Here is a 72,089-nt window from a genome sequence, read left to right as displayed (position 1 = left end):
GTAAGAAGATGAGATCCCTCATAAAATCCTCCAAAGCTGGTTACGAAAACAAAATTGCCACTGACTCTAAAGACAACCACAAAGCATTCTATCTGTCAAGAATCTAAATGGGAACACTCAGATCTGCTCTGAGTTACAGAACAATGGCACTAAATATACAGAACCAACTGATATTGCCAACATCCTAGCAGACAGGTTCAGCGCTAACTTTACCCCCCTCTCACCCCCTAGAGGGCCCATCTCTATACCGGAAGAATGCAAAGTTCCTATAATCATGGCTGCACAGGTAAAAAACACACTCTCCAAAGCCAAGAACACAGCATCCATGGGACCTGACAATATCACAGGCTGCGTTCTACATGAACTACAGTATGAAGTGGCACCCTACCTAAGTACCATGTTCAATCATAGCCTCACCTCAGGCTTTTGTACCCACTAAATGGTGCACCGTGATGATTATCCCACTCCACAAAGGGGGAGCCATGACGGACCCTGGGAACTACTGCCCCATTAGCCTGACGAGCCTGGTCTGCAAGGCCATGGAACATATCATCGTGGAACTCATAAACAAAGACATTGGTAATCTCCAAACTCTGGACCCTACCCAGTTTGGATTTGTAAAAGGCAGATCATGTCTCCTAAACCTGATTGACTTCTTTGATGCAGTCACCAAAGCCATAGATGAGGGTAAAATGGTTCACACAGCTTATCTAGATCTCGCCAAGGCTTTTGACACCATCCCCCACTCTGGAATTATAGATAAGCTCACTAAACTAGGTATAAATCCCTATGTCACAAGATGGGTTGCCAACTGGCTCATGGACAGATCCCACACTGTGAAAGTAGCAGATTCCAAATCCCACATCAGACCAGTGACAAGTGGAGTACCACAGGGTTCAGTCCTGGGTCCTCTCCTGTTTGGTATCTACTTCTCTGCAGTGCAGGCCAACACAGAAGGTCTTTGGCTAACAAAGTTTGCAGATGACTGCAAACTAGGAGCCATAATCGAAACTTCTAACGATGTGGACAAACTACAAAAGGACCTCACTGAGACAGATACCTGGTGTCAAAGCCATGGCCTGAAGCTCAATGCCAAAAAGTGTATCGTCATCCCCTTTGGTAAAAACTCTGTACCCATGAACTACCACATAGCTGGTAGTCTACTTAATGCTGAAAATGTGATAAGAGACCTTGGGACACAGGTGGACAGTAGTCTCTCCTTTGATAATCACATCGCCACAGTGGCCAGGAAATCCTTCTACGTGGCTACTCATCACTCATTAGACCCATTATAGAGTACAATGCCCCTTTTGATATGTACCTCACAAGACATCTACAACAACTGGAAAGACCACAGAAACACCTCACAAAGAGGATTACTGGCCTCAAACAGATGCCCTATGTAGACCGTCTCAAAAAACTACAGCTTTACTCCATTGCATATCGCCTATTCAGGGGCGATCTCTGCCTAACATACAAAGCTATGTCAAACCCAGAGCTGTTGGACATGCTCCACTTAAAGAAATCCCAATCCCTCCGAGCTACACGCTCTAGGGACCTAAACCTTGTCACCACAATAAACAGAACATGCTGGAAGGACAGATTCCTGTCCCAGAGACTTCCCATACTCTGGAACAGACTACCTATCTATGTCAAACAGAGCTCCTCATTAGCACTCTTCAAGAAAAATCTTGATGATTGGATGGGAAATGGGAAATTCACCCCGGGGATCACTTATATGGCTCTGCTCGACAGGGGCACAGGAAAATAAATTTCTTGGGTGGCGAAAGCCAATGTATATTTTTTGGCTAGGCTTGTATGGGCCCTAGGGCCGATAGTCTAGTACCTACCTATGAACCTATGAACCTATATGTCTTTCTTCAGGTATCCAGACTGGCTTAAAGCACTTTGTCTCTTTTCTGTTTTCCTGTACACTGTGAAGAGGTAATCTCTGTCTAACCTACATAGCCTCAACGGAACTGGCCCTGTCACCTGCTGCACATCCGCAGAAGTGGTAACATCCTAAACACCTGTTCAAGAGAACTTATTTTCTACCAAAATGTAAACAGGACCTGCTGGCAAAATAGCTATATATCTCAGAGAATCAGAATAGACTTCCTTTAGATATAAAGCAAAGTAGCTCCCTGACCCTCTTTAAGCATAACCTAGATGCATGGATGGGCAATTTTAAATGCAGCCTAGGTCTGGCCCCTGAAGCAGTCATTGAAAGGGGTCTAAAACTAGGTATAAATTAGTCATGCCAATGCGTACTTTACAATACAGGATATTGTAGCTAGGCTACTAATGTTCCTCTAGATCAATAGCCTGCTGTTAACCCATGACCCTATGAACTTAAATGTGCACACTTCTTTCATTTTGGCATCACCAAATGCTACCAAACCAGTATCCTTGAGCAGATCCATGAATGGTATTCAGCAACCCTTTAACCACTTCTGTATATCTGCTACATGATAACATCACATACCACAGTGGTGTGTAGTTCACAGAAGTGACAAAACCTAAAAACATATACAGATGCAGTGCTGTCATCCTGGAAGTCTTAGCATCACATGAATGAGCAACAAAACTTACATAAGGCTTGCCAGTACACATCTGGATGACTCAAACTATACAAGCACACTCCAACCCCATGAATGAGAAATAGTCTACTCACACAAAATGCTTTGTCTAAACAACTAGACTGCAGATCTCATGCCAGTGACACTGTTCCCACTAAATATACCACCCTCTGGAGATTTCTCTCATTGCTATGCACTGATGATAACTCCTACAGTGCTACACCCCATACCTGAATGCATGAAATGAAAACAAGGATGTGTTATCTCAGTCCAAGTATAGGACTGCCATCACCTTGTCAAATGTCCACAACAGTACACACAAGGTATGACCAATGTGATGATGTCACATTTACGTCTGTGTAAATGTCTGACATAATGCTGTGGAGCAGTTAAAAATTAAAGGGTAACATAGCCATAATGACTTATTATGGAATACAATAATATTATGCCAGGTAGTACAACATTCATACATTGTATACAAAGGTTTTTGTTAATTCACTTTCCCAACTACACAAATAGTTCTGCTGTTATCCTGCAATGCGGAATTATGCTTTAACTATATCTAGGTGCTAACTAGCGCAACATGGAATTATGCTTTAAGTATATCTAGGTACTGACTAGCCTGCATCACCTTCCTATACTGTCCCTATCTTCCACTGTTATTTACTCCCACATTTGTGTAACTACCTCTAAATTCATGTCCTGAGCATGCATGCATATATGTGTGTGTGTGTGTGTGTGTGTGTGTGTGTGTGTGTGTGTGTGTGTGTCTACTTCAGTAGACCGACCGCTCACTTACCCAACACCCAGTTGCCTGAGATGACAAGACCGACACCTTCAGAAGACCGACATCTGGAAGACCGATGTTTCACGCGAGGTAAGTAACCGCTTGGCCATCTCGATTAAATTAACTAAAGTAAGCAAAACTAAACTCACTGATGTGGGGGACTTTGCCCCCCATACCCTCCCTAACTAAATATACCAACTCTTGAGAATGCACTACCGCGGGGGTAAGGGGAAAAGTTCAACAGGATGGCCAAGCGGTTACTTACCTTGTGTGAAATGTCGGTCTTCCGGATGTCAGTCTTCTGAAGGTGTTGATCTTGTCGTCTGGGGCAACTGGGTGTCGGGTAAGTGAGTGGTCAGTCTACTGAAGTAGACCTATATATATATATATATATATATATATATATATATATATATATATATATATATACACACACACACACACATACACATACGTATACACACACACACACACACACACACACATTTACACCATATATATATATATATATATATATATATATATATATATATATATATATATATATATATATATATATATATATATCACACACACACACACACACACACATATGTATAAAGGACACACAATTTTATATATGTGTGTGTGTATGTCTGCTTTGTCTCTAACTTTATAGATATGGGTGCAAGTATACACACACACACACATATATATATATATATATATATATATATATATATATATATATATATATACACACATACACACACACACACACACACACAAAATGAATTTGGTTGAAAAACAAAACATTGAACATAACTGTGAATGACTTTGTGCCCACACTGGGTATCAGTGGACATATGAGAATAACAGCTAATAAACACCCTCAGTACAGGTAATTTGAGTACTACAGCTGTGGCTCATTGCAGTAAAACAATGGAGGCCACAAATCCTGTTACTGTTAAAGGCTTATTCAAACAAGTTGAAGGTAACATTACACCTGGCAAGCTATCAGCTGGCTGCACAAAGCCATGGGGTGGCATCGTAAGCCTTATGGGACAAACTTCAAATGATATGTCATCAGTAATACGAGAGATTATTTTTCATAGCCTGTTGTTTATCACCCCTATGTGGAATATTTAGCTGGTCAGAATAAGAATATTCTAATGATAAATAGTAGCAAACTATGACTGATCAAGAGGTGAAGAACCACTGGCTGGCTCCATCCTCAGGGGCCACAGAATGGAATGTAGTACAATGCCTACAACATTACCAAACAGTGTGCCTACAACACAGAAGTCCACAAACACAGTTTCATTATACACTGGTACTTAAGAAGGAGCAGTTTTCTGCCATAAGAAGAGTTCCTTGCGTACCCAGCTTCAGGTGAGGGCTATACTGAAGAAAGCAGTGAGCTGCTTCACTCTAAAACTATTACATTATATCATAAATAGCTATCTATGCCTAGATATATCATTAGTCATGAAACAGTCACATAAATAAAACTATGACTTCACATGGAACCTGTGTGTCTGCTTGCTTGTTTATTTATTTTGTAAAATAAATGAAACTACAATTTCACATGTAATATATGTGTGTCTGTTTACTTATTTATGTATGCATGTATAAAGTTGCACTGGCTAGTTCTAATTAGGAAAAAAATGAATGCTTAATGTATATGAATATATATGCAATAAAAGCCATTAATTTCTTGTGATTTCATGAAATTTCAGTTATAATTGAAGGCATACCTCTCAACTTTGTAGTATAGAGAGAAAATCCTTGACAGAAAAATTTTTTGGCTAATGTAGTTACCAAAGTTGAAGATAAAATAGTAGAGGACAGTAACTTTACTCAAAAGTGTTACACAATAGCAATAAGGTACAAGCAGAAGACACAGTCCATATGATTCAAAACTGCGGTGGTGGTGCTGCGGTAACGTTGTTGCCTCACAGTAAGACGTTGTCCTGTTCAATTCTCAGCTAGAGCGTCTTCTGTGAGGAGACATGCGTGAATGGGCATACCTTCCTTGAAGGTTGTGTGTCAGGGCCGGCAACTCGGCAGGTAAAAATCTACTGCCAATCATTAGCGGACCGGAGTTCCGCTGTGGTGACCCCTAACCGGGAAAAGCCGAAAGACACAACAACAACAACAACTCCCAAGGAAATACCCTCAATTACTTATCCCCCCCCCCACTGTTACTAAAGAACCAGTCTTCACTGCACTCTCCAGAGTTAAACACACTGCAGCAATGAGCCCTGATAACATCCAGGGATGCCTCCTAAATAGTTTGAAACATGACCTGTCAGGCCCACTAGAATCTCTATTCAGCCACAGCCTCCAGACAGGCTTCGTTCCTAGGGAATGAAGGACTGCAACAGTCATCCCGCTACATAAACATAGACCATCAACACAGCCAGGGTACTACAGACCCATAAGTTGGACTAGTCTTATATGCAAGGCCATGGAAAAAGTTATCATGGATCTAATAAATAAAGACATAGGAAATCTTCAGACACTGGATCTCTCCAAGATCGGTTTCATCAAGCGTAGGTCACACCTACTAAAACAGTGGACTACTTTGAGAAGGCCACTTGAGTCATGGATGTTTGGCAAAATACAACATACTGCCTACCTCAACCTGACAAAGGCATTTGACACAATATCTCATCTGGGTTTTATAGACAAACTCACAAATTTAGACATAAATCTGTATGGATAGTCAAATGGCTCATGAATAGGATACATGAAGTTAGGGTAGGAGAATCCACCTCCACTAATAGGCATGTTACTAGTGGTATTCCACAGGGCTCAGCATGTGGACCTCTCCTGGTTGGAATATACTTCTCTGAAGTCATAGCAAATATAGAGGGTCTTTGGATGACTAAATTTGCTGATGATTGCAAGCTGGGTCCAATGATTGATTCCTCCCATACCTCTCAACTATCCAGATTTTTGCCTCATATTTTTGGTCTGTTCCTCATAAAATTTGGTATTTTCTGGATTTTTGTGGCAAATCATTGAGGACGGAATTCACTATATAATGACAGGCATTTGAGTTTCAGACTTCATATTCTTCAGAAAATGCTTGGTAACACAAAACCTTTTATTCTATCAACTTTCTAAGTTTAAAAGAGCAATATTTAAAATATGTCCCTATTTTGGGGCTTTGTTCCCCCATTATTTTTGGCTTTGTCCAGATTTTTTGTGCCAAGAGTATGAGAAGTATGATTCCTCCAGTGATGTATAATATCCTTGACAAGGGTCTGAGAGCCAAGTAACTGGTGCCAGAACCATAGCCTAAAACTCTGTGCAAAATAAAATGCATATTTATACCCTTTGAGAAGATGACCACCCCTGTAAATTACAGTACTGATAACACTCTCCTAAGAGCAGACCCAGTAGTAAGGGACCTGAGAACTCAGGTTGACAGTTACCTGAACTTTGATCACCATGTGTCCATGGTGGTGAAAAAATCCTTCTATGTGGTGCAAGTTTAAGTTATGGCATGACATCCAGAACTGAGGAGATTATAGTCCCACTGTGCTCATCCCGCATTAGACCAATAATCCAGCACAAATGAACTTTTCAACATGTACCTTGAACAGGCATTTGCAATAACTATAGCAGCCACAGAGAGTCGGCATTAAAAGAATACAGTATGTAAATAACATCTCTTATGTGGACCACCTCAAAGCCTTGTCCCTGTACTCAGTCTCCTACAGACTACTGAGGGGTGATCTACTCCTAACCTACAAGGCATCCTCTGATCTAGCCTTGATGGATCTGCTACACATACAAGTCACCCCTGCTTGTCACTTGTGGCCTTTATGGACAACAGTAGCTTGCAGATGCTGTAAGGTATAGGCATACATTAAAGTCTTTCTAGTCCTTGGATGTTGATAATTATGAAAATTGGGGCATGAATGGCTAGGCTTAAAAACGCTCTAGGGCCGTTAGCCTGGTACCCTCCTATAAGGATTTCTTTTACTGAGTTGCAAATGCATGAAATTGCTTTCCTTAGAAATTTGAGAAACAAGAACATGTTGGAATCCAGAAATACATATAATAACCAAAATCAGCTATAGTAGAATGTAAGAAAAGGTAGAATAATGATTAGCAATGAGCTTCTCTTAAACTAAGCTATACTTTACTGGGTGTGACACTGACATGTATACAGTGTATTTTATATAGCATATATCATGGACAGAAATAAGTTAAAATATAAAAAAAGACAACTGGGTACACAAGTCCTAGGACAAAAAAAGTGGCATATCCTCATATGTGCATCGGTTTCAGGTCTGGGAAAAATGACAGTGTAGAATCTTCAAGGCACAGAAACATTCCAGCAATTAGGTTAGGCCAGGCTCAGGTGGAGGATGCCCCCCATCTGTAGAAGGAAGTAGTAGTCTGCAATAACTGATAGGCCAGAAAAGAGCCATAAAGATGACAGAGTGGACTACTGAGGATAATAAAGAAATGATGCATTGTTACTATTTTGCAAGAAGCCCAGAATTTCCAGATAGAAAACATTCAAAAAGATTAAGAGAGAAATTAGAGGAAAGAAAAGCACCACCAGACCACTAAGATCCAGCAACAAAAATCACTTGCAGATCACTAAAGCCAATAACTCTGCTGGTGAAGCACTATTCTCTTGCACCATAGCCAAATTATGGAACTCACTCCCACCCACAATTACCTCGTACCATCATGCACCAACTTCAAAACTTTATTAAAAGCACACCTAAAAACATGCTGGCTATGCCCTTGCAACTCCCACTCTAATATCATCCACCCCATCCAACTACTACCTTTCTTTCACCTCCACTAACTACCTTGATGATAGCAAGCTCAGATGCTCATAAGCCTAGTACTTATTATACAGCAGGAACTTCTCATTGTTACATTTGTTAATGCCTGTTATGTACTTCACAGATAAAGATTCTAGTTGTCTACTGATGTACTATGTTCTTCATCTGTAAATATGTTGTAAAGTAATTTCTATGTTAAATTGTTAATCACTATGTAATCCAATGTAACTACTGTCTGTTTATTTTACTGTGGAGCTTTTCTCCCCGGGCCTCCGCTGAAAATGGACCCACGTCCAGTCGGACACTCCCGGTCAACAAATTTAAATAAATAAATAAATAAATAAGAAAAATACTTGCACAAGAAAAACTGTCAAAGCCTTCAAATGCATTTTTGTGTTCATTAATACAACAGATCCTTGAAAAACATTATATAGACAAAGAAACTTTGGACCGCTTGAAAAAGAAGCAACCGTGAAAGTACAAAAATATAAAGAACAAAACACGGAGATTTTTGAAAGGAATAAAAAAAACATGGACATGGGAAAGAAAGAGAGATCTTATATGTTGCAATATTTATGCAAAGGAGAAAGGAGAAAGACAAAAGTAATCAGTACAAAAAAGCAACTCCAAAGATATTTGAAGACAAACACAAGCAAAGGCATCCAGATATGGAAATTTTCACAATACCAAAAATACGATCACAAAGGGAGAATGTAGAAAAGAGGATAAGCAAGTTAAAGAAACAGAAACTGAAGTTATGGATTACCCACGAAGTAAAGGATTTAGTGTGGAAAATCCTACAGTGGTGACATCACAGCACAATGAAACAATGAGTCTAACAAACTAAGGAGAAACAAGTGGAAAGGGAAGCATCTGATCACTTGCCACATGAAAATTCTCTGGAGACTTCAGTAGGAAATGAGTACGTCATGCAGTTGCACAGCAAGGGAATGAGCAAGAAACATCGGCAACTATGAAGCAGTCAATGTTGTGTAGTGATACACAAGCGAATTCCAATATAAAAAAGCAACAGATGATGCTGGATGCAGCTGAAGAGAATATGTCAATACTTAAACTGAGAGAATGTGTTAATACTTAAATTATCTTACCTGCTTCTCCTCTCTCAGCTCCAAATAATACACTCCATACTATACCAACCAGCATTCAGTCCTGCACTATGCTCCCTTATCTCCCACTAGTCCCTTACTAGACATCTCCGGAGCTCGACCCAAGATCTATTATGTATCTATAAACCCAAGTCAAACTCTGGTTGCAACATGCATAGCTACTGCATCTCCATAGCATGGAACAAACTCCCTATTGCAATCAGAGCTCTTACACATCCTAAACAATTTAAATCGGCCTCAAAAGAGTACTTTAAATTGCAATGGACCTGCCACTGTTCTCACCCCCCTGAATATATCCATCTAATATACCTTCTTTCTCCTCTCTGATTACTGTTTCGCTCTTAGAATCATCTTCTATCCTTTACAACCCACTCCACCCTTTTTCTGAATTCACCTCTACACTTTCCTTTCCGTTCCTTCTCTGTATTCACCTTTCAAGACACTGTACAGTTCATATGTTCACAAAACATCAAGCCAAATAACCAGCTACCTATACTTTTCATGTAACTTCCTATGCATTTATAACGTAATTTGTAATACAGTATTGATGTCATTTCTTTTGACTTTAAACATTATTATATTATTGCACATTTTCTTAAATTTCTTGGAATTTCAAGATTGTTTGTAAAATTTGGTGCTTTTCTCCCCAGGCCTCTGCCTGCTGAAAAGGGCTTCTACCCAGTCAGACACTCCCGGTCAACAAATGTAAAATAAATAAATAATAAATAAGATGTTCAGGAACTTTCTGTAGAATGCCTTCAGCAAACGGAGAACAAAGAATGCTGGATAATTAATTTATGATGTAATTTATTTTTGAGTATTTAACATGATGAGGTATGCTTCAGCCCACATCTGACAAAGTTGTTGAAACGAAAACGGATTTTTAACTACGTTAATGGTGTTTTTTATACTTCAATAAAAGTGTTTTGCTGCATTAATTCCCTCCAAGGCTTTATTGTTTCACGTTACGAGGTAGTTCTCTGCTTCGTTGTTGTACTGTACTGGCTCACCAGCAGTTTCTCTCAGGAGTGGGCATGGTCAGGGGTGATTAACAATCTTAATGTCTGTGAAGTGGAATGGAAATGAGGCATAATTGGCATGCCATGCGTATTACCCCGTGACATCATGCATATAATGAATGTAGATGAGCAGCTCTGAGTACTGTACATTCCTGTGACAACAGCTGACTGCTTCTAAAAAACAGGTTACAGCATACTACTGTCTCTATAGTGTAATTACTCATACAGTTAGTTGACAAAAGGGAGGCTTTCTCTTTTTTTTCGTTTTTTTATTTTTTTTTTTTTGCTCTTTTTGAATTTGCATGACTGATTTTCTATCATGCAGAATTATGAGATGAACTCCAGACAAAGGCATAAGCTCCGGCACACCAGCAGGAATTGTTTTCTTAATGCTGAAAAGGAGATGCACAGGCTTCCAGCTCTTTAGGAAATAAATGCATTCAGTTTTTCTGAAGAAAATTTCCAGTTTTAGAAGGGACACAACAACATTTTGAGTCTAAATTGGACCTGTCTTCTAAAATTAGGGTCAGTTCAAATGTGTGATCTTGTGACAAATGACAATAACATAAACACACTGTGTAAGCAAGCATGCTAACTGCATTCTAGGTAAAGTCAGTAATTGAAGCAGTAACCAGCTACTTGTAAGAAAAGTCTGAACTGATCTTCAGCTAGAAACAGAGAGGGGGGGGACTGTTAAAAGAAAATCCGTGTTTAGTATTTGCTTAAGCAGCACTATGCAAAGCATGACATTGTAACTGAATATCAGGGGTAGAAAACAGTAAACCTCATATGCAAGTTTTATACTTTCATCACATCCTCAAAGTCTGCAGAACTCTTAGAACGTGACTTGGATCGCAGCATGTTATGCGCATTATTGCACCGCAAAAGATAAGGCTGACTACAGATGGAAATACTGAAAAATGAAGGAACACATGCAGATACAGTACCCAATTCTGCATGCATGATGGTGGATGAAGAGTGAATATTCATGCTGCAGATGAGAATCACATCATAATGAGTATTTATTAGTACAGACGGACATCAATGGTTGGGTGGGGTTTGGGCAGCGTTTGCTACTGCGTATCTGGTGAGCCAGAAGCCCATTTTCGGTGGAGACCCGAGGAGAAAAGCTCCAGAGTATGTAACATAAATAAATTCACAGTAAAGTAGAATAATACATTCTAAGTTATACATAGTAGTTTAAGTGAAATATTACAACAAGGAAATATTCAAAAACAAAAAAGCGTCCTACAGGATGCTGAGGGGTGATCTATGCCTGCCTTACAAGTCATCTGCAAACCTCACATTTATGAATGTGCTACAAATTCATTAAGTCAAAGAGTACCAGAAATATAAGATATAGGGACCTGAATTTTGTTTGTGACATAAGCACAACATACCGGAGAGACAGATATGTGTCCCAGAGACTGCCCTTCCTATGGAACAGACTTCCCATCCATGTGAAACTGAGTTTGTCTATTACTCAGTTTGAGCATAACCTAGACAAGTGGATGGCAATGGAAATTTACACTGGGCCTGACACTCATGTCCCTTATGAACAGAGATATCTTATAAATGCTTGGCCCTGAATTTCCTATTTGGTTGCAGGACATCATTATTATTTTGGGAAAAAATTGGTAAGGCTTACAACAGACCACTGGGTCATTAGCATAGTAACAGTCTATGAATCTATAAGAAAAGCTCCTAACTGGAAAACCTCAGGCCCAGATGCAGTACCTAGCTTCTAGATAAAAATATTAACATCTTTAAACAAAGATTTAGCCCTGAGTAAGAACTATTTATATGTGTATCCTGAACAGACACCAACCTGGTTAACAAGAGAACCTTCAAAGTGAACCTGCAAGTTATCCTACAAAATACAGACCAATAACTTGTCTTCTGACGATGTATAAATTATTTGTTAGAACTGATGCCAAAAGAGTCATATAGAAGAAAACTCGATCATGGCAATAGTACAGAAGGGTAATACAAAAAAGTCATAAGGAACAAAAGGTCATTTGTTTTTCAATAAAGTCCTAGTGAAGAATTGAAAAATGGGGAAGAATCTAAGTATGGCATGGAAGGATTACAAAAATGCATTTGACAGCATCCCACATTCATGGATAAAGGAGTGCTTACAGATGTATAAGATACACCCTACATTGATCAGTTACATTGCAGTGACTATGAAACAGTGGCAAACCACTTTGCAGCTAAGTCATGACAAAGGACAAATTATTATCCCAGTGATAAAAATTCAAAGGGGGATATTCCAAGGTGACTCTGTCACTGATGCTGTTTTGTCTTGCCCTTAACCCATTAAATCTACTTAACAGATTGGGTCATGGTTACAATTTTCTCCCAGAAACAACAGTGTAGAGACATCTCATCTTCATTTTGTGGATGAACTCCTACTAAGCTGCTTCATCAGTAACCCTCTGAGGACAGCTTGCATGGAAGCATGCACATGTACCAGACGGAAGGACATTGTAGGGCCCTCACACGTGAGCATGCATGTTAGCTGTCAAGGGAAGGATTGTTAGGATTTACAATAAAAGTCTCTAATGGCTATGTAAATGACAGTCCTTCTTTGCTGGCTGTCACCCTGGGGAAAGAGAATGAGTGTGGGGAGGGATCATGGTTGGCAGCAGCAGGAGAGAAACAAGCAGTAAAAAAGAGAAACAAAAATTAAAGTTGAAAGTATCCCTGGATTTTTTTTTTTTTTTTTTAAATGCAACATAATGTTATCAGCAGAGTACAATTCTGGGAAATTCCTACAAAACTATAGGTTGATACACAATAACAAATAAAACTGACTTGAGGTAATACTTGTCTGATGCCATACAGACAATGAAGTAAGAACTGTGACAAAGAGACATGGAACGTGAGCAGAATAATGGAATATCTGGGGAAAAAATTTGCCAGGAGAAAATATATTTTTATCCATGTGTACAGAAGGTTTGCTATTACCATCTTAGTCCTATACTGCTAATAAGTGCACTTCTGGAGAATTCATTTTAATATCAGGAACAAGTAATGGATAACTCTGAATAAGGAAGAACTATGGTACACAAGTCTACATCACAAATCACAATTAAGGCATAATAAATGCAGTTTATATATATATATATATATATATATATATATATATATATATATATATACACACAAAATGTTGGGGAAAGAGAAGCGCAAGGACATTTATTCTAATACTCAAGAAAATCAAAATAGTAAAAATGATACCACTGAATCAAGTAAAAATGAGCTAATCAAAGTTCTTACACCCATGACAAATTGTGATACTCATGTCAAAATAATTCATAGTAGTTGTTAGACAAAACATGAGCAAAATCATCTCATACCACATCCTACCAAGGTTTCACAAGCTCATACTTATCTGCCCTTGTCCAATTACCAGCATACATATCTGTTACCTACAACTCTTCACTAATACATACACACATCAACTGGTGAGGTCATAGAACAAAATACTGCTACTTGGAAATAAGCAAATAGTTTATCTTTTAAACATTGTGTGCTCATGATAATATTGATTAGCAATGGTGTTGTCTTACAGGAGTAGACAACATATTTGCCAGAAGATATATAAACATATATGGCAGATGATGCTGGCATTTCACACACATTACTTACATTTCCAAAGATGGGTCCCAGCACTTCAAAATGCATACATTTTACAAACAGTGTTACAGTAAAGAATAAAAGGAAGTCATCAACACTGGGGAAATGGCTGTGAGATGGCATGATAAAGAATGAGGTAACAAAATTATAATTGTTTGCATCTTTGAAATATGTACGAATAATGGCATTCATTTGAAGCATTATAAACAGACTGTAGAAACATATAAGGAAATTGCTACATCTCACTGTTCTGCTGATTGTCTCAACTCCAGCTTATCTTTCATCACGCAAAGTGTTTGAGAAATCTAAGTGTTCTCATCATGGATCACTATGCTACATCTACCTAACTACGTTAATACGGACATATGATACAGTACTGATTTTATATTTTGCTAGCAGCTCTTTTAAGTGTCTCACTGTGTAGTTTATATGCTATTAATCATCTAAGGAAGATGCAGCTAGTAGCACATCTGTTCCTGTCCACTACCTACGAACAAAGACGGGCCACACACATACACAGGCACACTTACTCAAACAAGCAAATACTCAACGAATCTGTACAAATAGGACAAAAGTTAGAAAATCCTACCCACACATGGAAATAACTTCCCCTCCCATACCACAGTTAGGGTAGGAAGCTTAGTATACAAATAAACTCCAGTACTGCGCAACATTACACGACTTAAGAAAAGATGCAACAAAACTGCAATAAACATGCATCGTACTTCTTCCTCAATGTGCATGCAAAATACAACACCTGAAAAGGAGTAATTCATCACAGTTCAAAAAAAATCTCTCAAAAGTAATAAAAGTTGTACATACCTGCAATATTCAGCAGCTGCCTAGTGCAATTATATTACACTGAGATGCTGCAGCAGTCTTCTACCATGATAATTATCTATTTTTCAAACAATCCTTCAAAGACCTACCAAGTACCCATGCAAAAAAACAGTCATTATCTCCAACACATTCCTCAAAAGGGTCTAAATTCATGATTCTTCCTTGCATAAAATTCAACCAGTTTTGTTCTAATTATTGGACAAAAAGAATTAAGCAATATAATAAGATCGCACTAAATTCTCCTCCAACTTTTCCCTCTGACTGTACGTTCTCCAATGAGTTGGAACCAGGCCCCACCAATAAAGCCTTTTGTACAAATCCACTTGTACACTGAAACTGCAATCCTTTCAGGGAAAAGCACTTGATAGTAAGGAAATCTCTCAGTCATACATAGAGAACCCTGTCTCCGCTGCCTCATTAAAATGAATAGACACATTTTCACTTTATTTCATAACTTTTGTGGAATTCTTTTTGTTGCGGAAGTGTTTTCAACTAACTATTGAACTCCAAAATAAAAAAAGGTGAATACTCCATGACAATTGAAGTAAGCCAGAAAGATTGTCAACTCATATGACTATAAATCCACAAATGTATATGAAAGAACAACTTCTTTATTGAAAAAAGTAAGCGCTTTCACGTCTCTCTGGCCACTTCATCAGACTTAAAATAAAAACCAACATTTAAAATCACTTAAATACCACACTACTTACATAGTAAGCCAATGAAACATCTCATATCAGACACCTGATAAAATAAGGCTATATCCTTAAAGGTATATAGCTTGTATGCAGTTGGAAACACAGTCGTAGAGACCTTCAGATATGTCACTCTTGAATGAATAACAATTATTATAAAAAATGGAAATAAAAATAATACATCTAAAACTAAAAAGTGCATATGAATATATATAAAACATACATATAAATAAAAACATATGCATTCAAAAGTGTGTACATTAAAACTCCATGATACCTATACCATCAAGATATCATAAGTAATTTAATTTCTCAGAGGTTTATCTAAAAGAAATGGCTTCAGTGTAAACCTATCATTCAAGCCATGCCCTTTATCTGCAGATAGCCTAATCATCCATCTAGCTTCCTCCTTTTCAGTATAGTTACTAATGTTCCCTAATCTCTCCATGTATTTATGTGTGTTTTTTGCCGGTGCTGGTTTAATGGGTCTATGTAAGACTGGTGGTGTGATGCAAGTATTTCACTTCTCCTCTTGACTGTCTGATCCAGTCTTGGGTTGAGAGAGCTTAGCCTCTAGTTTGGCTGTATAACTGCATCTCTCTCATGTATTAGTGTTTGGTGGTAGGAGGAGGGTGTTGTCTGTGTACATGAGGCAGCTGTAACATTGCCTCAAGATGCCCAGATTCACCAGTTGGACTGGAGAGTACACCTGAAACTGCCCTTTGGACATGCCTGGATAGGTACAGTGAACTGTTTTACTGGATGGCTGGTAAGGTCGAATAGGGAGCCTTGTCCTTCTGTACAGTGCAGGAGTGTCTAGTGCTAAGGTTTATAAGTGCTTGCTATAAGTTTTGAGCAAGTGCCAGGCTGAGAAATAAATGGCTTGAGTGCTTAAGTTGAAAGTTTGTCTAGTTCCAAGGGAAAAATTGAAGAGAAGACTTTGTGGAGCCAGGAATAGTTTTACACCAGCTAACTGGTACTGCCCGGTGCACAAAACTGGGCAAATATGGTATTTATAGCAGGGAAATGAAAGAGATAGAAATTAGCCCAAAATGGCCAATAAACTACTAATTTCTGGGATGAAACCACTCCTCCAGGGAGAGAGAGGCTGCTCAAAGCTCCCTTTTCTCACAGGTGAACAGAGAAACTTCCTTCTATCCAAGAAAGGTATGGGCAGACACAGAGATTTGTAACACAGCCCTGAATTCAGCACTAACCTGAAAACTGGACTATACTAGCTTAGAAAGGCGAGAAACAAGTATATATATATATATATATATATATATATATATATATATATATATATATATATATGTATTTTGAGAAAATAAAGCAGATACACTCAAAAAAACAGTTTAAAAGCACAGAAAAAGGATAATTATTGTTATATATCACAGAGCAGAGTTGTAGTCAATGCCCCCAGTAATAAAGTAGGAAGAAACACAAATACAGTAAAAGCAGATGAATAAAGTGCAATATATATATATATATATATATATATATATATATATATAAAACAAACTGATTTAAATAAGTTACCCAGTTAACCAGGAAAAAGCTCAAAACTGAGCCCTGTTCCAGCAGTCTTCAATCAGACAAGTTCTAACTGCACACCCCTGCTTACTAGGGTGCAGGGGAACCTTCTCCCAAAAAAGATGGCCTGGATCAGTGCCTCAAGTTATACAAACAAAGCTAGATTCAGCAGGCCTGAATCTGGTCTATGCTACAGCAACAAGGCACACCAGTTTCAGAAAAAAACAGTTCAAATAAGCAGTCACAATAAGCCTGTGACCAGAAATTCCCAGCTCAGAAGGGCAGAATCCAGCCTCTCCTCCCACAAGAGTGTAGACCACAAACTTTCTTAATGTAAAATAACTGGCCTGAAGCCCAAGTGCTTAAGCCAGAACTAATACACTTTTAGAATAGTAGACCCTGGGCCTTCAATCAGCAATTCCCAGCTTTGAAGGATGTAAGCTACCTGTCCTGCCACAACACTGCAGACCACAAACCTTCTTAATGTAAAACACCCTGTATGAAGCCCAAGAGCTTAAACCAAAAGACTGAGAATAACAGTTACAATTTAATCAGGCTACAGCCAAGCAGTAATAAATGCAGCAGAATAAATAAAATTGTTTACTTTTAAGAAAAGCAAAATAAAGTAGGAGGAAACACAAATACAGTAAAAGCAAATGAATAAAGTGCAAAAACAAATTAAGTGCAACAAGAGAGGAAGGAAGAACCTAAGTGGGCTGGCCTTCTCAAAACTTCTCTCTGTATTAAGTAGAGTGAACACTAGACTCAGAATATGATCTCACTGTACTCAGTTAAGTGAGCAAATGAGATGGACCCAGGAGGAGTGCTCCAATGCAGACTTACAGGAGGGGTGGGCAATTCCAGAGCCACCTGCACTAATACCAACACAAGAACAGGGAGGGTGGGTGAGGAACTAACTGCAGAGAGACACACAGCATACTGTTCAAAAACACACAATTAGGAAACAGAAAAAAATGAAAATACAGTACTTTTAAAACTGCAAGTTTGTACTTAACAAAAGACTAAAATTCACTACTGCAAGTTTCAGTTGGCCGCTTCTAATGCAGATGTTTGTAGCCAAGCAAGTCTCTCAGGAGTTGAGCATAAAATTTAATTGGTCCAAAATTCCGAGCTAAAAGGTGAAAGACATGACACATACATAAACACGCAGATTGTGCTAACAAATATGCAGCTATTTACCACATTACAGGAGTTCATAGGTTCATAGGTTCATAGGTTCATACTAGGCTATCTGCCCAAGGGCATTTATAAGCCTAGCCCATAGTTATGTGGCTTTCGCCACCCCTTTAGTTTGAATAAAAACTATGCCTATCATTTTTCTGTGCCTCTGTCAAGCAGTGACACTGAAGTAATCCCTGGGGTATATCTGCGATCTCCCATCCATTGGTCAAGATTCCTCTTGAACAAGGCCAGCGAGGTGCTCTGCCTCACATGTACCGGGATTTTGTTCCACAGCATAGGGAGTCTCTGGGTGATGAATCTGTCCCTCCAGCACGTTCTATTTATAACCGTGTCAAGGTTTAAGTCTCCCGCCCTTGTGGTTCTGAGGGATCTAGATTTTTGAGGTGAAGCATATTCATCAAATCTGGGTTTGACATGGCCTTATATGTCAGGCACAGGTCACCTCTGAGCAAGCGGTATGAGACTGAATAAAGCTGGAGTTCTTTCAGTCGGGCAGCATAAGACATATTTTTGAGACCCTTTATCCTTTTGGTGAGGAACTTTTGGGGCCTTTCAAGCTGCATCAGGTGTCTGGTCAGATACATTCCGAACGGGGCATTGTACTCAATCATAGGTCTAATGAGTGATGAGTACAGGAGGACGATGACCTCCCTTGATCTAGATGTGAATCCCTTCATGATCAGGTGGGCGATATAGAAGGTCTTCCTAACTACTTTAGCAACAAGAGTCTCAAGCGAAAGACTACTGTCAACTTGGGTCCCCAGATCCCTGATGACTTTTCTGTGCTCAGTGGATTGTCACCTATATGGTAGCTAGGGGTAACCTTGTTTTTCCCGAAGGGTATGACTATGCATTTTGGCGTTTAACTTCAGGCCATGGCTCTGGCACCAGTTATCTGTTTCTGTGAGGCCCTTCTGGAGGATATCTGTGTCAGATGTGTTTTCGACTATGGCCCAGTTTGCAGTCATCTGCAAACTTTGTCAGCCATAACCCTCCTGTGTTTGCTTGTACTTCAGAAAAGTAGATGCCGAACAAGAGTGGACCCAGGACTGAGCCCTGTGGGACACCACTTGTGACAGGCTTTGAGTCTGACATGGCTCCAGCAACTCTGACCCTGTGGGTTCTGTCGCTTAGCCAGTTTGCAACCCATCTTGTGATGTATGGGTTTACATTCAAGCTGATGAGTTTTTCGATGATACCTGAGTGGGGTATTGTGTCAAGGCCTTTGCCAGGTCGAGGTAGGCTGTATGGACTGCCTTTCCCTCATCAATGGCCTTGGTGACTGTCTCGAAAAAGTCAACCAAGTTTAAGAGGCAGGATCTGCCTTTGACAAAGCCAAACTGGGTTGGATCCAAAGTCTGCAAGTTCCCTATGTCTTTATTTATGAGTTCCATTATGATCCTCTCCATGGCTTTGCAGATAAGGCTTGTCAAGCTAATGGGCGGTAATTTCCAGGGTCTGTGGAGGCACCGCCCTTATGAAGTGGGACCACAGTCGCCGTGCGCCACTCCTTGGAGTACGTATCCTGAGGTGAGGCTAAGATTAAACAGCTGTCCTAACTGTGGGTTTAATTCCTCGTTGAGTTCATGAAGCACACAGCCGGGGACACCATCCGGTCCCATGGATGCTGTGTTTTTGCCTTAGTGAGGGCAGTTCTCACCTGGGCGTTGGAGATGTTTGGGGGCTACAATCCTCTGGAATAGATATCTCTCCTTTTGGGGGAGAAGTTTGCACTGAACCTGTCAGCCAGTATGTTAGCAATGTGTGTAGGTTCAGTAATTTTCACATCATTTTGAACTAATTCTGAGCATATCTGGGAGTTTCCTCCTAGGTTTCTAACATAGCTAAAGAAGGCCTTATGATTGTCTTTAGAGTCCTTGGCGATTTTTCTCTCAAAATTTGCCTTGGATGATTTTATGAGAGCTCTTAGTTTTTACTTATAATGATCAAAGGTGTCTTACCTTTCAAGGATTTTGCTCTATCTTGTAGTAGCTTCCTCCTTTTGTTGTAGAGCTTGTTTATGGCTGGGGTCCACCAGACTGGATGCTTGCCTTTGGTACAGAGAGTCTTAGTTTTGTTTGGGATTGCCTGATCCATGCAGTCCTGTAGGTGCTGGTAGAAGGCATTTGTAAGTGATTCAGCGGTTTGAGTAATGTTTACCACTGGCTCAGGGGCCTTAAAGGAGACCACACTAGTTTTTAGAAGTGTGAAATCGGCTTTGAGAAGTTTTTCACTGTGGTCTTTTTGTTTCTGGTGGGGCGGGATGAGGACCTCCAGCGAGATTAGTTTATGATCTGATCTCACCAGTGAGGGGTATACTTCCGGTGTTGAACATTTTGATCCCATGTTCGTGATGATGAGATCAAGTATGTTTTCACCTCTTGTGGGGATGGTGACTAGTTGTTCCATGGCATTTGAGTTTATGAACTCCAGGAATCTTTGGGTTAGAGTGTTCGGGCTTGAGTAGTGTTCCCAGTCTATATTAGGGTAGTTGAAGTCACCTAGTATGATGGTGTTTGGAGATACATTTATCCTCCAATGTTTTCAGGAAGGCCATGTGAGGTTCCTGAGTTTGAGAGGGTGGCCTGTAACATGCTACAAATTGCAGAGCAGTCTTGCCTATGGTTAATTGCACCTGGATGGTCTCCGATGCATCGTGCGTTGCCACCAACCTTGAGGTGTGGGTGTCCTTTATGAATATGGACACCCCTCCTTTCTTGGTGTTGTCCGGATTTTGGGGCGGGCATGATATGAGGTGAAACCTGTTAGTGCTGGGGTGCTCTCAGGAGCCTTGAACCAGGTTTCTGTCACAGCACAGACATCGATGTTCTCCATATTGAGAAGGGCCTCGAGTGCGTGCATCTTGAGATTGAGACTTCTGGCATTGAGCAGCATTACCCTTAGTTTTTCCTTTTGGTGTTCTAGGGTGGTAGGTTTAGAATTTGAGCCTTGCCTAAAAAGGCACTATGGGGGTGGCAAGAGCCTTTGCCAATATCCGGAAGCCCAGGGTGACAGGTGCAAGCCGTCCCTTGCGCAGCGTGGCTTGTCAGCATGTCATCCCAGGCAGACAGACATTGGATCCCCTTTGAATGACACCAGAATTTAAGCCAATTATTAAAGCTGATCATCTTATCACTGTATTGTGGCATCATTCTAGGTGAAGGTAGGATACTGCTCAAGGTCAGGGTCATACCTGCCTGGGCTACATAATCAGAGAGCTCCTCGTCGTCCCTTTTCATGTAGTCAGGAGAGTGCGTCTCAGGTCGTTGACACCAGCGTGGACAATGACTGAGTCGTACTTGTACCTGCTGTTGAGAGACCTGAGTGCTTGCGTTATGTGGCGGATTCTAGCGCCCGACAGGCAGCTTACTGTGACCTTCTCCTTACTCAGTCTGGTGGCGGGACGTCAGTGTGTCTGACTATGGAATCACCAATGACAAGTGTGTCTGGCATTTTGTTTGGCCTTAAGGGCTGTGACTGTTTGACACTCTGACTGTGTGGTCTATGTGTTGCATGTGTTGGATCGTGAGGTGGTAGTTGTTTGGGTGTCTGCTTTGGTGGCCTCTGCTGTTTTGGTAAATTTTGACCAGAGCCTCCGAGTATGTCTTTGTGTGAGTATGTGTATGATTTGAAGTTGTGATGGTACCATGTGTGACTGGGTATGTATTGTGTGTGGTTGCCTTCTCCTCCTGTCTGGTCTTGCCAGTCCTATGTTGAGAGAGCTCAGCCTCCAGTTTGGCCGTATAGTTGCATCTCTCGCATGTATTTGTGTTTTGTGGGAGAAGGAGAGGATTGTCTGTGTACATGAGGCAATTGTAACATTGCCTCAATATTCCCAGGTTCACCAGTTGAGCTGGAGAGGACACTAGCAACTGATCCCTCGACATACTAGAAGTAGTAGATAAAGAACTTTCAAAGGACTCGGGGAAGTGGGTTTTGGGCTGGTGGGGTACTATCTATAATAAGAGTGCTTTATCAAGGTGCAAGTACTGTAGGAGTAAGTGCTAGGCTTTACAGATAGAGAATAGTCTACTTGGGAATCAAGTAGAGATGAACTTTTAGTTATAGGATATGCTGGTTAGATCAGCAGTACAGTTTAGCATGTTTTATAGCAGGGGCTGAAGGGAGCTAGGAATTGGCCCAAAGCGACCAATGGACTACTAGTTTCTGGCTGAAACTTCACCAAATCGGACAAAAGGCGCTCAGTGCTTCCCACTCCCACTGGTAAGCAAAGAAACTTCCCTCCTTCCTAATAAGGCAATGGATCAGTAACAGGAACTAAAAACAAAGCCCAGGGATCAGCAACTCTGAAACTGGACTACTCTAGTTCAGTAAAGTGGGAAAAGCGAGATTTTTTGTTTTATTACAGAGATAAGGAAAAAAACAGACAGTAAATGCTATAAATGCTGTAAATCGGCTAGCGCACTTTAGTGTGTAGCCTACAGAAACAATTTGCAACAATTAGTAACTTAAAGTGCAATAAACAGTGTAAAATGCAGAAATCACTTAAAGTAGCAGTGAAACAGGCGAAATGCAGTCGCTAGCTTAATAACAGTGGGAAAGCTACAAAAAATACTTATATCTGGTAGAAAGTCACTCTTTTAGCTCTCTGCTGCTTGGATCACTGTGCAGGCCACCACGAGGATCTGTGCAGAGTTGGTACAAGCTGGAAAACACGTGTTTAGCGTGTTTTATAGCAGGGGGCTGAAAGGAGCTAGGAATTGGCCCAAAACGACCAATAGACTACTAGTTTCTGGCTGAAACTTCACCAATTCGGACAAAAAGGCTGCTCAGTGCTTCCCACTCCCACTGGTAAGCAAAGAAACTTCCCTCCTTCCTAATAAGGCAACGGATCAGTAACAGGAACTAAAAACAAAGCCCAGGGATCAGCAACTCTGAAACTGGACTACTCTAGTTCAGTAAGGTGGGAAAACAAGAGATTTCTTTTTTTTTTTTTTTTTTTTTACAGAGACAAGGAAAAAAAACAGACAGTAAATGCTATAAATGCTTTTAAGTGGCTAGCACACTTGAGTGTGTTAGCCTACAGGTAAAATTAAGCAACAAATAACTTTTTAAGAGTGCAAAACAGTTAATCAACACAGAAACAGTTTAAATAGAATGCAGAGCTGTATAAACAGGCTAGGATGCAGTCGCTAAGCAGTAAATATTCAAAAAGCCAGAAAAAATACTTAAATCAGTTATAGCAAATACAGTTATAACAAATGCTCTGAAATATACTGTATATTTCCAATATGTTTGAGAAGGACAGTCAGAACACAAGAAGGTTCAGGCGAAGAAGAAAAAAAAAGTTTTGTTTTACTTTTGAAAAGGTAAAAAGGAGGAACAGAAGGCCTTATCAAATGTTCTCTCTGTATTAAGAAGAATGAGCTAATGACACTAGACTGGGAGGTGTGTCACAGTAGGGGCAACTGCAAAGCCACCAAGTATAAGAGCAAGACACCAACAGCGAGGGAGGGTGGGACAAAATAGCCTAAGACAACACGCTATGAAAGTTTTTAAACAGAAAAAGATTTCTGAAGATTCTGAATAGACAAAGTGCTTTATATATATTAAATTATAAAAACAGTAATCTGTTAAAATAATCAAAAAATACTTATATTTTGTAGCTCAGTTGCGGTCAAACAACTTCTCCAGCCTGCACCAAAGACCAGAACAACAACTTTTTTTTACAAAAACACAAAAGAACCAGCCCCCACTAGCCAAGAGATAATTACACAGAGTAAATGTTTCAGTTTATACAATAGCCTAAGACAACACGCTATGAAAGTTTTTAAACAGAAAAAGATTTCTGAAGATTCTGAATAGACAAAGTGCTTTATATATATTAAATTATAAAAACAGTAATCTGTTAAAATAATCAAAAATACTTCTATTTTGTAGCTCAGTTGCGGTCAAACAACTTCTCCAGCCTGCACCAAAGACCAGAACAACAACTTTTTCTTACAAGAACACAAAAGAACCAGCCCCCACTAGCCAAGAGATAATTACACAGAGTAAATGTTTCAGTTTATACAATAGCCTAAGACAACAAGCTATGAAAGTTTTTAAACAGAAAAGATTTCTGAAGATTCTGAATAGACAAAGTGCTTTATATATATTAAATTATAAAACAGTAATCTATTAAAATAATCAAAAAATACTTATATTTTGTAGCTCAGTTCTTGGTCAAACAACTTCTCCAGCCTGCACCAAAGACCAGAACAACAACTTTTTTTACAAACAAAAGAACCAGCCCCACTAGCCAAGAGATAATTACACAGAGTAAATGTTTCCAGTTTATACAATAGCCTAAGACAACACGCTATGAAAGTTTTAAACAGAAAAAGATTTCTGAAGATTCTGACTAGACAAAGTGCTTTATATATATTAAATTATAAAACAGTAATCTGTTAAACTCATCAAAACATACTTATATTTTGTAGCTCAGTTGCGGTCAAACAACTTCTCCAGCCTGCACCAAAGACCAGAACAACAACAAAACACAAAAGAACCAGCCCCCACTAGCCAAGAGATAATTACACAGAGTAAATGTTTCAGTTTATACAGTAGCCTAAGACAACACGCTATGAGAGTGTTTAAAGAGAAAAAGATTTCTGAAGATTCTGAATAGACAAAGTGCTTTATATATATTAAATTATAAAAACAGTAATCTGTTAAAATAATCAAAAATACTTATATTTTGTAGCTCAGTTGCGGTCAAACAACTTCTCCAGCCTGCACCAAAGACCAGAACAACAACTTTTTTTACAAGAACACAAAAGAACCAGCCCCCACTAGCCAAGAAATAATTACACAGAGTAAATGTTTCAGTTTATACAATAGCCTAAGACAACAAGCTATGAAAGTTTTTAAACAGAAAAAGATTTCTGAAGATTCTGAATAGACAAAGTGCTTTATATATATTAAATTATAAAACAGTAATCTGTTAAAATAATCAAAAATACTTATGTTTTGTTGCTCAGTTGCGGTCAAACAACTTCTCCAGCCTGCACCAAAGACCAGAACAACAACTTTTTTACAAAAACACAAAAGAACCAGCCCCCACTAGCCAAGAGATAATTACACAGAGTAAATGTTTCAGTTTATACAATAGCCTAAGACAACACGCTATGAAAGTTTTTAAACAGAAAAAGATTTCTGAAGATTCTGAATAGACAAAGTGCTTTATATATATTAAATTATAAAAACAGTAATCTTAAAATAATCAAATACTTATATTTTGTAGCTCAGTTGCGGTCAAACAACTTCTCCAGCCTGCACCAAAGACCAGAACAACAACTTTTTTTTACAAAAACACAAAAGAACCAGCCCCACTAGCCAAGAGATAATTACACAGAGTAAATGTTTCAGTTTATACAATAGCCTAAGACAACAAGCTATGAAAGTTTTTAAACAGAAAAAGATTTCTGAAGATTCTGAATAGACAAAGTGCTTTATATATATTAAATTATAAAAACAGTAATCTGTTAAAATAATCAAAAAATACTTATATTTTGTAGCTCAGTTGCGGTCAAACAACTTCTCCAGCCTGCACCAAAGACCAGAACAGCCACTTTTTCATTTTTGTCAGACTACAGATGGTATACAACATAAAAAAATCACATTTATTACAGTCCTTTGCAAAAAACTATCTATAATTAAAAAATGAGTGCACTCAACAAAACAAATAAACTGTCTAATCAATAAACAGGGCCTGCTGCCATGGATATGATCTTTCCCACTATCTCTGTTACTAGCTTGATGGATATGGGCACCTGAGGGACTGTAGAAACTACCTCATATTTACTGACAAGTTAATTCTTCAACAAACAGATATGGTGTGCGAGAGATGTATTTACACAATGTCAATGGAGGTAAAGCTCTTAGATAAAAGCACTCCTAATGTCAATAAAGTTCTCCGTAGTACAAACACTGCACTGATCACACACAATTCAAAACAGACACATAGACCAACATGTGCTGAAATATTTAAATATAACGTACCTAAACCCTAAAAACCTCCTAGGTAAAGTACACAGACTCCCTCAACAATCCCGAATGCACTCTTTCAAAGCAACACCCACATCAACCCATACAGTCAGATCTCATGGAGGCTCTACTTCTAACACCATAAGGCAAGCCACCACAGAATCCAACATTCTAGGATGAAATCACTATTGCTCTACTCAGCATCATACAGATTGCTCAGGGGTGATCTGCGTCTTGCCTACAATTTTAAACTAAAAAAAGATTGACTAGTCAGCCGATTCCAGTGGGGTGCAAGTGCACCCCCTTGCACCTGCCTGCGGGCGCCCTTGTAGCCTGTACATTTATGCTCACAATTAAACCTGCTGTCATGCCAGTACCTAAAAAAAAAGACTGGCAGCAAGAGAAGAAAAAAATGTATTGAAAACTATGAGCTTCTGCTTCTGTTTTATGTATGCTTTGAGATCAGCTGTTCCATACAGCCAATCCTGAGACTGGTTACCTAAAACAGCTGATCTCAATACACAGTGGTTCCATCACGACATAACAGGATCTTCAGTTGCCATTCAGTGTCACTTGCAACCCCGATCAGAGTAATAATAAAATTTAAAAAAAAAAAAATAGATCACTTGGTTGGGCAATGCATACTGTTGCCACTGCTTAGGGATATACCAACTTTCCTGTAAGCTGAAAGAGAAATGTCTATCCCTAAAAATTGGGGAGCTTTTGCTTACATTAACAACTTTAGTGACGGACTTATATGGGTTGCTCTTCCTACCCAACTGCAATTGTTATAAAAAGACATAAATAAAATTTCCAAAGATGTTTTTGAAAATCCACATGAACCACTGCAACAACTGTTCATTTTACACAGGGGAACAAAAACAGGAATGGAGCAAGGTGTGTAAAGAAAAATGCTATATGGACAGGTACTGAAAGTGATGTCACAAAGGAGGAGGAAGTTAAAGTGGGTGGCAACATTAACAATTTTGTCCGAGGCAAGGATCTCTAGTAAGAATTTGTATACTGGCCCTTTTAAATATTCTAAGTTGCTCTACACATTTCACATTATTCCTGCAAATTCAAAAGAAACAGCAAGCAACAGCAGGCTGCTAGTCATTTTCCTCAACACAAGCCCCAATGATTACAGCTAATTTGGCTATGCATATAGCATTATGCATATGCATTCTTTTGTGCTTTTTTTAAAAAAAAAACGTTGTCTAAGGTTGTATCTTCTGGTATTTAAGCCCTAACTTTGAGAGGATTTCTGTCTACAGAGTGGAGGAGGGGCGTTGACTACAACTCTGATCTGAAATATATAAGTATCCTGTTTTTTGGATTATTTATACTGATTATTGTTTCTAGCAATTTATATAAAGCACTTTTTATTGCCTGCTGTATAGCTTTTAGTGTGTTTTATTGCTATTAACTAATCTGCACAGGTAACTGATTTGTTTGCAGTTAAAAGCATTCTGTAGAGTCTCTTTGCTCCATTATCTGTTTAAAAACTTTCATTTTGTGGCTTTCTGTAGTGTTTACTGTCTAAAGTAGATGTGTCCAACCTGTGGCCTGTGGGCCGCATGCGGCTCTCAGAGCTCTGCCATGCGGCCCTCTACCTCTAACTCCAACATCAATGTACGCATGCCCCAAAACACTTTTTTGTTGTGTTTTAGATTGCCCGTGACCTCTTATTCTTTCATTGTGTGTGTGCACCAAGCAACATTTAGTTTTTGATTTTTGCACCAAAGAAGGGTCTGTGTACGTATTATTTCGTGCCAAAGAATCAATGTGTGTGTTCTGCTAAGAGGGACTCTTCTATGGATTTGCCGCCATTGCCTTTTAAAGAGACAGCACTTAACCTGTGTTACAAGTATGGTGTGAGTGCATGCATGAAAGTAGTGAAAGAAGGTGTGTGTGTGTGTGTGTGTGTGTGTGTGTGTGTGTGTGTGTGTGTGTGTGTGTTTATGTGTGCATGACAGAGAGACAGAGAGACACATGCACAAAGAGGCTAATGTACAAACAAGTTAGCTCACAAATGCATCCTACATTAAAAGTACACTTTCATTAAATTGCAGCTTTCCTGATAGGGAGAGTGTTGTATTGAATATGAAATCATACCTCTCAACTATATGGATTTTCGAAGAATGTCTGGATTTTTGCCTCATCTTCCAATTTGTGTCTTTTACTTAGGAAATAAAAGTAGTCATCCAAGGTAATGCAGTCCCAGGGAGTAAGAATGAGACAGCAGCCTAGGGTTAATGGGTCAATAATGGACTGACTAATGTGGGACTGTAGCATATAAAGTTCATTTTTTTGACAAACAAAAAATCACCCAGTACTGTCTTGTCATTGGTGGGTTCTAAGCAGTGGTAGACTGGACAACAGTAAGCATATCTTTGGTGGATCATCAATACTGGCAAATCAGGTGGGCACAATGTCATTTTTTTAAATGTTAGGGGTTTTAGTGCTGGGAGTGCTGCAACAATAGATGATTATTAAAGACAGAGACTTACAAACTGTGGAGAATATGTTTCTTTGTTTCAAAACCTGATACTTGGGTACTAGGCATGCCAAAAATAGATTTTTTAAGACATAGCTTCTTGCCATTTACAGTGGATGGATATTTACATTTAATGGACAATGTTAGCAGTATGAGTGTGGTCCAGTAGGGATCTGAAGGATGCCAAGTTTACCACTGCCAGTGTCTTGTCAAGTGACCTGGAAATGGATATTGGGATGTTACTGAAAAAATACAGCAAGTGGGCTTTAAAATGTAGTTTAATTAAACAAGTGCACTTGCAATTTACAGGTCATAATTTAATGTATTTCAGGTAGTCCAGATCCTGGTAAATTGTATACCATTAGACTTAATTAGGGAGAGGTGTCATTCTGTGGAAATAAGCAGCCCTAGTTTCAGTGAAAGTTCTGTGGTTGTTTGCAGGTAGAAAGTTGCAGGATGTGGATCCAATGTGTTTTATTATTTTTAATGGATTTGTCATTTTAAAGTATGGTTTTCTTTGTTGCAAAAGAAGGCAGGATTGAATGAGCCATATAATGCTTAACTGACAATAATGGGATAGAAACATTATACGTGATGTATAATGTTTGCAGCTACACTCGTTTCAATGGTGCCTGTGATGCATAACTATTTTTGGGCCTGTGTCCCACTTTTATTTTTCGCTTTGTCCAGAATTCTTACTCTAAGGTTGACAGGTATGGTTCCATGCTAAATCAGAAGGTTGTATTTACCTTGGAAGACTTTTCAGCATAATTATGAGAAACAGAGCTTTTTTAATATCTCCACTTATTTCTAATATAAACTGCCATGTAAGCTTGCAAATAACTTTCTTATTAAGCTACTTTAATTCTTTTGGAATTGACAGGTATGCTTCATTGGTTCGGACGTAAGCATAGTTTGCTGTGACTGATTTCTTGCAGCAGTCTGTGGTTTATTTATCACAATAACTGTTCTGTGTTTCTGGGTGTGTGATCAATTTAACAGTTTTAAAGATGTTTTCCAAAATTAAATAAATACATAAATAAAAAAAGTAATCCTTTCTTCACTGTGAGCTATTGACAAAATCTGGGAATTTGTTTTTTTCAAAAGCGATGGTCAACATTACAGCTTAGTAAACGGTCAGTCTGTGAATAACTTCTGCACAAATTAAAATGTCTGAATGTCAAATGGCTTTAGATTGGAGGGAAGTTATATGTTTACTCCAGTATGTAGTATGATCTTAGAGAGTTTATAGATTTCTTATTGATTTAATTTTTGCTAAGCAGTTGTTTGTTGATTTATTGATGGTCCTTTTGGTGGTGGGAAATTGCATGGATGAATCCATCTCTATTATGATTTTTTTTTTCAGATATTTTGACTTCCAGACAATTTCAATCAGTGACAACCAACAGCAAAACAGCAGAACCAGCAGATTATTCCAAAAACGACAATGGATTCAGTTCCACAATAAAATTTATTGCTTATCTTGTCTTAGCGCCTCGGCCATTACAGCCTTCAAAGAGTACAAATTTACCAAAAAACACATTCCCCTATTTATACATCAGCAGCAGTCATTTAATTAAGTAATCAATCAATTAAGCATGCATTTTAAAATTTTAAAGCAAACTTCTCCAATTAATTTCTCTGTTCAAACCTCTTGGTGTCAGTGTATCAAATTTCAATGTAAATATAGTTTCCTTATACAATAAAATATTTTTAATTCATCTTTCATCCCCTTTCCTGATAAACACTTCTTCCAGAAGCTAGTAATAAATTAGCATCACTACTATGTTTTTCCCCAAAATTAGATGCTATAGGGCTTTCTAGTCTCCACTTCTTTATATCTGTAATATGTTCCTGCAACCTAATTCTAAATTTCCTTTTAGTTTCCCTAATATAGAAAAGGTTGCAGGGACATCTCAGACAATAAATTATACCCACTGTATCACATGTAAAGTAATTATGTGGTTTAAATGTTTTTCCATTAATCCTAGGAAAACTCAGTTTAATAAGGGAACATATATTGCATTTGTTACATGGTATAGTACCCAAAGATACTAGTGAAGTAGAGGGACTAGCTACTGGTGCAATATAATAAGCTTTAACCAATTTGTCCCCCAAATTCTGTCCTCGCTTATAAGCCGCATAGGGTAAATCAGAAACAATTCTATGTAGTAATTCATCTCTATGTAAGAATTTCCAATAATGCTTTATTAGTTCCCAGATCCTAGTACTTAAAGTATTATAAGTAGTCACAAAAACATTTTATCTTTTTCAACCAAAGAATTAATATTACTAACATTAGTAAATCTTTTTCTACTATTAATATCATGTTTGTTCAAATTATACTGTATTAGCTTATCAATAAACCCATAAATTAAATTCCCACTATATCCTCTCTGTAAAAACATAGATAGTGTTTGACTAATTTGTTTTTGTAAATCCAATTTATTATTACAGAGCCTAGACAATCTAATCATCTCTCCATAAGGTAAAGATTGTATAGTATGAGTCGAGTGGCAACTAGTACCAAATAAGTACTGGTTGCCATCCTCAAATGTTCGATGGACTGTAGTTGCAATAGAGCCATCCTTCAATGCAGATAGATGAATGTCCAAGAAATTAACCTATGTGCTACATTGTAAACCATCAAATTTAATATTGTAAACATTCTCATTTAATTCTGAAAAAAATCTTGGTACCTCATTTAATCCCCCATCACAAACAAAAATCAAGTCATCAATGTAGCTAAAATAAAATAAAACATGTTGTTGTAAAAATACATTTCTATATATATATATATAGTCCAACTCAAACCTAGCCATAAAGAGATTCGCATACATGGGGGCAAATGGTTCCCCCATGGCTGTACCTCTTAACTGATGATAAATAAATTCATCAAAACTAAAATAATTATGAAGTAAAACTAAAATAGTTATAAAGTAATCTGCTCACCGTTGCTGCCTGCTTTCCTCATTCTCACCACTAGGTGGCAGTACCCTCTAACCAAATGCCGATGCAACTGCAATGTTACCTGGCTTCCCTCCTATTAACCTGACTCCTTAACTTAAGAGCCTGTATTCTATTTTTGTTCTCTCTCTGACTACAATCTGTTTTTTTTCACCCCCTGTACAACTTTAACTTCCTGACTCATAACACCTCTTACATCCCTACGACATACTCGTCCTTTTCTGGTTCTATATTTACCATACCTGCTAACCTTTCTATATCATCAGCAGTAGTAGCTGATACTTTTCACTGTCGAGCTCTCTCCTTTTGGTCTTCCCCGCTCCGTTCACCCTGTGGGCTCACTCCGCTCCCCTATCCTACCCCCAATTCCCACCCACCCCCACTACATCTAGATTTATACCCTCATAGCCACTCCTACTTCCTCTCCATCGACTAAATACACCCTCACAGCCAATTCTACTTCCTCTTCATCATCTAAACACACCATCATCTTCCTATCCCCACCCCCATACATAACACACCTACATCACATTTCTCCTACCTCCATACTCAACACTTACTTTGCCTATCAAAACCCCAATATGTTTATAAAATATTCAACCCTCCCTATTCAACTACTACTCCTTCTCAACCTTTCCTATATCTACTATCTTACCGAACCTAATCTTATCAACCACACCCCACTCCTACACACAACCTACCCACACCACACATCACTAACCTACTATTATAACTCCATCTCTCCTGAACTATATCCCATCAAACACAACCTGTGTTTTCATTACAAACTAATCCCTCTCATAAAAACTCACACCCACTCTCCCCTCCATATCCTCCACTAATTTTTCAACCCACACCTCCCATTCAAAACAATCCAAATGCCACTACTACTTATCTCAACTTCTAACTTCCATACTTTTATCTGGCGATATACACCCCAACCCAGGCCCAAACCCCTCTTCCTCAATATCTAAATACATCCTATTTGCATCTCTTAAAGCACAAAGCTTAACTAACAAAATTCCAAATCTGCATGCCTGGCTACTCCATAACAAAGCAGACATCCTAGCCATTTTTGAAACCTGGCTAAAACCTCATATAAAAAATGAAGAGATAGTGCCACCCAATTACTCTATCATCAGAACAGATATAACCCATAAAAAGGGTGGTGGAGTAGCTCTACTCTACTCATCCTCCCTATGCATAACACCTTATAATAAAGTCATTCCCCAATTTGGTAATGCAGAATTAATACTTGCCCGTATTCAGTTAAGCAAACACAAATATATATACATAGCCTCCCTTTACATACCCCCTGGAACCAATATCCTAATACTCAAAGAGATCCTCTCCTGGCTTTCAACTAACATCTGTAATGAAACTATAATCATGGGAGACACCAACATTAACTGGTCCTCCATTGTATCCCCTACTGACTCCCTCAACATCAACCTATATAACTACTCTCAACTCATCAACTCCGTAACTAGGCCATGCAAAGACCTCACTAGTGGAAACATCTTAGATTGGAATCTAGTCTCCCACTCTCACTACTACCCCAATAGTGGAACGCTTCCTGACTCCCTCAGCGACCACCTTCTCATCTTCACAACACGTCTTCCTTCTCCCTTACAAGTTACTCATAACTACATCACTACCCGATGCCATAAAAACTTTAACCCAGAAACTTTCTCAGACTTCCTAAAATCCCTTAACTGGTACCCTTTAAAAACTCTACCCCTCGAAAATGCAATCACTCACTTCAATACTACCTTTCTAAATCTTCTAGATACTCACGCTCCCTTAATAACCAAAAGAATAAAAAAGAAATCTACCCCCTGGTTAACAAAAAACATGCTAACCAACATGCAACTTAGAGACAAAGCCTAGACACAATACCACAGGAACAAATCCACATCTACCCTCAATGAATACAAAACTCTTCGTAACTCAGTTAAAAAGCTTATCTATGCAGACCGTCGAAACTACTTCTCCCAACTTCAAAGCAACCACAAAACCAACCCACAAAGGTTCTGGAGAGGTATAACTGCCCTCTTAAAACCTGGTACTACAGAAAACCCAATACCTTGCCCAAATGTACAAGACACTGATCTTGCCACACAATTCAACTCTTTTTTCATAGATTCTATTTCCAAACTTACCTCCTCTTTTTCAAATATCAATCCACCGACTACCTCCACTTCTCCTCACCCAACTCCCCCTCCATCTTCTTTCTCTGATCCCCCACCCTCTCAACCCCCACCCTTCCACATTAAAACTATTCCTACTTCTACCATAAAAAAACTCCTACAGAAACTAAAACTATGCACCAATGCCCCTGATAACATACCCTCATACTTCCTCAGCATAGCTGCCGAAGCCATTGCCCTCCCTATCAGTATCCTAATCAACCGCTCTATCCAAGAAGGCATTGTTCCTCAAATCTGGAAAAAAGCTTACATCATTCCTCTGCATAAAGGTGGAACTAATACTAATATTACCAATTTCCGTCCCATCGCCATCCTCTCTCCCATTTCAAAAATCCTAAAGAAATGTATCCATCTCCCAACTCTTTCCCCATATCTTAGATAACCTATTAACTCCTACCCAGCATAAATTCAGACCCCCATCACAGCACCATGACAGCCCTCCTATCCTTCCTAGAAACTATGAATAAAGCTAGAGATTCTGGCCTCATTGCATCTACCATCCTACTCTATCTCTCTAAGGCCTTTGACACTATCTCTCATAACCTACTTCTTACTAAGCTATCTAACCTAAACCTTTCATCATCATCCCTTACTTGGTTCACCAGCTAATCTCTCCAATAGGCAAAAAGCTGTCAAGTGGAAGAAAGCCACCTCCTCCTTTCTCAACACCCCACAGGTGTCCCACAAGGTTCTATACTGGGCCCCCTCCTCTTCAATATTTTCATTAATGACTTTTTCCACTCTATCCCTCTTGCAAACATTATTCAATATGCAGATGAGTCCACAATTATCTGTGCTGCCACATCCATCCCAACTCTTTTAAAACTTACTCAAGATGCCTTTTCCTCCACAGAACAGTAGATGAAAGACAACCATCTAGCACTCAATGCTGATAAAACTAAACTAATGATATTTACTCCCTCTAAAACTAATAACTTTGATAGAAATGTATTCTCCATCACCAGCCAAAATAACACACCTCTTGAGCTGGTATCTGAAACCAAACTACTAGGAGTCCAAATCGATGACAAGCTTAAATTCAACTCCCATCTACTACTAAACATAAAAACCCCCCACCAAAAACTTGGCATGCTCTACCAACACAATCGGTTCCTCACCTCAACTACAAAACATACTCTTTCTACCACATTTCTCCTTCCCTCCCTTCTCTATGGTGCCCCTCTTCTAACAAACCTACAATCATCTCTCAAAACCAAACTGCCCACTTGCTACAATAAAATAGCCAGATTTGCCACCAGCAACAAATCATCAACCCATCACTGTGTACCTCTCCATAAACTCAACTGGCTAGAACTTCCCAACTACCTCTCTTATACGCAGCTCACCTATGCTCATAAACTCATATTCCAGCCATACCTCTGTCCCTCCCTCTCAACTACCTTTAAAATGCACCACACCCAAAGACTTCTAAGATCAAACAATCAAAACCTTATTGAGGTTTACAGATCCGCCCCCCCACAGGACAAAACCTCCTGTCCTTCTCACTAGCACGCCTATGGAACTCCCTTCCCCCCTCCATTCGTACAACCACTAGCCTCCCATACTTTAAAAAATTACTTCACTCTCATCTAACATCCACATGGCAATGCTCCTGTTCCCATCCCCCATAACCTACTCTCCACTCTTTTTTCTCTTCCCCTTCTTACAAATCCCAGTTAGCGAATTCATGCTCGCTTGTAGTATACAACTCCTTACTTGTACCTAGCAACCTCTTAGCCTACTGCATCTAACTACCTATCCCACTAAAAAAAAAAAACACATTCTACTTTTAATATTTTTGCATTTATTACTTTTAATTAAAATATGCTTGATCTGTCTTATAACCAGAAATTGTATGTTAATCTCTGTAATCTTCATGTAATCTGTGTGTGGAACTTAATCTGTGTATAATCTGTATCTGGAGCTTTTCTCCCCAGGACTCCATTGAAAACAGGTTCTTTAGGCCCAATGGACTATCCTGGTTAAACAACTGCAAATAAATAAATAAATAAATAAATAAATAAATAAATAAAGCAAACAGAAGTGAGTTAAATCAATAATACACTGAGAACTCGGGCTATCATCTAAAAAATATTGCAAGGCTCGCATTCCATCAATATGTCCAATATCGGTATATAGACTACATACATCCTTAGTAATCCAAAACATATTCTGGGTCCAATATACATCTGAAATTTTGTCAATAAAATCAAATGAATCTTTAATATAAGAATCAAGTCTTTCAACATAAGGTAACAAATAACTATGTATCAAAATTCCTATATTAGGCAAAAAATAATTTACCGCAGAAACAATGGGGTGCCCTGGGGGGTTAACATTATCTTTATGCAGCTTAGGGAAACAATAAAAAAGTAGCCAAGTTACAATTATCAAAATTAAATTTTGTATCTAAGTCCTTCTTAGAAAAATAACCCAGACATACTCCCTTTTCAATCAATGCAGAAAAATCTTGTATAGCATTCAATTATGTAGCAATCTCACGTTTCATAAGTCAAATTATCATTTAAATGTTGCATACACATATTATAATATTGTGTATAATGAAGCACCACTATTTTATTACCTTTATCCGAAGGCTTATTAATCAAATCACTTCTACCTGCAAGATTGTTAAGAGCAAGCCATTCATTTTTAGTCATATTATATTGCCAAGAAGTATGGCTATGCTCCTCAAAAAGTTCCTGTATAGAGAAATTGAGAATTTCTGAAAAATGAGTGACAGTACTATTAACATAGGGGGGTATAAATTTACTTTAAACATGAATTCCAGTAGTATCTAACAGGTAAGCATTTGGAGAAGTATTGACATCAAAATCATCAGATGTACAAGAAAAGAAACTGTCACCTTCACTATCAGTTTCCAAACTATATTCAAGATCATTATTTCTTAACTGTGTACCCCCTTGTAAATTAAATAAACATTTAAGATGTCATTTCCTAATTAATTTAAAAACATCCTGTTTAATTAAGTATAACCTAAGTACTACAGTGGGTACAAACTTTAAACCAAGATGGAGAATAGAAACCTGTTCATCAGTTAAGGTACATCCAGATAAATTTACAATGTTTGAAACATTTGAAACATCTGGAACATTAGAAACAATATTAGAAAAGGAACAGCCCAAAAGAGGACAATCAGTTCCATCTACCTCTCTTGCAAGTCTGTTTAAATTGTCCTTCACTTGCTGCAGGATTGAAACCAATTCCCTTCTTCTTGTTTCCCCTTTTGACACCTTCTTCATTATGGCGAAAACACTGCTGGTGGGATTCAGATTCTTGTGCTACAGGCAATGGGGGGGAAATCACGGACATCATTCTCTGAGTCTGTAGTATAACCTACCCCATCTGAAGAAGCAAAAGATACAGATAATTGTTTTTTATTATTACCTGCAGTTTTCCCATATTGTCCAGAGCGAGTATTCTGTTTATTTCTCCACAAAAAAGCACGCCCATTTCCGTAATCGCGTACATCGCATTTAATTTTATGTAACTTAAGGTAGACCTGCTCATTTTCAAACTTGTTCAACTTTTCTTTCAAAGTTTTAAAGATGTCATTAACTTTAGAGTTACCCACTTGATTCAAAAGTTGTGTGTGCATCACATCTCTATTATGATTTTTTTTTCAGATATTTTGACTTCCAAACAATTTCAATCAGTGGGACTGTGCCATGTGATCACTGAGGTTGCCCATTTTACAAGTAGGGGCTCCTTTTCTGTGTCTGTGTGTGTCTGTGTGTGTGTGTGTGTGTGTGTGTGTGTGTGTGTGTGTGTGTGTGTGTGTGTGTGTGTGTATATAAGAGAGAGAGATTTAATATGTATACTGAATATATTTTTGCAAATGGAATTCTTAGCTAAATAGGACCCTCTTCTTAGACAAGTAGACTTGAGTAACCAATATTAGATCTCAGCCATCCAGCTGGGAAAGTTTAATATGTGGATTTTCCTTCCGGTTTAATGAAGGCTATGCTACTTACTTAAGGAGTACATTCATGGCTATCCATCCAGTTGTAGTGTTATTGAACTGCATTGTTTGATAATGAGAGGAGCTTTTTACAGAAGTTGAAAGTTTTTGTGTCAAGAACCTGTCCATACAAAGTGGCTTGTTTATGTTGCAGTGAAGGCTGTGGTCTTTGTAGTGAGTGTTTTAAATATAACCAGTATTTTTGAGGTTTTGAAAGTCTCTTAAGGCAGGATCTTTCTTAGCCTGGAAAGCAAGCCAGTGATGAAATTTATAGGGGCCAGTGACAGACAGAGGAAAGCAAGAAGCTTTTTAGTCTGTTTGTATAACTAAGTGAACTCAGTCCTTTGACCTTTTTTTGTCAGAAATGGTTGTAGTCTTTCTTTTGGCAGGGTGTTTTGCTGAGGCATGTTACCAAAGGGGTGTTGCGCTCAATAATTGCTCTTGTAAAGGAAGAATACAGGGATGTTATGACCTCCTTGTCCCTGGATGAGATACCCTTACTAATGAGGTGGGCCATGTAAAAAGCTTTCCGTACAACATTGACAACATGGTGGTCAAAAGTCGGGTTTCTGTCAACCTGGGTGCTCAAGCATCTCACGACTGATTGCGTGTTTACAACATGGTTATTAATGTGATAATTTGTGGGGACATCACTCTCCTCAAAGGGGATGATTGTGCATTTTTGGCATTTAGCTTGAGGCCAAGTTTCTGGCACCAGTCATTTGTTTGGGTGAGACCCTCTTGTAGCTTATTGAGAATTTTTTTATTAAGTCAGTAATGTGAATTCTTTACTTTATTGCAAATTTGTTGGCTTATTTTTGTGGATTATAGTATTGTAGGACTGCTAATGTTGACATTGTATGTAGATGGACTGCTGGAGTGGTTTTCCCAGTGAGAAATGCTACTGCTGTAGTGAATATCTGTAAAAAAAAATCTATATATTAACTAAGATGTTAGAGTTAACTGTTAGATTAGAGAATTAAAATCAGAATGAGAATTAGAATTTTAAGGCAAATATTAGGCATTTATTACATTTATTAATTGTTCGAATGCACCTACAGTACAGCCAGGAGGTCGACTTTGGTCTCTCGTGGCAGAGAAAGAGAGCGTTAACTATATGATATACTTTATATGCAGCCCCAAGACAATTTCTGTTCACTAAATGCGGTCCCGGCAAGCCAAAAGGTTGGCCACCCCTGGTCTAAAGAGTGTAGGCTAATAGCTTTAGTATTGGTCCCCACCCTCCCTCCTTGTTCGTATCTTGTTGTTATACTTGGTGGCTTTGCAGTTGCCCACCCCTACTGTAAATGTGATCTGGGACACTCCTCCCAGTCTAGTGTCATTAGCTCATTCTACCTAATACAGAGAGAACATCTGAGAAGGGCTTCTGTTTCTCCATTTTCCCTTTCAAGAAAAAAAAAATTGCCTGAATCTCCTTTTGTTCTGACTGTGCTTCTCAAACATTTTGGAAATATAGAGTATATTTTAGAGCATTTATTATAACTGTAATTGCCTTAATATTGCTACAACTCAAGTGCTCTAGGTTGCACTGCATCTGAATTGTTTGTGTGTTTTAGCTGATTTTCTGTATATATAGACTTCTCTGTATATGTAGACTAGCTACTTATTCTGCTGTATTACTGCCTCAAATCGTTTTTCAGTTGTGCACTTGCCTTGCTTCATTTAAAAAGTTTTAAATTGCTAATTTTGTAGAGTTTTAATTGCATTTACTGTTTAGGACTACACACTCAAGTGTGTTAGCCTTTTCTGTGTTTATTTACTGTATTATTGCATTGTTTAGCCTGTTTTAACAAAAAATAAATAAAATACTTGCTTGTTTCCCACCTTTCCTAGCCAGTCCATATCCCAGACTTTGCTTGTCTCAGGACTTTATTTTCTGTGTTCAGAGCTATCCAGACCTTGCTGTGGTAGAGAGAAGTCCTACTGCTTACCAGTGGGAGTGGTGAGCATTGTACTGCCTATCTAACGCTAGAGGAGTGGTTTCCAGCTCTGAAAATGTAATTTTATTAGCCTTTTTGGGCCGATTTCTATACCTTTCAACTTTCTGGCTTAAAAACGCGTGTGTTTGCATATTTTTCACAATGTGCAGCACTGCAAGGCTACAGTTAAACTATTCCAGGTGCCAGAAAGTCTGCTCTTCAAATTTTCCCTTAGAACTAGCTGGTTTCTCAGTAGTAGCACTAAAATCTGAACCCCTGTGACTAGCACTTGCTCTAGAACCTGCTGGAAAGCACTAGGAAGCCTGAAACTGATACAAGCACTCAACTCTCCTTGTCAATAAGGAGAAATTAATCGTAGGCACTAAACAGCCTATAATTGCAAAGTACCTTGCAAAGGTAAGGAAAACAGCTCTTATACTTTACAAAAACAGCACCTAAACAGGCATGTCCAAGGGTCAGCTTCCGGTGATTTCTCCTGTCCACCTGGTGAATCTGGGCATACTGGGGCAATGCGGCAACTGCCTCATGTACACAGACAATCATCTCCTCCTACCACCCAACACTACAACCTGCGAGAGATGCACTTACATAGCCAAACTGGAAGCAAAGCTCTCTCCAGTTAAGATTGTGCTAGACAGTCAAGAGAAGAAGGTTAACACCTGCACTACACCTCAAGCAACTCTTAGCCCTTCAAAACCCACACCATCAACACCCACACATAGAAACACTAAACCCACATATGCAGAGGCCCTTAACATTAACCTGCCCAAGCAATAAAGACCTTCAAAGCTGAAACGCAAACAAACACCAGTCACAAGCAATGTGACACATAGCTCACAACATCAGTGTGCCACCCAACAACAGCCCCTAAGGCAAGACAATGTACCCAACGCTTTAGTCATAGGTGACTCTATACTCAGGCACACTGATGTCCCACTCACCAGGCTGAACAAGGAGAAAATTACAGTCAGCTGCCTGTCAGGTGCCAGGATCCGCCACATAACGTATGCACTCAAATCACTCCACAACAAGTACAAACACGACTCTGTCATTGTCCAAGCTGGAGTGAATGACTTGAGACATACCTCCCTGGACTACATGAAAAGAGACATGGAAGAGCTCTTGGATCATGTGGCCCAGGCAGGTATGAACCTAGCCCTGAGTAGCATCCTGCCTTCGCCCAGAATGATACCACAGTATAAGGACAAAATGATTGGCTTCAACAATTGGCTAAGCTTCTGGTGTCATTCAAAGGGGATCCAGTATCTGTCTGCCTGGGAAGACATGATCGACAAACCACGATGCTTTGCCAGAGACAGTCTGCACCTGTCACCCCTGGGATTCAGGTTACTGGCTAAAGCTCTTGCCACCCCTATAGTGCCTTTTTAGGCAAGGTTCAAAGGATAAAACCACCACCGTAACAGATACAAGCATGCAAAATATGAAGGTAATGCTACTCAACGCTAGAAGTCTAAACCTCAAAATGCACTCTCTCAAGGCACTCCTAAAAATGGAGAACATCGATATCTGTTCAGTAACTGAGACCTGGTTCAAGGCTCCAGAGAGCACCCCTGCAATACCAGGCTACAACTCTTACTACACTTTTCGGCCACAAAACCAAGACTGAAATACTAAAGGTGGAGGAGTGTCCATATTCACCAAGGATATTCACACCTCCAGGCTAGTTGCCCAACACAATGCATCTGAAATTCTTCAGGTGCAACTAACACTAGGTAAGACTGCAATCCATATTGTAGCTTGGTACAGATCCCCCACCATGCCCCAGGATTCTCACTACACCTTTCTAAACATACTGGAAAATATTAAGATACAACCAAACACCCTAATACTGGGTGATTTCAACTACCCTGCCATTAGCTGGAAAAACTACTCGGGTACCAACTCCTTTTCCCAGTGGTTCTTGGAATTCATAAATTACAATGCCCTGGATCATCTAATCCATTGTCCCACCAGGGACTCCAATATCCTAGACCTGGTCATTACCAACATGGGAGATAGATGTTCCACAACAGTGGTCACCCCCTCATTGGTCAGGTCTGACCATAAGCAAATTACTCTTGACATCCACATCCCACCCCCACCCCCCAGTAAGGAAACCTCCTTAAAAAACTTTTCCAAAGCCAACTTCATGCTACTGAAGTCAAAAGTGACAAACTTCATGACACCCATGCAGAAGGGATCTGAAAGTTCGACTGCAGAATTCTACACTAAGGCACTGTACGAGCACATCCACTCATGCATGAATCGTGCCATCCCAAATAGAACCAAGATGCTCTTCTCCAAACAAAGGAAGCCAATCTGGTGGTCCCCTGCTATAAACAAACTATACAACAGAAGGAAGAAACTGTTGCAGAAAAGAGGAAAATCCCAGGATGCAAAAAACTCCCTCACCAGCCTCAGTAAGAAGCTGAGATCCCTCAAAATCCTCAAAAGCTATTTACGAAAATAAAATTACCAAAGATTCCAAAGACAACCACAAGGCATTCTATAGTTATGTCAAAAATCTAAATGGCAATGCTCAGATCTGCTCTGAGCTACAACAGAATGGAATTAAATATACTGATCCCAAGAATATTGCCAATATCCTGGCAGATCGATTTCATGCCAACTTCACCCCCCTCTCACCCCCTAAAGGGCCCATCTCAATACTAAAAGATTGCCAAATTCCGGTAATCACAGCCACACAGGTAGAAACCGCACTCTGCAAAGCTAAGAATACAGCATCCATGGGAACAGATGACTTCCCAGGCTGTGTACTACATGAACTACAAAATGAACTGGCACCTCACCTAAGTGTCATGTTTAATCATAGCCTCACCTCAGGCTTTGTGTCCACTGAGTGGAGCACAGCTATAGTTATCCCACTCCACAAGGGGGGATCCATCTTGGATCCTGGGAACTACCGTTCCATCAGTCTGACAAGCCTGATCTGCAAGGGCATGGAACGCATTATCATGGAACTTATAAACAAAGACATTGGCAACCTTCAAACACTGGACCCCACCCAGTTTGGGTTTGTGAAGGGCTGATCTTGTCGTCTGAATCTGATTGACTTCTTTGAATCAGTCTCCAGAGCTGTGGAAGAGGGTAAAGTGGTCCACACAGCCTATCTGGACCTTGCCAAGGCCTTCAACATCAACCCCCACTCTAGAATCATAGATAAACTTACTAAGCTGGGCATAAATCCCTACATCACTTGATGGGTTGCCAACTGGCTTACTGACAGAACCCAGACTGTAAAAGTAGCCGTCGCCAAATCCAGCTCCAGACAAGGGGAGTACCTCAGGGTTCAGTCCTGGGACCACTCTTGCTTGGCATCTACTTCTCTGAAGTACAGGCCAACACCAAGGGACTTTGGCTAACAAAGTTCGCAGAAGACTGCAAACTGGGAGCCATTATTGAATCCCCAAATGATGTGGATATTCTACAAAGGGGCCTTACAGAAACAGATGCCTGGTGCCAGAGCCATGGGCTCAAGCTTAATGCCAAGAAATGTATAGTTATCCCCTTTGGAAAAAACATGTACCCATGAATTACCACATAGGTGGCAGTACACTAAACATCAAAAGTGTGATGAGAGACTTAGGGACACAGGTTGGACAGTGGTCTCACTTTCGATAACCACATCGCCACAACAGTCAGGAAATCCTTCTATGTGGCACACCTCATCACTAAAGGCTTTTCATCCAGAAAAAAGGAGGTCATTGTCCCACTGTACTCATCCCTCATTAGACCCATTATAGAGTATAATGCCCCATTTGGTATGTACCTCACAAGACATCTGCAACAGCTGGAAAGGCCACAGAAATACCTCACTAAAAGAATCACAGGCCTAAAGCAGATGCCATATGCTGACTGTCTAAAAAAACTCCAGCTATACTCTGTGGCATATCGCCTAATCAGAGGCGATCTCTGCTTTACATACAAGGCCATGTCAAACCCTGAGCTGTTGGACATGCTCCATTTAAAGAAATCCCAATCCCTCAGAGCCATATGCTCCAGGGATCTAAACCTTGTCATCACAATGAACAAAACATGCTGGATGGTTAGGTTCCTCACCCAGTGACTCCCCATACTCTGGAATAGACTGCCCATACATGTCAAGCAGAGCGCCTCCTTGGCCCTCTTCAAAAGGAACCTTGATGATTGGATGGGAGATAGGAAATTCACCCCGGGGATCAAGTCAGTCGCCCTGCTAGACAGGGGTCCAGAAAAGTAAATATTGTGGGAAGAAATATCCAGGGAATTGTTATGGCCAGGCTTGTATAGGCCCTAGGGCCGATAGCCTAGTAAAAACCTATGAACCTATATCTCAGATATCTAAAAATGTAATTCATCTTATTTTACACAGATGCACTAGTCCTGAAAGCCAGATAGTGACTGAACGCAGCAAAGAAAAAGTGGTCAGTTACTTTCAATGCTCAGCTACAATCTCCACTCAACACTTCTATCTACTTTTATGTGCACTTCAGGCATTTGTGATAATAATAATGATGGCAGTGTATTGTATTACAGATCTGTGAACTTCTACACAAACAGTAGTTATACATTAAAGTATCCCAGTTACTTCATGCAAATCATGTTAATCCTGCAAAGGCACACTAGTGCTGCAAAGCCAGATAATGACTCTAAAATGAGAACAGCAAGAGGGTCAGTTACTTTCTACAGACAGCTCCCACACCACCCCAGCAGTTAAAGCTAAAAAATTATGCTATGTATTGTACTATATGTCTGCACACATTAAAGTATCCCAAGCTGCTTTATATAAATCACTGTAATCCAGCAAATGCACGCTAGTCCTGCAGTGCCATATAGTGGCTGTTTAAACTGAGAAAACAAAAGGGTCATTTACCTTCTACAGAGAGCCAACTCCCCAGCAGTTATAGCTAAAACTGACAGCCATGTATTGTGTTTGGCAAAACTTCGACACCCCAAAGGATGCACAGTAGCAAACCTTGCCTTTCATTACTTTTGTAAAAAGACAAAAGCTATAAAGTCATTCAGGGTGGCCATTGCCCCCACCCCATCATAATATTGCATGGCTCTTAAAAGGTGTCAGTAGCACTCAACCTTTTATTTATGACAGGAGGCAAAAGGTGGTCAGCAGCTCCATTGCTGCATGTAGGTATTTCTCTTTCACCATCAGTCATTCAAAGCCACATACATACCAACACACATATCTGCATGCGGACACACACACACATACACTGCATGGGTATCTACAAACAAACTAGAGAAACATCACTACTACACTACTACATATAGTTAGGGTGTTAAAGGAAGCCAAAGTACCTGAATAATACCCACAGAGAGATAGAGTGAATGGGTGGGCATGCAGGCTCCACAAAGAAGGACCCATAGCCAAGTACTCAAGTAGACAGCCTAGCACTGTGAGATGGCAGTGCTATGCACTGCCCTACCATGTCAGAGATCAGCTGCCCTCACACACATCCTCCCTAACCACCAAAGACAACTACTTATTGTATGCAGTGCTGAAGTTTGACAATGACTGAAAGTAGAAGAAATGGCTAACATGTTATTCTTATAGAGTGCAAAACCATCACTCATACAATTATAAGCATAAACCACAGCAGAGAGCAGATAGCATTTTACATTGATTTCTGTAAAAGCAGGACACGGTCCGACACTGGCCATTACATGCCAGATTACTGAATGTTTAATATTAAACAACAGCAGGGGTAAGCCACATTTATCCATAGCCAGCCTCCACACTCTAACTTTAGACTGATTATGCATACCTTACACGTCTAATTGTAATAAAAGTGTCCATATAAAGTATTTCAAATTGCTTTAAACAAATGCATGTTAAACCTGTAAAGCAAGTTAATGGACTGCTTAACTTCATCATGACAGTAGGGCTAGTTTTTGGATTCACATACAGACTCTCTAGCCATGCTTATGACTGCATTTACTTTGGATGTCTGGTTGTGGTAAAAACAATTAATAATAATAATAATAATAAAAAATAATATTACGAACTATTATGAATATTATGAACTGGCACCCCACCTAAACACCATGTTCAATCATAGCCTCACCTCAGGCTTTGTGCCCACAGAATGGTGCACAGCGATGGTTATCCCACTCCACAAAGGGGGGAGCCACCATGGACCCGGGAACTACCTCCCCATTAGCCTAACGAGCATGGTCTGCAAGGCCATGGAACATTTCATCATGGAATTTATAAACAAAGACATTGGAAATCTCCAAACTCTGGACCCCACCCAGTTCGGGTTTGTAAAAGGCAGATCATGTCTCCTAAACCTGATAGACTTCTTTGAAGCAGTCACCAAAGCCATAGACAAGGGTAAGGTGGTTCACACAGCCTATCTAGATCTTGCCAAGGCTTCTGACACCATCCCCCACTCTGGAATTATAGATAAACTCACTAAACTAGGTATGAATCCCTATGTCACAAGATGGGTTGCCAACTGACTCACTGACAGAACCCACACTGTGAAAGTAGCAGACTCCAAATCCGACTTCAGACCAGTGACAAGTGGAGTACCACAGGATTCAGTCCTGGGTCCTCTCCTGTTTGGTATCTATTTTTCTGAAGTATAAGATAACACAGAAGGTCTTTGGCTAATGAAGTTCGCAGATGACTGCAAACTAGAAGCCATAATCGAAACTCCTAACGATGTGGACATCCTACAAAAGGGCCTCACTAAGACAGATGCCTGGTGTCAAAGCCATAGCCTTAAGCTCAATGCCAAAAAGTGCACTGTCATCCCCTTTGGTAAAAACGCTGCATCCATGAGCTACCACATAGGTGGTAGTCTACTTAACATGTAAAGTGTGTGATAATAGACCTTGGGACACAGGTGGACAGTAGTCTCACCTTTGATAATCACATTGCCACAGTAGTCAGGAAATCCTTCCACATGGCACACCTCATCACAAAAGGTTTCTCATCCATGAAAAAAGAGCTAATTTTTCCCCTCTACTCATCACTCATTAGACCCATTATAGAGTACAACGCCCCTTTTGGTATGTACCTCACAAGACATCTACAACAACTGGAAAGGCTGAAAAAATACCTCACAAAGAGGATTACTGGCCTCAAACAGATGCCCTGCGCAGACCGTCTCAAAAAACTCCAGCATTACTCTGTCGCATATCGCCTACTCAGAGGCGATCTCTGCCTAACATACAAAGCTATGTCAAACCCAGAGCTGTTGGACATGCTCCACTTAAAGAAATCCCAATCCATCTGAGCTACACTCTCTAGGGACATAAACCTTGTCACCACAATAAACAGAACATGCTGGAGGGATAGATTCCTGTCCCAGAGACTTCCCATACTCTGGAACAAACTACCTATCTATATCAAACAAAGCTCCTCATTAGCACTCTTCAAGAAAAATCTTCATGACTGGATGGGAAATAGGAAATTCACCCCGGGGATCACCTCTGTGGCTCTGCTCGACAGGGGCACAGGAAAATAATTTTCTTGGGTGGCGAAAGCCAGGGTACCTTTTTGGCTAGGCTTATATAGGCCCCAAGGCCAACAGCCTAGTACCCACCTATGAACCTATTAGTGACCATACTAATGTACTTTGTTGGTTTCATGCATGTGGACAGTAGCTATAGAAAAGTAATTTAACTTACTTTGTACAAATGCATGGTAGCCCTGCAAAGTCAGATTGATGACTACATTACTAAGCAAATAAAAAAATTCAGATAACCGTATCTACAGGTAGACCACCAGCACCACTTATAGACACTTTATTCACTGAGTACAATTCAAAGGTATAACTGTGAAAAAATCTTGACAACAGCAATACCTTTCAGCTTTGTTTTCCACAAACATACAATAGCTATGCCGCATCTAATACCATCTAATAATAACCATAATAAGACACTTCAGTCTTGCTTTACACAGATAACATCTTCAATATTACAAAATTGCTTCTCACAATCACAGTCACATTAGCCCCACAAAGCTAGAATAATGACTTCAGGGTCAGTCCTTTGTATCCACAAACATCCCTGTTCTCAGCTATTATAGTTACTTTGGTGTAATAAAGCAAACAGATAAATTAAGGGTCATAACAATGAATTTCAAATCCATTTCAAACAGTAGATGCACAAATACATAGCTGCTAGCCTCAGATCTTTCAACCATCCATTTTCAAAATGTGAAACACTACATCTTACAATATGGAAGATTTACTAAGAACTTCAAAAAGAATACTCATACCATGGCTAATAACCAGTTTCTTCATACTAACATATACAAAAGTTCTGGTGTATTAATATGAAGGTGTTAGGCAGTACTAGAACAAAGAAGCTGAAAATAGACAAAATGTCCAGTAATGTGAAATGATAGCTATCGCCTTTAAACTACAAATCACAGTTTATTTGGTGGACCTTGCTCACATTTCATTGGTTCCAAATCCATTGATTATTTCATGACAATGAATATGTGACAGTATTTTTTTAGTCTGGAAGAGTGTGGATAAAGAATGTTCTTTGATATGAGATACAGTTGAGAGGTATGGCTAGCCAGGTCCTTTAAAGCAGTCTACTGCCCATATATGGTTAACTGTCATTATCTTAAAAAATAAAAACAGCCAGTGATAGAAACCCAAGCTTTGTAGGTCTACCATCCACTGTACACTTTCAAATTTATGGGCTTTTTGCACCTTTCCACACACAATCTAGGCAGCAAATCATATAGATTGTGGATGGGACAGAGAAGAAAGGTCACAAATTCAGTAGTCAGATATACAACAGTTGCCAGCTAGGGCACCATAGTTGACATGTCTTTGAAATAAGGAGCCATGAGCTAGTTTGTTTATTTATTTTTAATAATGAGATGTCATATTTCTCTGCTTAAAATAAATAAGTAAATAAATTCACAAACAAATAATGGAAATGCATCTGTAGGAGAATAGCACCTAAAATGGCCGCCTAGCTTATCTGTGTAAAAGCCCATTTCAGTGTGTATGTGTGGGGTTATGAAAAAGGTGATATACTGTGGTATGGTGTACCTGAGTGTGGAGCTCTGTAAAAGTATAAGACTATAAGAGGAGACAGCTCATGTGCATGATGGTTTTGAGCACCACATAGTTTCTCTGAATGTTTCTTCAGAATAACAAACATGAAAGAAAGAAAATGGCTAAGCACTTTTTGAGTTTAAAGAAAATTACCAAATACTAATGTATTAGCGGGGAAGAAATTAAAAATGTAGCTAGCCATGGACAGCACTTTGGCTCACTAGTTAAGTTGCACAGCTCACAACTCCAGGGTCTGGTGTTCAATCTTTAACTGTGGTCACTTTCTTTAGGTGTAGTTCAGCCTTTGTGTGTTTTCCTCTAGCTACTCTATTTTCTTCTCAAAACTCCAAAGTATACAGACTACCTGCCCTGAAGTGTGCACATATCTTGCTTTAACCCTCACCCTTATAGAGTCAGTTGTGACTGAAAATAATTCATCTGGTTAACAAATGAAAAATAAAAATAAAATGTATGCCAGTGAAGCAGAATCTCAACTTATCTGAACAATTTAGGAAATACAGACTATTCACAGAGACCGTGTTCAGATAGGCTGAACAGACTGAGGAAAGCAGTAAAAAATAATGTTAGCTAGCATTTATTACATTAGATGGTATCATCACAATAATAAATCAAAATAAATTATGTTTCTTCACATACTGATGGATACTTGCTCACTAGTTCATCACATTCAGATTCTTCATTCTTGATAAAGCTCTCCCTACTCATCTCCCATTGGAAGAAATGCTTAGGTTTCTTCCTTACTTTTGTGGTTGAAAAAATATGGTAAATCACCTGCTTGAAATACTTGTTTTTTAAACTGCTGTAAAAGTCCTTTGAGTTGTAGCTATGCTACAGTAAAAAAAAAAAAAAAGACGGAACCAGGAAACAAACTAAAACGTTCACTGCAATTACAGCTCTAAAAATGGAATCGCAACCGTGGCAGTATTTCAAACGGCAGGTGACTGGAGAATCTTAAAATTTTAATGTTTTATAATACTTATCCCACCTTACATTTCTTACCTGCTTTGTCCTAGTCATGGATATTTTTTTTCATTCTTTTTTCACAGGGAAGCAGGAATCTGACAATTCTACCTCCTTTCAACTTCACCAGTTAGTGTTTCTCTTGGGATCAGCTTCTGCATATTATGATCTGTCTCTTACACACACACACACACACACACACACACACACACACACACACACACACACACACCTAAACATAAACAAATAAAATTAAAATCGAATGGATGAAGTGGTAGTGGTATACTTGTAATTATACACAGAGTATAAAGTCACAGAATACTGGGGATTAGCTGTCGTTAACTATGTTTTTAACACATTAGCACTTACAAATGCAGCAAACCTTTAAATCAGAGACATTCATTTCATGTCAACTTCAAAACACTACGTAACAAAGTGACAAAACTAATCAATAGAGATAAGAAGTCATATTATTCCCAGCTTCAACTCCAACATAAAATCAACCCCAATAAATGTTGGCACTCCATATCTTCTCTACTTAACCCTGGAACAAATAGACAGCATACCCTATCACCTGATACCCCTCCATCACAAAGAGCCAAAAACTTTAACAAGCACTTCATAAAATCAATACCAGACCTACTAACCAACACTCCTAATTCTGGACCCCCCACCTTTTAACCTGTTCAGACACCAACCCCAGACCAACAGCTACTTCTAACCCTGTCATTAATAACCCCCTACTCAACAAAATGTCATACAACCTCCATTTTCATTTCAGCCCATACCCACTGACACAAAAACTAAACCCTGCTCTACCTCAGTTGATAATCTTCCACCACACTACCTCAAACTGGCTGCTAATTAAATTGCCTACCCAATCAGTATCCTTATAAATAGGTATTTATTTGAATCAGAAGTATCTATCATATGGAAACAATCTCACATTATCCCCATCCACAAAGGATGCAACTCTTTCCATCCATTCAATTTCCGTCCTATATCCATCTTGTCACCCATATCCAAAATTCTCGTGAGAGGTATCCATCAGCAGGTAATGCAATATCTATTGCAACAAAAGAAGTTATGTTCTTATCATAACGTTCCATCTGTGTTGTTGATCTTCATTCATTCATGATGGATGGATCTCAATTCCATCCTCGGAACCAACTCAGTCGATATAGCAAGCTCGTGCCAACCAAAAATTCTCGAGCTAAGAATACCTAATATGGCCCTTCTCCTCATCTCCTCAGATCGAGTTTGCCCAAAAGGAAAGAAAGTAGAGGCTTTGTCTGAGCAAATGCCCTATCATGTAAGCAGGACCAAGTCCGAAACTCCAGGAGTCTTTCGGAGGAGGTACGGCGGTGGGATGTCATGAATGAATGAAGATCAACAACACAGATGGAACATTATGGTAAGAACATAACTTCTTTATCTGATGTTGTTAATCTTCATATATTCATGACGGATGGGACAGAGTCACTAGCTACTTTATGTCCTGGGAGGCCCTATGGAAGGATATTCCTGAGCACCATTAAGCCAAATGATGCTCTCCCCCTGGAGACCCACGTCCAATTTGTAATGAGTGATAAAGGTATGAGGAGAAGCCCAAGTGGCTGCTGCACAAATGTCATCCATAGAAACTCTAGAATGAAGTAGAAACTGATCTGGTTGAATGCACCTTTATTTTCACAGTTAAACTCATTTGGTTCTGTTGATAGACAAAGGAAATACATTCTTTCATCCACTTTGCCAAAGTGGCTTTAGAAACTGATCTTGCCAACTTGGGTTCTGAGAAGAACAGGAATAATTGGTCAGCTTTTCAGAAAGATTTAGTCCTATCCAAATAGAAGGACAATTGTCTCTATACATCCAATAAATGCAAACAATATTCTCCTTTATTTGAGAAATTAGGGAAGAAAACTGGCAAGTCAATGGATTGGTTAATATTCATCTCTGAAACAACCTTGGGTAGAAAGGATGGGTTAGTCTGAGAGATACTCTCTCTTTGTGGAAAACAATGTAAGGGCGTTTTACGCACAAAGCCTGTAATTCTGATATTCTTCTTGCTGAAGTAATGGCTACCAAAAACAAAGATCTCCAAGACAAGAATTTTATGTCACAGTTGGCCACAGGCTCAAAGGGATGACGAGTCAAAGACTGTAGGACCAGTGTTAGAGTCCAAGGTTCAATGTCCTCTTTGAAAGGCGCCTTATATGTAAAACACCTTTCAAGAAGGTTTTACAGAGGTGATGAGATACCAGAGAGGAATCCTGGAAACCATTGTGAAAATTTGAGATAGCTGCTAATTGGACCCGAATCGTAAAAGCTGAAGCTCCTGAATAAAGTAGGGTAGATAAATACTGTAGAACCAAACTGATCAGAGCTGATAAGGGATCTATTCCTTTCTCACAAGACCAATACACAAATCTGTTCCATTTACTATGATAAATCTTCCTGGTGGATGGTTTATGGGAAGCCAGAAGGATTTTCCGAACAGGGAAAGAAAGGTTATTTTGCCTGGCAATTACTGGAATTGGAGAAACCGATGTCAGCATGAGGCTCGATAGGTCTGGATGGGTCAACCCTTGTGGGTGTGACAGAAGTCCTGGAGTTGGATCCAGAATCCATGGTCGGTGAACCAGATAAGGCCAAAGGAAAGGGAACCAGGCTTGCTAAGGCCAATAGGGTGCAATGAGGATCACTTTGTTTCTCAACCGAAGAGCCTTCTTTAGAAACTGTGGGATCAAAGGAAAGGCATACATTAGTCCTGGGGGCCAACAGTGTACTACGGCATCCCTCGGGGACTCCTCCTGAGGGGAGATCAAGGCAAAGTAGCTACTGCGTTTGTGGTTGGTGGGAGATGCAAATAGGTTGCAGCAAGGCTGGCCCCAGCAATGGAAGATCTCCGCCACTACCACTGGATTGAGGGACCACTCATGAGACAGGAGAATTCATCTGCTCAGTTTGCCCACAAGCATGTTGGAATTTCTGGGAATATGCATTGCTACTAAAAAGAGGTTGGAGGCAATCGCCCACTGCCAAATTCTCATGGTCTCACGACACAACAGGTAGGATCTGGTTCCCCTTTGTTTGTTGATGTACCAGACTACTGACATATTGTCCAACTGGATAGCAATTGTCCCCAATGAGAGGGCAGAGTAAAATGTTTGCAACACCAGAAGTACCACCCTCAGTTCTAGGACATTGATATGATAATTGGCCTCCATGGGGGGCCAAGTGCTTTGGACTGCCTTTCCCTGAAAATACCCCCCCCCACCACCACATTAGGGATGCATCCATGGTCACTACGGCCTTGGGCTTATGGGGTGAGAAGGAACAACTCCATAACTCCATTTCTGGCTTCATCCATCAATAGAGATCCTGCTTGCAGCAGTTCGTTATGCAGATCGGACGATACATAGGATGTGTCAATAGGGACCACTGTGATGATAGAGGCCACTGTAGCAATCTCATGTGTAATCTTGCTAGAGGAACTATCATAAATCGTTGCTGCCATTGATCCTAGCAGTTGAAGGACTAAATGAGCTGGGACTTTGTCCTGAGAGAGTATCACTCAGAGCCAAGATATTAGTCTCTGAAGCCTGTGAAGCAGGAGAGCGACCAGGCAAGACCTTGTATCTAACGTTGCCACTATGAATTCTAGGCTATGAGCAGGTACTAGTTTTGATTTCTCTTTGTTTACTGAGATCCCTAAGGAGCTTGCTAGCTGTAGAGTATGGTGCAAGGTGTGAAGCAGTAGATGCTTCATGGGGGTAGTAAGGAGCCAATCATCTAGATATGGAAACACTTGGAATCCCTGAAGCCTCAGGTGAGCTGTTACCACTTCATACATTTGGTGACCACTCTGGGGGGTGTTGAGAGACCAAAGGGCAGTGCTCGGAATTAGTAGTGACAGGCTCTCAGCTGGAAGCCAAGATATTTCCTGGAGCATTTATCTTTTTATATGGTAATATGGGTCATGGAGATCTATTGAGCACATCCAATTGTATATCTCCAGAAATGGGAGGATAGACTGAACTGTGACTATCCGGAATTTGGTTTGTCTGACAAACTTGTTTAGGATGCTGAGGTCCAAAATTGGGCCTCCAGTCTCCTGTCTTTTTTGGCACTAAAAAGAACCTTGAGTAAAATCCAGATTCTGTCTGGTCTGGTGGCACTAAATGGATAACTCTTTTTTGGAGCGACTAGATGGAATGTCAGAGATTCGGTTCTGCAGCCTTGGGTAAAGATCAAAGGGGATGTGATAACCTCTGGTAGTTACAGTCTGCACCCTGGAATCTGTTGTTATGGAATGCCAGGCTAAGTGGTGCAGAGAAAATTGTCCCCTGACTGCCTCCAGAGGCAAGCAATTGGGCTATTCTTCAGGAACGCTGGTAGGGCTGCCCAGAAAAAAAATCACTGGACCCCTGGTTACGCAGACCTCCTCTGCCTCGTGGGAGCTTCTCCCTCATGGGTTCCCCTCACTGCCCCGGTGGGGGGGGGGGGACTCACCACATGTGTCACAAAAAGGCCCTTGGGATTTCTTAACCCACTTCTCTGATTCCTAGAGTAGGAACGTTGGGGAGTAGAAAAATGTACACCCACAGCAGATAGGGTCTTGCCTTCCTTCTCACACCTGACTAGTGTGCTTTTAACATTTGGACTGCAAAGAGAGGAGGCATCAACGAGAGTGTTGATGAAGGAAGACGTGAAAGGGTTCGCAAAGTCGCACAAGCACATCCAAGCATGACGTCTCATATGTCGCCTGCACACGCTGCTCTGGCTGCCCCTTCGGTTGTATGGGAAATCAACCACATGGACGAGTTAGATATGGATTCCAGGGTGACAACCTGTGAGGCAACTTTGTCATGTACCTCATCAGACACAGCTCCTGCCAAAGTTCCTGAGAGTTCCGTGATCAGGTCTCTCTGGAGATGGGTAAAATGTGTCAAGTAATTCAACGACTGAATGGCAAAGGTCGGTGGGGCATAAGCACACTTCACTAACCTGTTCATCATCCGAGACTCCCTGTTTGGAGGATAGACAGCAGAACTCTCCTCTGCGAGTTTTTTCTTCATGGCCACTGCCAACACCATACCGTCTACTGCCAAGTGTTTGGACCAATGTGGGTGATCCTCTGGAGGGGAGAGTATTTTGTACGGTCTCTGGGGATTGGCTCAATGGTGTCAGGAGTCTTCCATGCACGCTGCACGATGATCTTGACTAACTCATCTGCAGGCGGGGTCACCTAGAAAGTAGAGGGTCAGGTGCGAAAAGCCTGCAAAAATACAGATTCCTCAGAAAAAAATGTTGGTGGGCTTCCAGTCACCCCTCTGTTTCAGCATCTCCAATATGTCTCCAACAGAGACATTCTCAGGGGTGACCATGGGAACTCTTCCCCCTCATCATAATCCATATCTTCAGTGAGGGACTCCTCAGGGGATTCAACGTGCTTCCTCTTGCATGATCTCTAAAGGTGTGTCTCTTCGGGGGGGGGGCATCTGAAGAGGAATCAGAAGGGAGGGAGCCCTGCAGTAGGGTATCTTGCTGCTCCCATGCCCGATGTTCTAGCACAGTGGACTGTATCAACTGTGAACAAGAAGGTATGTATAAGTGGCATTCCGGCGTCAAAGGGGCCAACTGTGAACCTGCTGAGGCTAGTGCCTTCTCCATAACCTGGAAGGCAGGCCCACCAAAAGAGGGAGGGGAGCCCAGAATCGAAAGAACACCCTCGGAACTGGGGTCACACCTCACTCCGATGAGCCTACCTCCAGGGATGGAGCCAAGAGAGGACTAAAACCTGCCAGAGCTACAGGAATCGTAGAACCTGAGCCTTAGTGGTGGTTTTCTATTCCTCAGGGTATGGAGATGAAGGTACTGACTGGCTCCTCTTTGACTCTTTTTTAGGAAGGGTTAAGACCTCCACCTCAGATAAAGCCTCTGAGAAAGGGGTTTTAAAAGACCCTTCAGAATTAGTTTAGTCTTTTGCTCGGCTAAGGTACGGGCACTAAAGCCCTTACAGAGCTCACAGAGGGGTTGAATTTTTTAAGTGAGGTAACTCCAGCCAATAGACACAGGAGAAATGGCCATCAGAGTTTGGCATCTTCCTGCCACATTTATTACACTGTTTGAAATGTGTAGTGACCTTTTTGTCAGTCATTATACCAATCTCCAAACAATAATACCAACAGTAAAGAAAATACAGCAATTCACCAGTAGCAAAGATATACAGGCATGATAGGCCACAAACGCATACATACACACAGAGAAAGAAGGGATCCTCCATTTTTTTTTTTTTTAAATTACCAACAATGGTAAAGGAGAGAAATAACCAACTAGGTAATAGAAGGGGGAAAGGAATACCAACAACGGTATATATAAAATACCAAAGGATAAGGAAAAAGGAGGGGCCATGCCAACGATGGTACTAAGAATACCAGAAAGGTAAAACAGGGCAGGAAATTTCCACTCGCACAAGATGTAAAATATCAAAAGGTGTAAATGACTAAGAGTAAAGGAGTTATAAAACATTGTAGAGCCAAAAGATCAATATTTAGATAAAAAAAAGAAAGACTTAGCTTGAGAGCTGGCCTGACGCGTCTTGAAACTCTATGCGGTAAACAAGATCTGAGGAGAAGAAGAGAGGGGCACTATGGGTAACCTTATTTCAAGAGTTTTTGGCTTGAGAGCTGGCCTGACGCGTCTTGAAACTCTATGCGGTAAACGAGATCTGAGGAGAAGAGGAGAGGGGCACTATGGGTAACCTTATTTCAAGAGTTTTTGGCTGGAGCGAGCTTGTTATATCGTCCGAGTCGGTTCCAAGGATGGAACCGAGACCCATCCGTCATGAATGAATGAAAATTAACAACATCAGATCAATCTTTTAACCAAAACTCAACATAGCTTCCGACCTATCCACAGCACAACTACAGCCCTATTATCTTTTACACACACCGTGAACAGTCAGAGATGCAGGATGCTATACAGCCTCAGAATTCCTTGATCTCTCCAAAGCCTTTGACACAGTGTCTGCCTTTGACACAGTCTCTCATGCCTTACTATTGAACACACTGTCTAACTTAGGCTTCTCATACAACACTGTAAAATGGTTTCAGAGCTACCTCAAGGATCGTAAACAAGCAGTGAAATGGTCCAATGAACTCTCACCCTTTCTCCAAATCCCTACTGGAATCCCTCAAGGCTCCATCCTAAGACCCCTACTCCTCAAAATTTTCACAAACAACCTTCACACTGCCTCTCACCCTGGGACCCTCATTCAATGCGCTGATGATTCCACCATAATCTGTACTACTCAATCACTACCAGAACTACTTTCAAAAACTCAACAGTCCTTTACTGCAGTCGAATCCTGGCTAAGAAATTCCCAACTCTTTCTTAATCCAAAGAAGACAAAACTAGTACTCTTCCATCCCCAAAACACCTCCTCTGTCACTGATCATTTTAACATCCTTGCATCTGACAACACTGTCATAGAAATAGTGCAGGAAACCAAACTTTTAGGAGTTATCATTGACAATGAACATTCATTCAACCCCCATATACAGCAAAATATAGAGAAAATTCATCAAAAACTGGGACTCTTATATAGAAACGAACATTCTTCACTGCAGCAACCAAAACTACCCTTGCAAAAACATTTTTACTTCCCTCCCTTCTTTATGGGGCCCCTATCCTGACTAACTTAAAAACTTCTACCATAAGCAAGATGAAACAGTGCTACAACCAAGTTGCAATGTTTGCAACAAACTCTAAATATCACACACACCAGTGTAAACCACTCCTAGAATTAAACTGGCATGAGCTCCCCAACCAACTTGCCTTTATTCAGCTACCTACCTTGCACAACCTTATTTTCAAGCCTATTGCCTGCCCTGCACTAGCCAATCTAGTCACACCTTACACACCAAATACGATCAGAAGACAAAAATCTCTTAGCTATCTCAAAACCCACAAGAAAACCAGGCTACTCTCTCTATTCATACTCTGTCCCTATACTTTGGAATTTACTACCTCTAGCTACCAGGTCTACGCCTGCCCTAACCCATTTCAAAGCCTCTTTAAAAAAATCATCTCAAAAATACATGGCTCTGCTCCTGCAAAAGCCTGCTTAATGCTCAGCTTTTCCACTAGCCCCATCCTCCTCTTCTGTCACATTTCAATCCTTCTCAGTCTGCAAGATCCTAAGGCTCTTCTAACTCCTTCTCTGTTTCTATACCATATCTTTGTCAGGATATGGTATAGAAATAGAGAAGGAGTTAGAAGAGCCTTAGGATCTTGCAGACTGTGAAGGATTGAAATGTGACAGAAGAGGAGGATGGGGCTAGTGGAAGAGCTACTGCTCATTCTGCGGTGGTGCAGCGGTAGCGTTGTTGCCTCACAGCAAGAGGTTCTCCCGTTCGATTCTTGGCTGGAGTGCGGGGAATGCCTTCTGTGTGGAGTCTGCATGCCCTCCCCACAGTTGGGTGGGCGTTCAAAAGACATGCGTAAATGGGCGTGCCTTCGTTGAAGGTTGAACGTTGAGCTGGCACCTTGGCATTCGTGAAAATCTACTGTCAATCATTAGCGGACTGGAGTTCCTCTGTGGCGACCCGTAACCGGGAAAAGCCGAAAGACAACATCCTTAAGCTACTGCTCAGGCTGTATTGCTTCTATTCTTTTTAACTCTCTCACTATCTTTCTGCATCACTAACTTTTTGGCTATTACTTTCCTAACTGAAACAAACATTCTATTTTTTCATGTACTATAGCAGTCAATGTCACACATTGCACTAACTACGTACTATGTTTTTGGACCACTACATCATGTACGGTGGAATGACTATTATTGTCTACAATGTTTTAACTCTATAGAATTGTTTAAATGTGAAGTATACATTGTAACATCTTGTTTGTTCTTTCAAGTTATTTTTATATAATATTTCTAATGTCATATGTACTGTATTGTATTTTACTGTATTTGTTTTTTCTCCCCTAGCATCAGCTGTAAATGAGTTTTTGTACACCCAGTCAGACTACCCCGGTAAACAAATGTCAAATAAATAAATAATACTAGTTTAGTGATTGTTTTCTCCACAAATCGGCATTTTTTTCTCCACAAATCAGCATTTGTAAATGACAGCTTACACACACAAAAAAAAAAAATACGGTGAACTGGCATTCTGCAATGTATGCTCTCCATGTACTTATGTACTTGTACACAATTTTAATTATAGTTTCATAGGTTGATACTAGGCTATCTGCCCTAGGGCATTTATAAGCCTAGCCAGAGTGTGTTTGGCTTTCGTCACCCTTTTAGATTAGTTGACTATGCCTCTGTATAGTAGGTCACAGAAGATAGCCCTTTTAAGGTTAGTTTGCTGTGCCTCTGTCTAGTAGGGACACAGAAGAGATCCCAGGGGTAAACCTATGATCTCCCATCCACTCGTCAAGATTTCTCTTGAAGAGGGTCATTGAGGGGCTCTGCCTAACATGGATTGGGATTTTCTTCCAGAGTGAGGGGAGTCTCTGGGATATGAATCTGTCCCTCCAGCATGTCATATTTATTTCTGTGCTGAGGTTTAAGTCCCTGGAGCGTGTAGCTCTAAGGGATTTGGATTTCCTGAGGTGGAGCATGTCCATTAATTCTGGGTTGGACATGGCTTTATACGTCAGGCACAGATCGCCTCTGAGTAGGCGGTAAGCAACTGAGTAGAGCTTGAGTTTCTTTAGCCTAACTGCGTAGGGCATCTGTTTGAGTCCCTTGATCCTCTTGGTGAGGTACTTTTGGGGTCTTTCCAGTTGCTGCAGGTGTCGGGTAAGGTACATCCCAAATGGGGCATTGTATTCAATTATGGGCCTGATGAGTGATGAGTAGTGGAGCACAATGACCTCTCTTGATCTAGATGTGAACCCTTTCGTGATAAGGTGGGCTATATAGAAGGTCTTTCTAACCACTTTGGCAATGTGATTGTCAAAGGAGAGATTGCTATCTACTTGGGTCCTCAAATCCCTAATTACTTCTTCCGTACTTAATGGATTACCACCTATGTGGTAATTTGTGGGCACTTTGTTTTTCCCAAAGGGGATGACTATGCACTTTTTGACATTTAGCTTTAGGCCATGGCTCTGGCACCAGTTATCCGCCTCTGTGAGACCCTTTTGGAGGATGCTTGTGTCAGTTGGTGAGTCGATTATGGCACCCAGTTTGCAGTCATCTGCAAACTTGGTCATCCATAGTCCTCCCGTGTTAGCCTGTACCTCAGAGAAATATATACTGAACAAGAGAGGTCCCAAGACTGAGCCTTGTGGGACCCCACTTGTAACTGGTTTAGTCTGACATGGCACCTGCAATTCTGACCATGTGGGTTCTATCCCTGAGCCAGTTTGCAACCTATCTTGTGACATAGGGGTTGATATTTAAGCTGGTGAGCTTATTTATGATGCCCGAGTGGGGTATTGTGTCGAAGGCTTTTGCGAGGTCCAGGTAGGCTGTGTGGACTACTTTCTCTTCATCTATGGCCTTGGTGACTGTTTCAAAGAAGTCGACGAGGTTCAAGAGGCAAGACTTTAAAAGTTAATAGAACGAGTTTTACATCATGCTTCCATGCTGTAGTCTAGGTAACTTGTCATACTAGTGCAAGTACTTAGTACCACCAATTATTATTATTAAAAAAAAGTGCCTAAGACATAAAAGCAAGATGCTACTTTACCAGTCTGTGGGAACTAGATCTACATTGTTTCAGTTTGCAGACAGGAACCAAAACCTGAATGGGACTAGATAAATGTCAACTGATATGTGGATAGGAATAGCCAGTGATGTCACAAAGTGGGAGGTAGTTAACTAAGGGGGGCTGGACACTGGAGAGGTATCAGTATGGCCAATTTTCATTCAAATGTAATGCAGACACACATGTTTACAAAAAAAGTCTGGTAAACATGGAATCCATGAACAGTTCCTCATTGTAAAGTCATAAAATTATATTTTAATTGACTCTAATGCATTTTCCTACTCTCTGAAGGACTTCCATTTTATATATTTTAAATTGTATTATAAATGTATTAGCAATTTATACATGTTTTAATGGATGTCATGAGTTTATGTTGTATACTATCACTTTAAAAGTTTAGCTTTCATTTTCTAAATACAGAATAACTGATACTATATATACTGGTTACAAAATGGAAACAAAGTCAATTGTTCTGAGGAAGACTGAATACCACTGACAGATAATTTCTGTTATTTGGAAGCAGTCACTGCCTTACACACCTTACTTATCATGCAGATTATTCTGTGATCTGTACAATTTCATAGTGCCACTTTTATTATAACTGCAAAACAAGCCTGTGTTCCACCTTTGGTTCATATAACATTGGGTTACATTGTTGTGTGCTTCTTTCGTTTGGATAAGTCTCATTGTAAAGTCATTCACCCCTTCTTCTCTGAGTTTTCCTATTACTAAATCACATATGTGAATTCTGACCAACACAATACAGGGACATAATTTAAAGCATGATCTTTAACCCCGTTTATAAACTGGAGAAATCGGTTCTTACAGATTCCTTTTGTCATAAAATAGCACCCTTTACAATTCACCTATGCAGTTGTAATGCACGCAAATCTGGAAGACAACTTTTTGATTGGTTTCTCCTGATTAAGCTAATCCAAACTTTTCCCATTAGCACTAAGGACTTTGATTAACACCTCGCACTGTTTCATGGCCTCATTTGACTTGAAGTAGGCGACTTTCGCAACCGCGAAAATGTGGTTGCAATAATACGCAAGTACCGCTTTTTTACTGCTTCACTGCATTTGTGTACTGTTTTACACTGTTTTAACAGTATTTTTCATTGTTAGTGCTTCATTACTGCAATTGCATTTTTACTGAATTACTTAACTGCAAAACTGCTTTTTCATACCGAGAGTTGTATTTTCTGTTTGTGAGTGCTCTATCTGTGCTTTTCTGTGCATTTTTTGTGAGGGTTCTGTGTTCTAGTCAGGTAGCATAGTCTGGATAGATGCCTGCTGTTTTTTTGTTCTGATTTCCTGCTAAGGAGTGTATCATATAACTGATTTGTTATCAGTTAAAAGCATTCTCTAGAGTCTCCTTGCTCCTTTATCTGTTTAAAACTTTAATTTAGTGGCTCACTGCTGTTTCTCTGCTGGATAAACATTTATGTAGAGTTTTCTGCCTAATAGTGTAACTAGTAGCTATAATAGTTCCCCCTCCTCTATTGGTGTCTTGTTCTTAGACTTGATGGCTTTGCAGTTGCCTGCTCCTACTGTAAATTTGATCTGGGACACTCCTCCCTTTCTACTGTCATTAGCTCATTCTATCTAATACAGAGACAGCATTTGAGAAGGCCAACCCACTTAGTTTTGCAACCTTGAATTATCTTCTATACCTGCTTTTTCCCTTTCCACATAACTAAAGAAAAAAAACTTTGCTAGAATCTCCTTGTGTTCTAACTGAGTGTGCTTCTCAGCTGATAAGTATATTTTTGGCACTTTTTAACTGTTCAGAGTTGAATAAAACAACAACTGAATTAATTTCAGAATACAGTTAGAATAAACTGCATTTATTTAAACTGTATTTGCTTTAATATTGCTACACACTCAAGTGTGCTAGCTTGCACTGCACTTCAGTTGTTTTTACTGCTGTTTTAGCTGTTTTTCTGTAAAAAAAGAACAAGAAATAAAGAAAAACTTCTAAGCTTGTTTCCTTGCCTTTCCTGTAACTACTCTAGTCCAGATACAGATTTGCTGTATCCATGACTGTCTGTAAGCTTCTGAGCCCCCAAGCCTTTATGTGTTGGAGGGAAGCCTTCTAGCTTATCAGTGGGTGTGGTAAGCACTAGGTAGCCTAACACTACATAAGTGGTTTCTGGCCCAGAAATTGTAGTTTATTGGCCATTTGGGCAGTTTTTCCATATCTTTCAACTTTTTTGGTTTAAAAGCATGTGTTTGCGATTGTTTCCCACCTTTCCCCTAACTAGTCTAGTCCAGATACAGATTTGATGAATCCAGGACTGTTTGTAAGCTTCTGAGCGGTGCCAAAGTCTGCTCTTAAATTTTTCCCTTAGATTTGCTAGCTCTTCTCTCCTGTACTTTTACTAGCTTATTAGTCTAGCACTTTACCACACTTCTTGTAGCAATTATTGGAGCACACAAATGTGCTACCAGCACTAAACGTTCAACAAGGAAACAGCTTCAGTACATATTATTAATGCCCACCCCTCCAGGCATGTCTAAAGGTCAGTTCCCTGCGCTTTCTCCTATTAACCTGGTGAACATGGGCATCCTGAGGCAATGTAGCAACTGCCTCATGTACACCAACAACCCTCTCCTCTTATCTCCCAACATTCAGACTTGTGAGAGATGCACTTATATATCCAAACTGGAAGCCATGCATTCTCCAGCCAAGACTGGAATAGCTGGTCAAGAGGAGAAGGTCAACACTTGCACCACACCACATGGAACACATAGTCCTCCAGAACATACACCAGCACTGCCTTCACATAAAATCACAAACCACACACCCACCTTCATGGAGGCTCTCAACAAAATCTACCCCAAACAGCAGACACCTCCAAGGCAGAAACGCACTCGACCACCACAACACAACACTAATCACGAGACACATAACTCTCCTAAACAGTATACCACTCCGCCAAACCCCTAAGGTAAAACAGCATACCCAGCACACTACTCGTAGGTGACTCAATAGTGAGGCACACTGATGTCCCACTCACTAGGTTGAATAAGGTCAAAATAATAGTCAGCTGCCTGTCAGGTGCCAGGATCCGCCACATAATGCACATACTCAGGTCCCTCAACAACAGGTACGAATATGACTCTGTCATTGTACATGTGGGTGTGAATGACCTGAGATGTATCTCCCTGGACTACATGAAAAGAGACATGGAGGAGCTCTCAGATTATGTAGCCCATGCAGGTATGACACTAGCCCTAAGCAGCATCCTACCGTCACCCAGAATGATACCACAGCACAAGCAGAAAATGATTGATTTCAACAATTGGCTAAGTTTCTGGTGTCATTCTATGGGGATCCAGTATCTGTCTGCCTGGGATGACATGACTGACAGAACTCGATGTTTTGCCAGAGATGGCCTACATCTGTCATGCCTGAGCTTCCAGATACTGGACAAGGTATTTATAGTGCCTTTTTTAGGTGGTGTTCCAAAGACAAAATTACCACAACAGCTACAAATAAATGCAGTCTGAGGGTCATGCTGCTCAACGCTAGAAGTCTAAATCTCAAAATGCACTTGCTTGAAGCACTCAAAGTGGAGAACTTTGACATTTATGCTGTAACAGAGACCTGGTTAAAGGCAACAGAAAGCACCCCTGCACTACCAGGCTATAATTCATTCCACATTTTGGCCCCAGAACTCAGACTGAAGCTCCAAAGGCTGTGGTGTTTCCATATTCATAAAGGATGCCCACACCTCCAGACTCTTGGTAGTCCAACATAACACATCAGAGATACTTCAGGTGCAGCTAACACTGGGCAAGACAGTGATTCAGGTCGCAGCCTGCTATAGGTCCCCAACCTTGTTCCTAAGCACCCTGGAGAATATTAGGGTCCAAACTAACTCTCATACTGGGCGACTTCAACTACCCCTCCATTAACTGGGAAAACTACTCATGTACCAATACACTTGCCCAACGTTTCCTGGAATTTATTAATTCCAATGCCCTGGACCAGCTCGTTCTTACCCCCACTAGAGGTAGCAACATCCTTGACCTGATCATTACTAACATGGGCAACCACTGCTCTACACCAGTAGTCAACTCCTCCCTGTTTAGATCCGACCACAAACTAATCACCAAGTTAATGTGTGCTATTTTAGCACTAAACAACACCTCGACAAAGTCAACAACTCCTTACAAATCAAAGAGCAGAAAATCTTGTACAGTGAAAACCTCAATTACTTCACATCCTTTACTCTCTAGTAAATGGCTCTGCTCCTGTACCAGCCCAGGCTAATAGCAATCAGTTTCCACAGCATGTTTCTATCCCTCCATACAGTCACCACTCAAGGACTCCTCTCCCACATTTTCCATCACCCACAATCCATTTATCTATTACCTACCAGCCAGAGCCTAACAGCACCTACCAGCTACATAGACTAAGATGATAGTTACAATGTTCATTCACTGTGCTTTTATATCTTTATGTTAAAATATGCATATTGTACCCAAGCGTCTGTAAAAGCAAAGCAACCAGCATACTACTACTATACTTAAATGTCCAGAACAGAATTGAAATAACTGTCTTTTATATACGTTAAGTGCTCATTGTATAACTGATGTACTTTTCTTTCATTTATTTCAAATATCTCTGTCAATTCTTTGTAAAATCTGCACTGTAATTGTCAATGCATTTTTGTTTTCGGAGCTTTTCTTCCCAGACCTCCACAGAAAATGGGCTTCCACCCAGACAGACTATCTCAGTTAACAAATGTAAAATAAAAATAAGCAAAATAACACATCTAGGGATATAGCTTGATAATTCCCTTGCCATTCCTCTCCTCCAAGAAAAGAATGATATAAAATAAACCAAGTCTTCTCCCAGGCCAGAAAAATCACCCACTTTCTGTCCTATACAGGCAGATCTAACATACAGAGAGGCATTTAGTCACAGCTCGAATATGTCCTACCCTTAATTGTGGCTACATCAAAACAGATTTAAAAAGGTATTCAAAACATCACTAACAAAATAGTTGGATTTGTCATTTTCTCCCCAGATAAGACCACTACTGCCATACAACAGCAAATATTACATGGCTTCTAGTCAGATTAAGACTGAACTCTCCCAGGCCTCTCAGGTTTTGAAACAAATGGCTGCCTAACTTCACTCCCTTAGCTGTTCATCATGTCCTAAGGATGACCTCCTACAATTTCTGAAGCCAAGACCACAAAGGACCTTTACTTGAAACTCGGTCATCCAACCTTCAGTGCACCAAGGACAGATTCTCATGACTAGGTCCCAAACTCTGGAATCACTCCCTCAACTTAATGAAATGACCTCATACTCAATGTTATGCACCCCCTGGAAGTCCCAGCTTTTATTCCAATAGAAACTGAACAGCCTTCAAGCTTGGTGCATGACATAATATTTCCTCCACCTCGGTCAATAATATCTTCTCCTAAAAAGATGGAATCTGTCAGAAGAATTTTACTTCAGCTGATGTGCTACATTCCCCACTTTCTTACTTCACTTACTACCACACCACCCGCCCTCAGTTATCTCCGTCTTTTTTATAATCTAAATGTACATGTACCCTTGAAATGTAGTCCTAATGCAGCCTGTACTGTCTTCAGTGGTTTGCCTATATAAGACTGACTGCCATAATGCATTACGTTTATCTGTATTTCTACTTTCCAGGTACTGCAATGCCCTCACTTTGCCTGTTTTTCTGTTTGCTTTATTCGGCCAGAGGCTGAAATTGGTCTACTCTACTCAGGACTCCACTCCAGTCAACAAATTCAAATAAATAAAAATAAAATAATACATTTTCTAACACTTCTACTTTGTAATTTTTCCTTCAATTTAAGTGCAGAAACTGCAGGTGTGTGAAATTGGTCTTGTAACACTACAAGTGTGAGGATGGATAAGCCAACAGTAACATTTGGAATATCCTTTCTGTTTTCCATGTCTGGCAGATACTTCGGTGATGGCTCTGTCCTCTATGAGATCATCATTGGCCTCCTTCCCCTGAAGATGTGAGGTAAGCAGCTTGAGAATTCTGTGTACTAACAGCTGTTAGTCACTCACTAGGTTGAATAAGGTCAAAATAACAGTCAGCTGCCTGTCAGGTGCCAGGATCCGCCACATTATGCACGTCCTCAGGTCCCTCAACAACAGGTACAAATATGACTCTGGTCATTGTACATGTGGGTGTGAATGACCTGAGATGTACCTCCCTGGACTACATGAAAAGAGACATGGAGGAGCTCTCAGATTATGTAGCCAACGCAGGTATGACACTAGCCCTGAGCAGCATCCTACCATCACCCAAAATTATACCACAGTACAAGCAGAAGATGATTGATTTCAACAATTGGCTAAGTTTCTGGTGTCATTCTATGGGGATCCAGTATCTGTCTGCCTGGGATGACATGACTGACAGAACTCGATGCTTTGCCAGAGATGGCCTACATCTGTCATGCCTGAGCTTCCAGATACTGGACAAGGTATTTATAGTGCCTTTTTTAGGTGGTGTTCCAAAGACAAAATTACCACAACAGCTACAAATAAATGCAGTCTGAGGGTCATGCTGCTCAACGCTAGAAGTCTAAATCTCAAAATTCACTTGCTTGAAGCACTCAAAGTGGAGAACTTTGACATTTATGCTGTAACAGAGACCTGGTTAAAGGCAACAGAAAGCACCCCTGCACTACCAGGCTATAATTCATTCCACCTTTTGGCCCCAGAACTCAGACTGAAGCTCCAAAGGCTGTGGTGTTTCCATATTCATAAAGGATGCCCACACCTCCAGACTCTTGGTAGTCCAACATAACGCATCAGAGATACTTCAGGTGCAGCTAACATTGGGCAAGACAGTGATTCAGGTCGCAGCCTGATATAGGTCCCCAGCCTTGTTCCTAAGCACCCTGGAGAATATTAGGGTCCAAGCTAACACTCTCATACTGGGCGACTTCAACTATCCCTCCATTAACTGGGAAAACTACTCATGTACCAATACACTTGCCCAACGTTTCCTGGAATTTATTAATTCCAATGCCCTGGACCAGCTCGTTCTTATCCCCACTAGAGGTAGCAACATCCTTGACCTGATCATTACTAACATGGGCAACCACTGCTCTACACCAATAGTCAACTCCTCCCTGTTTAGATCCGACCACAAACTAATCACCTCGAAATCCACATCCCTCCCACTCCCCGCAAAGGTAACCACCATGAAAAACTTCTCCAAAGCTAACTTTGGGCTCCTAAAAACAGAGGTGGCTAACTTCATGGCACCCATGCAAATGAAGAATAGTTGCAAGACCACCGAATCATACACCAATGCACTGTACGAACACATACACAAATGGTTGGATCTCTCCATACCCAATAGAACCAACACTCTCCTCCAAAAAAAAGGAAGCCAATCTGGTGGCCCCCTTCCATAAACAAACTCTACAACAGGAGGAAACTGATGCGGAATAAGGTGAAGTCCCAAGACTGGAAAACCACCCTTATCAGCCACAACAAAAAGTTGAGATCCCTCATCAAATCCCCTAATGCTAGCTATGAAAACAGAATTGCAGCAGATAGTAAAGACAACCACAAGGCCTTCTATAGTTATGTAAAGAATCTCCAAAGCAATACCTAGATTTGCTCTGACCTAGTGCACAATGGTACCTCCTATACCAAGCCAACAGATATTGCCAATATACTGGCCGACAGATTCAGTGCCAACTTTACCCCTCTCCCCCCTCTCCAAAGGACCAATCACAATACCAGTAGATTGCCAGGGACCCAGTATTACTACTGCACAGGTTAAAACAGCACAGTCCAAGGCCAGGAATACAGCTTCTGTGGGACCTGATAATATCCCTGACTGTGTTCTACATGAACTACAGAGTGAATTGACACCTCACCTGTGTGTCATGTTCAATTACAGCCTTACCTCAGACTTTGTCCCTACTGAATGGTGCACAGGTACAGTCATCCCTCTCGAACTATCACCCCATTAGCCTGACGAATCTGATATGCAAAGCTATGGAACTCTTCATCATGGACCTAATAAACAAGGATATAGGGAATCTCTAAACTCTGGATACCACACAGCTTGGTTTTCTGAAGGGTAGATCATGCCTGCTCAACTTGGTCAACTTCTTTGAGTCAGTCACCAGAGCTGTGGATGAAGGCAAGATGGTTCCTACAGCCTACCTTGATCTGTCCAACGCCTTTGATACCATTACCCACTCAGGAATCATAGAAAAACTCACTAAGCTAGGCATCAACCCCTATATCACTAGATGGGTTGCAAACTGGCTCACAGATAGAACCCACAGTGTGAAAGTAGATGACTCCAAGTCAGACTGCTGACCAGTCACGAGCGGAGTCCCACAAGGTTCAGTCCTGTTTCCTCTCCTATTTGGTATATACTTCTCTGAAGTCCAGGCCAACACAAAGGGACTCTGGCTGACAAAGTTCGCAAACAATTGCAAGTTGGGAGCTATTATTAACTCCACAAGTGATGCTGACATCCTACAGAAAGGCCTCACTGAGACCAACGACTGGTGTCAGAACCATGGACTTATGCTCAATGCCAGAAATGTGTCGTCATCTCATTTGGGAAAAACCTGGTTCCCATGAATTACCACATCAATGGTAGTCCACTGAACACAGAAGGCATTATAAGAGATCTGGGAATACAGGTTGACAGCAACCTCTCTTTTGACCACCACATTGCCACTGTGATCAGAAAGTCCTTCTATGTGGCACATCTCATTACTAAGGGTTTTACATCCAGGAAGAAAGAGGTCATTGTCTCCCTCTACTCTTCCCTCATTAGTCCAATCATCGAGTACAATGCCCCATTTGGCATGTACCTGACTAGACACCTGCAACAACTGGAGAAGCTGCAAAAGTACCTCCCAAAGAGGATCCTAGGCCTTAAACACTTGTCCTATAGGGACAGACTCAAAAACTCCAACTATTCTTTGTCTCATATCGCCTACTTAGAGGTGAACTATGCTTGACTTACAAAGCCATGTCTGACCCAGCTCTATTAGAAATGCTGCAACTAAAGAAATCCTAACCCCTGAGCACCACATGCTCCAGAGACCTCAACCTCAGTACCACAATCAACGGAATGTGCTGGAGGGACAGGTTCATAACCCAGAGACTGCCCATGCTATGGAACAGACTTCCCATATATGTCAAACAGAGCACCTCACTGTCTCTCTTCAAGAGAAATCTTGATGAGTGGATGGGAAATAGAAAATTCACCCAGGGATCACTCCGGTGGCTCTACTCAACAAAGGCACTGGGAACCAAGGTCAGGTGGCATGATGCCAGGGTAATCCTATGGGCTAGGCTTGTAAAGGCTCCAGGGCCATTAGCCTAGTACACACCTATGAACCTCTGTAATGATTACATAAAGGTGAAGACTTGTAATAAACTGGCGTTAGGGGATCAATGCATATCATATTGCTCAGCTTACACTTTCTCTTTTCTTTTTATCAGAGAAGTCTAACTGTGTAAACAGGTATACAGTTTGCAATATAAAATGCCTGCAGTGTGCACTTTAATTTTTTCCTCCATAAAGCGTCTTCTTGAAAAGATTTTAAACAAACATCACTGGAATAATCTTGACACCCACAATAAACAAATTAAAACAAACGGTGCTTCTTTTATTCATTCTTTAGGCCACTGTAGGTATGCACTGTTTACATCTGTAATTGTACTAGACAATTTTTCTTGTGACTCAGCTTTTAATAGCCTTAAGAAATTATTCGTGATTTCAGCCAACAATTTAAAGCAATTCAACATATCAGAAGCAATTTGCTGGAACACACACAATACACACACATACACAACACACAACACACACACACAACAAACACACACACACAATTTCCCTTTCGCTTTTTCTTTCTTTCATGCCTGTTTTTAACAAATCATCTTTTAAAGCTGAAAGGGTTGTGATGAAGAAAGCGGCCACCCTGGATGCAGTAGGCAATGTACAACAACTGCAATCCAGTCCCTACAAACATACCTGGCCATCAGTTCAACAGCAGCAATCACGATATCTGAAATGAAAGTCAATACGAAGTACAAGCCAGGAAATAATTGACGGATTTTTTGAAGGGATATAATAAACCTTTTGGATTATTTCCTGGCTTGTACTTCGTATTTCTCTGTGGACTTACATTTTGCTGTTCTTAGTCTCTACATTTTGGTTTCCTGTTTTGAAATGAAAGTCATTCAATTTTTGAGAACTAGGAATTGTAGCAAGGTATTACCTAGTTACCACAGAATTCCCCTCTGCTTAGTCTGAACAGCTTCTTTAGTATTATTTTTTAACATATCTGAACTCTTAACTAAAAACATGTTTCTCTTCTCTTTTTCCATCAAATGAGAAGAAAGTTTTCTTCTCTTGGTTCCCAACTTTACAGCAGGGAGCATACCAAATGGGCCACTGCCGACAGTACCAACAGAAATTGCTACAGCTCTATTGCCCTTAACAGATTTCTAGAACACAACTTGCTAACGCTCTATTGCCCTTAAAGGGGCATTAACTCATTTCTAAAATCAGTTGCTTCCTAGAGTTCTTTGTTCACCTTTTAGTGCAGTGTAAGTCACATGTTCACAGAGAGGCAGGATTTTCAGAAAAGCTTGTTAGCATACTGCAGGTCAGATTTCACAAACTGAATACGTAACTCAGGCAGGTATGTCCCTAGCCTTAAGCAGCATCCTATCATCACCCAGAATGATGCCTCAGTAGAAACAGAAAATGACTGACTTTGATAATTGGCTTAGTTTCTGGTGTCATTCCAAGGGGATCCAGTACCTGACAGCCTGGGAGGACATGAGTGACAGACCACAATGCTTTGCCAGAGATGGCCTTCATCTGTCTCCCCTGGGCTTCCATCTTCTGGCAAAGGCTCTTGCCTCCCCCATACTACCTTTTTTAGGCAAAGTCATGAGGACAAAATTAATGTGAAAAATTCTTCTAAACAAAAGTCATGCTGCTAAATGCCAGGAGTCTTAACACGAAACTGCACTCACTGCAAGCATTCCTCGCCTGGAAGATGCTAACATTTGTGCAGTCACTGAAACTGGGTTCAAAGCTGCAGAGAGCATCCCAGCCTTATCAGGTTACTTATCCTACCATACTTTCAGACCCCAAACAGAGAGCTACAAAGCCAAAGGAGGTGGAGTTTCAATATTTATCAAAGACATAAACACCTCCAAGCTGGTCAAACAGTATGACACACAGGAGACACTCCAGGTGCAGTTAACTATTGACAAAACACTTATTCAAACCATAGCTAGCTACAGACCCCCAACCATGAATCAGGAGGCCCTCTCCACCTATCTGGACTTACTTGAATCCATGAAGATTCAACCTTTTACCCTGATCCTGGGTAACTTTAACTACCCAACCACAGAGTGGAAGACCTATTCTAGCTCAAACACGAATGCCCAGAGATTCCTCGGTTCGTCAATGCCAATGCATTGGATCAGCTGGT

Source organism: Protopterus annectens, chromosome 9.part0 (assembly GCF_019279795.1).
Source record: "Protopterus annectens isolate FY-2018-M chromosome 9.part0, PAN1.0, whole genome shotgun sequence".
NCBI lineage: Eukaryota > Metazoa > Chordata > Ceratodontiformes > Protopteridae > Protopterus > Protopterus annectens.
This window is presented reverse-complemented; position numbering follows the sequence as displayed.